The 72089-nt window shown below is 38.0% G+C and overlaps 2 protein-coding genes across 7 annotated transcripts; both read left to right on the top strand.

Annotated features, from left to right (window-relative positions):
• Window positions 1–11822: 11822 nt before the first annotated feature.
• Window positions 11823–51353, top strand: LOC104088633 (protein PHOTOPERIOD-INDEPENDENT EARLY FLOWERING 1). Of its 4 annotated transcripts, XM_070196760.1 has the most exons (22): window positions 11823–11989; window positions 16796–16953; window positions 19342–19435; window positions 21225–21305; window positions 21395–21502; window positions 21635–21715; window positions 21816–21904; window positions 22121–22266; window positions 22356–22417; window positions 23902–24037; window positions 24249–24320; window positions 24402–24469; window positions 24558–24692; window positions 25204–25254; window positions 25457–25525; window positions 25676–25738; window positions 25813–29155; window positions 29467–29531; window positions 29651–29715; window positions 46158–46938; window positions 48215–48732; window positions 50500–51353. In XM_070196760.1, the coding sequence occupies exons 3-22, from the start codon at window positions 19376–19378 to the stop codon at window positions 50918–50920; spliced, it is 6414 nt and encodes a 2137-aa protein (XP_070052861.1). In that variant the 5' UTR covers window positions 11823–11989; window positions 16796–16953; window positions 19342–19375; the 3' UTR covers window positions 50921–51353. The 4 variants fall into 4 exon arrangements, with proteins under 4 accessions (XP_070052861.1, XP_070052860.1, XP_070052862.1 ...); XM_070196759.1 differs by lacking the exon at window positions 16796–16953; XM_070196761.1 differs by lacking the exons at window positions 11823–11989; window positions 16796–16953; window positions 19342–19435; ... (3 more) ...; window positions 21816–21904; window positions 22121–22266 and having other exon boundaries at window positions 23906–24037.
• On the top strand, window positions 38945–44036 carry LOC104103562 (uncharacterized). Of its 3 annotated transcripts, XR_011414619.1 has the most exons (4): window positions 38945–39999; window positions 40584–41634; window positions 41715–42625; window positions 42711–44036. XR_011414619.1 is itself a non-coding variant. In XM_070196763.1 (2 exons), exons 1-2 carry the CDS (start codon window positions 41106–41108, stop codon window positions 42425–42427), a joined length of 1242 nt encoding a protein of 413 aa, XP_070052864.1. In that variant the 5' UTR covers window positions 40507–41105; the 3' UTR covers window positions 42428–44036. The 3 variants fall into 3 exon arrangements, 1 of the variants encoding a protein (XP_070052864.1); XR_011414618.1 differs by lacking the exon at window positions 38945–39999 and having other exon boundaries at window positions 40507–41634; XM_070196763.1 differs by lacking the exon at window positions 38945–39999 and having other exon boundaries at window positions 40507–41634; window positions 41715–44036.
• Window positions 51354–72089: the final 20736 nt, after the last annotated feature.

Here is a 72089-nt window from a genome sequence, read left to right on the forward strand (position 1 = left end):
ATTATTAGAAGTTACTTTTAAAACATTCGAGGATGAATGTTCTTAAGTGGGGGAGAATGTAACACCCGAAAAACTTTCGAAGTACTTAAGCGCTATTAAAAAGTTGATGTGCGCTAATAATATTATTTTATGTGTGGGCGAGGACTATTAATATGATGTATATCAATTGGATATGATAATAAGTGTATGAGGTATATTATAAGTGATGAGGGGTCTAAGGAGAGCCCTAAGTCTAAGGAGAGCCCTAAGTCCAAGTCAAGTTGGAAATTACATGATAGGCTAAAAGTTTCAAATGAGTACGCACAAGACAAAACTTTGGAGGACCATATCTACATATATATAAGGGGTTATGTAGTGGATAACCTATCAAATTAGATCTATTCGAGTGTAGTTTCTAAGGCTTTAAATTGTTTGTCATTTGAACACTCCTACAAGAAGTTATGACCAAATTACTAAAGGCTAGTAGAATGCAATTCTGCGGCCAATTCTGTGACCGCAGAATCATTCTGCGGGCCACAGAAGTGGTTATGCGACCGCAGAATGGTCGCAGACCTGTCCAGTAAAGCCCATTTCTGGGCATCAGCTTTGCGGTGCATTTTCGACCCGCATACCAATTGTGCGGTCCATTATGCGACCGCAAACCTGAATTCGGAGGGTTAATTTTCCTATTTTTATAACCCGACCCCATTTTGATAAATAACCTTTGGGGCTTATTTTGGGGTATTTTTCCGAGGGTTTTAAAGAGAGGTAATAGTATTTTAGAGAGAGAAGGAGGAAACCTAACATTCTAATCATCCAATCTTGCACCAATCTTCAAGAATCAAGGAAGCCAATCACAAGATCTTCATCTAAGAGGTAAGATTCAAACCCCTAGTCTTCAATTTCGAGTCTGGGGTAAACGATTTGTGATTGAGAGTATGATTCTTGGGTGTAAGAGTATTATGTATATATGTTTGTACCAATAAGGTTTGTGGGAAGATTGTTGAGCTCAAATAAGTAAAGATTGGATTGTGGAATGAAGGAAATCTTGTAGAGGAACCTTGTAGCCAAATTTGCACACCTAGTATTTGATAAAATGCTCAAATGAGCTAAAACCATGAATATCTTCCTAATTTGTGTTCAATTTTGTTATGTCTCAAAATAGATTGGGATTGCTAGAATTTCCGAAACGTTGTAGTAATTTAAGGAAAGCTCAAAGCAAGGTAGTTGGCTAAACTACTCTCTTAGAATTGAATTCCATGATGTTCCCATAAGTTTCAAGTATGGTTGTCTCAAGTTCCATATTCTATGTTCGGAGATGTTCCCAATAAATTCGATTGTCCCGAATAAGCAAAGTGTCAAGAATTATGTATTCAAAACGTGTTACGAATGTTCCTATCACATTATGTTATCCTTTGGGTATGTGTTCAAGAATGATATGTGTATTAAAATATTATGTATTTAAGATATGTTTCAAATGAATGCTATGATGCCAAATTGTGTGAGAAAATCTCAATATACTTAAGACTCGTAATTGCTCATATGTGTACCTAAAGTCTTGATTGGAAATGTCTTATTGTTGATAATCTATAGAAATGGTTGGAAGTGAAATAAGTGAATTGTGGATATAAAGTGTGGCCAGCGTGCCAAGAGTGAAAGTTATACTTGTGGCCAATGGTGCCAATAAAATAAGATGATGTGAGAAAGATTATGAAATGAGCTTCGATTCAACTATTCCGAATTGACATCAAAAATAGATTTGCCTAAAAGCTTATATACTCAAGTCATGCCCAAATGTGGCTATCCTAACTAATGTTATGCTTTGTGAGTATTTTCAATGTGTTTTGCGTTCTTACATATTCGTGAGTGAAAATTATGTATTGCCCTTTTTTTTTGGGGGGGGGAGGGGGGGGAATATTTCAAGAACAAATGGTGTGTTATTTATTGATGATTTTAACTTGCACATCAATTGCCAATTATTTTACTCCATTCTCGGAAAGAAATCTATTGTGCTTAAATCGTTCATTTCTAATGAACTTAAAGTTGTGATTTTCGGAATATTATATATGTTGATATTTATGATGATGATACATGAGAGGGAAGAAATGAAAGTGTGGAATATCAAATACGGCCACCGTACCTTGAATAAAGAATCTTGTGAATGGCCAAAAGAGCCAAGAGAATATTGTTGTTGTTATTGGTTGAAAATACTAGTGGAGATTCATACAATGTGAAATATGATGAGGTAAATACATTTGTACCTATATTACCTTTGTGTGCAAAAATAATAATAATATTTTTGGGAGTATCGATAGTCACCAAGGAAGGGTAGGTTGAAATAACCTAACCCCGAAACTACACGTGCCGGTATAGGAGTGGATTGTGATTATTCTCCTTATTTGGGATGAGATTTATGTGATAAAATTATTCCCCTTATTTGGGATGAGATTGATGTGATAAAATTATTCTCCTTATTTGGGATGAGATTGATGTGATAAAATTATCCCCCTTAATTGAAATGAAATGATTGATAGAAATGGATGATGTCTCAAAGGAGATGGCCTAGCCGATCGGGTCGTGATCAGACACCATGCCGAACATATGGTGGTGATTGTACTGAAAATTGTAATTGAAATTGTGATTGTGATTGATGTCTCTAATGATATGGCCTAACCGATCGGGTCATGATCGAATTTCGTGCTAAAAGTACGGTGGTATTGGTATTGAGAGTGATTGTGTTAGATGTCTCCAATGAGATGGCCTAACCGATTGGGTCATGATCGGACTCCATGCTAAAAGTATGGTGGTATTGGTATTGTGAACATTGGTATGGCGAACATTGGTATTGTGAACATTGGTATTGTGAACAATGGTATTGTGAACAGTGGTATATTAGTGCTAAAGATCTCCCAACCAAAAAAAATATTATCATCACATTTTGATTATCACTTCACAGTGTTATTTTCATATTTTGGAAATTATTATGTTTTAACTTGGCATTTGAATATCATTAATTGTTGATTGTTGTTTCCATGATTTTCCCTTTCTTACATTGGCATTCTATTTTGAAAGAGGACAGTTAGCTTTACATACTAGTATTATTCCATATGTACTAACGTCCTTTTTGTCGGGGGTGTTGTATCTTTAATGGATGAAGGTGGTTCATCAGCGAGAAGCTATGGTCCTCGTTAGCAGTCGCTCTCTATTCAGCAGGTTTTGGTGAGCCCTACGCTATTCCGGGCCTGATGTCATTCGAGTTGTACATTGTGTTTTGAGGTATAGCTGGGGCCTTATTGCCGGCACTTCCATACTACTCTTGTGTTGTATTTAGCGACTCCATAGACAGGTTGTGGGTTGTAGTCGAATGTTAGAATGGAACAAGAAATGTTGGTATTTAGCAAAACTTATTTTTTATTATATCTATAAACTTGTAATATTTTAGAAATTATGAACAAAGCTACTAATGGAATGAAATGGGAGTTGTTAATGAAATATTTTCAGTGTTTGATAGATGGAGTGCATCTCCTCTTTATTCATAGATGAGTTTGTGTAGAAGAAAATCTAATAGGCTTGCTCGGCCGGGTTCACTCGGTTGAGCGCCGGTCGCGCTCCCCGAGTTTGGGGCGTGACATGTTTTATCACACAATTTCCTCATAAGACTCAATGCCTTAGGAGAAATTCCCCCACACAAGGATAGGCAACATACTTACCTTTACGGAGTTAGGCCGATATTCCAAAATAGCCTTCTTTCTTGAATTGACCTCCGGACAGCTCAAATCTATCAAAATTAATTGTATAACTTTATTAAAATACATCGAAAAAAATTTCGGATAAAAAATACGTCGACTTAAAATTTCATATTAAAACGTTAACCAAAAGTCAATGTGGGACCCGCCTCTCGGAACCCGACATAATTTTCATGAAATCCAAACGAGTTCAACCATACCAATTTTATCAAATTCCTATAATGAATCGTCCTCCAAATCTATATTTTCGTTTTTGAAAAGTTTTACAATTCTCCCCAAATCTCCAACTCAATTCACTGATTAAATGATGAAAATAACAATGGATTCGTGTAATATAGCCAAAATCGAGTTAGAATCACTTACCCCGAAGAGTTCTTTGAAACTCCCATGAAAAATCGCCACAAACCGAGCTCCTAAAGTCCAAATGTGAAAAAATACCCTAACCCTCATTTATATAGTACACAATCTGACCTCTCAGTGTGCTGACCGCACATTGTCTTGTGCGGTCGCACATCCCAGGTTCTGCGGCCGCGATCTAAATTGTGCGGCCACACTTCAACAGTGACTGCACTACCAGGCTTCGGTAAATTAGCCATAACTTTCTCCACAAACGTCCAAATGACTAATGGTATACCTTCCTGGAATCTATATTCAAAGGGCTACAACTTTTATTTTTTAATCATCTCCAAATTTGTCACGACCCAAAATCCATTAAAGGTCGTGATGGCGCCGGACACCGCTGTCAAGCAAGCCAAAAATAAATACTTAATTTGGTTCTTATTTAATATTTTTGAAGTCATATTTTCCTTCAATTGAATAGTAAAAGATGGAATTCACATTGTAAATAATAATATTCTTAATAAGTTCAATAGAAAACAACCCATAATCACCCCAAAGCTGGATGTCACAAGTGTATGAGCATCAACTAGAAATGTAAAATAAAATACAATATATGTTCGGAATACAAATTTGGACAGGAGAAATATAAATACTCTGAAGGAGACTCTGCCGGTTGCGGGTCGTAATATGGAATGTAGCTCACGTAAGTCCCTACATACATACCCGCCTCTGCTCTCACAAAGCCACTAGTCACATATGTATCTGCACAAAAATGTGCAGCAAGTGTAGTATGAGTATGTAATCAACGTGTACCAGTAAGTATCTAGCCTAACCCCGGAGGAGTAGTGACGAGGGGTCGACATCGACACTCACTAGTGGTCCAATAACATCAGGTACAATAAAGAGGTAAGTAAATATGAGGCAGAGTAAATAAATAAGATAAATAAGTATAAATCACGTGGTACAAATCCCCCTCTTTACGAGAAACTCAAGCTCTCCATTAGAAATTCCCTCCTTAACCGGAGCATATATATAGATATAGTGGATCTCATCAGATAGATTGTCATAACTCAAATTGGGAAAATATATAGTGGATCTCATCAGATAGATTGTCATAACTCAAATCGGTAAAACTCACATATACACTAGCTTCTTGCCAAATATTATGCATGATTCCATGAGGATATGATATAGGAAATGTCGAGGCGTACGGCCCGATCCAACATAAATATTTAAATTGTACACTACCGAGGGTCGAACGGCATGAACCATAGATGCATCTATTAAACTGCCGAGGCAAACGGCCCGCTCCCATGAGAGTGTGGTACATAAATCTTGCCGAGGCAATCGGCCCGATCCCATAAGAGTGAAATACATAATCCTGCTGAGTCGAACGGCCCGATCCAAAATCCGATATTAAGCGTCGAAACGCTCCCAAGTCATCCAAAACCCGATCTGAATGTACGCCCAAGTCCAAAATCATCATACGAACCTATTGGAACTGTCAAATCCCGGTTCCGAGGTCGTTTACTTAAAATATTGACCAAAGTCAAACTTAGCCTTTTAAAAGCCAAACTAAGGAACCAAGTATTCCGATTTCAACCCGAACCCTTCCAAATCCCAAACTAACCATCCCCGCAAGTCATAGAACAATAAAAGCACATACGAGGAGTTTTATTTAGAGGAGTGGAGATCTAGAAAGCAAAATGATCGGTCGGGGTCGTTACAACTTAACCAAAAGTATGGAGGAAAAGAGTCGAAAAGAGCAAACCTCTTTTCTCAAATTATTTGATTTATATAAGATAAATTTTAATTGATTTTGATATCCTCAATATTATGAATGATTTCCTCTTTAGTAATTCAAGTAAGAAAGTACTAAATATTTAAAAAATAATAAAATGACTATTTTATCTAATATAAACTCAAATATTATGATTGATTTCCTCTTTAGTAATTCAAGTAAGAAAGTGTTAAATATTTAAAAAATAATAAAATGATTATTTTATCTAATATAAACTCAATTATAAAAGGATTAAAAAGATGAACAATATTCCACCAAGGTATTGAATTTTAACTAATTAGTTAATTCACATACTTTTCTCAGCATTAAGAAAAGTATTTTTTTTAATTCAAATTCGTAATATTAGTTCTTCCCAAATTTTAAATTGTTTAACTGCATCTACACTAATGTTTAGTTGTAACTATATTTTTGTCTAATAATAATTATTTGATCGAAAGATAGAAAAATCGGTTTGCGGTTCACTTGAAATTTTTTAGGTTATTTTAAAGTCCTGATATTAGAATAGTAATTAAATTATATTCTTTCAATGTAATCTATTTTAAACCATAAAAAATCAACCAACATTTACGTATATTAAATTCTAAAATTTAGTTATTTCTTTAACCATTTTATTAGAGTGATAAGAATAATACAACGAAAAATAGAAAAACTTGAGTCACAATGTCAACATTTATATACGTTTGGAAAACTTTAATTGGAGTGTGATAATAATCCTAAATATTAGGACCTCTTACCTAATTTAATAAGAAAACATTTAATAACAAAATTTTTAATTGATTTTAAAGTTTTAAATATTAGGAAAGTAATGAAATTACAATTATATCTAATGTGAAATATATTTTTAAGGGGTAAAAAAGCCGAACGACATTTCGCTAAGGTGATTCGTACTTTTAATATAGTACTAGCTTAGTGTACGTGCGTTACACGTGTGACTCGCGTCAAGTAAATATATGTGCAAGAACAATGTGTTTGACTACATACGTTTCATCCCGATTTTTTTTGCAATAAATTATCCTTTTATTAAATACACAAGAACCTAAGATATTATATTTTCTCCCGTTTGGCGAAAACCCCAATATCTCTTCTCATGGGTGGAGTTGGTCTCACTAATACCCAAAGATAAAACTCTTTTTCTAGTTAAGAACCTCCACCACTAATGTAGATTTATCAAGGATAATTTTCACATGGTACATTAAGCAGATTTTAATGACTCAAATAAATAGACCATTTTATGGATCCTACTTGTTAATCATAATGCTCAATCATTGGATAGACATAATTTCACATGTATAAATTTATTAAGAATTTTTTATGAGTTCAAATAAACAAACCACTTTAATGGTAACTATTTATTTCTCACAAAATTCTCAATTTATGAGTGAAGAAACATATAGCTCATAAAATTATTTTATGGCAGATCATGGACCACAACTTAAAAGCCATGCCAATAATATAAAACTCATACAAAATACCATCATATTTCACTTAATTACAACTTCCAACCAGAGAACAAAATTTTTCATCATTTTTCCTTATCAATTTAGCATTGATATATTTGTAATAATTTCCATATATACTAACATTAGCTTGTATTACATTTTCAATTGTTGTAATTTAAAGCGGACAAAAATTTAGAAAACAATCTGAAAATTTATAGTTTTTGAATAAGAAAAATGAACATAGGGGAAAAAAATTTAGGTTTATTCTCACCATTTTAATCCCATTTTATTCTCTTTTTTTGAGTCGTCATCTCAAAAAAGTTTATCCAACTAAAACTGGCATGAGAACAATATGTAAATAAATATCAAATATGTGAATAAAGTTACAGACGAACATAAAAAATACTAAGCAGCATGGAGTTTAAATCAATAATTAAAGCTTAGATCATAAATTAGGATTATGTCATCATGCCAATAAAAAATTTACAAGAGCTATGAAATACATGGCACGTTAAAAACAATCTACAACAACAATAACAAAAAACTCAGTATAATCCCACAAGTCTGCGAAGGGTAGTGTGTACGCAATTCTTACTCCTACCTAAAAAATAAAGAGTTTGTTTTCGATAGACCATCGACTCAAGAAATGATGAAAAGAAAGTAAAAAAAACAAATATATTCATGAGATAAATAAATATCAACTATAAAAATATAATAGAAGAAAATCGAACTTTTCTATAAAAACCTATCCGAAAGAGAAATGAATAACTTTCAAAAGCCTATCCAACAATTAATAACATGAAATCTTACGAACAAATAAAATATTATAAATAGCAATACATGTGTAGAAATAAAAATTTTAAACCCGAAAAAAGGAAAAAGAGGTTTTTGAACATGAAATTAATAGGTAATTTGTCCCGGTGACTTTATATTGTTGTCCTATGGGCAGTCAAATATGTACTTATTGTATTTTTTTTCTCTAACTTTTCTGTAAAATAAAATTTACTACACTCGAATGTTAGAAATTACAATTACACCAACATATTTTCATAAGGAAATCAATTCAAATCATTAGATTTTGATAAATAGTGGATTGAATTTAAATTCAGTTTTCCTTCTTTGGCCATGAATTAGAGCTTTATGTAGTTGCTATTTATGTATTTCCGATAAGAATATCTTTTAAAAAGATTTACCACTTGAATTGTGAATGAATAGAAAAGAAAAAAAAGTAGACTTACCATGAATATTAAATATTTTTGTGAAAGGATAGCCGTTCAAATGCCTACCAGAAAGTGTTAAGGAGTTTATATCTAATGTATAAATCAAAACTTATTTTAAATTAATTTACATTAAAAAAGAATATATTAGTAAAATTTTAGTTGATTTTAAGTTTTTTAAATATTTAGAATTCGTAGATAGTTTAAATAAGGAAAGATTTATAGCCAAAAATTTAGTTGACTTTAAAGTCCTAAAATATTAGGGAAATAACTTAATTACAGTTTTGTTTAGTGTGAACTCTATTTCTAAAGGGTGAAAAAGACGAACGACATTTCGTTAAAGACCATCATGCTTTTAATATAGTAAATAGATATAGATTATATGTCCAAGGCACATTTATGACTGGAAATTAAAGTATTTAAGTTTTTATGTTCATGCATGAAAGGTTAGATTGTTGCAAAGCTACATCAAAGGTGAAAACCACTTCGTCCTGGTTCTTTTTTCTCTCGTACTTGAACTCATATTGAATGTTAAAATTCTCTCCCTCCCTCCTATTTATTTTCTTTTGCCAAACATCTTTGTTATTACAATAATTATGAGGACAAAGTTTGTGAATTTTAATTTAATAGAAACAAAGATTAAAAAGAAGAACAACAACAACATCAGTTTATCTACTATAGCTGTTGGTAATTACCTTTAAGCAAACATGATGAATATTATTTGGTTATTCCCGTTACACACTTACTTGAAGGTGTATAACTCTAAGACTCAAAATGAAGAAGATTGTTATTCTCCACTAAGATAGGCAACATTATTTCTGAAAGAAAATTTATGTAATCAATTAAACGAATTAAAATACTTCTAAAAAGACTGTTTATATTCTCGTGCGGCAATGATTGTGAAAGCTTATTATTAAATAATGCAATAATATCAGAGTATGAAGAAGGATAAATAATACAACAAAAGCAATAAGGCATACTAAATTTATCTCATAGTTTGTTCTTGATTGAAAAAGAAATATGCAGTTAATTTTTTAGAGCGAATTCATGTAATAAAGAAAATAAAATTACCAGTAGAACGTGATCCTTCATATAGAGAGCAAACATTATGGTCGCACTAAAATAAAAGAAGAAAGTACTGCTTAAAAAATATTAACATGATTAGAGAAAAATTACTATCTAAAATTCTAAATTAATCAACCTTCAGAAAAAATCTGCTATCAATTATTCTTTCATGAGATACTACTAACCTGTTGTGCCAAAACGTGAATATGCAACTTATTAACAATTGCGGCGTTAATCGGGAACTCATGGATATGTTTTATTTATAGTTTGTGAAATTATTAGAGTTGAGTAGGTTTCATTTATTACAGGGGAACAAAGACTCCTATAAACCTAAAAGGAAAGGAAGGAAGTCCTAAAAATTAGGTAAATAATTAAATGTATATTCTTATATATTAGAAGACTAACTTAAATTAGTTAAAAAGACGAACGACATTTCGCTAAAGATTTTCGTATTTTTAATATAATATATATATATAGAGAGATTAAATATAATTTTTAGTATTGAGTAGGATATTTAGTTTTCTAGAAAAATGAAAAATGGCTTCTTTAAATCGCAAATGGATTCTTGATTTAAAATCTTCTTTACACAAAATAATTTCAAAATTCATGTCATCATCTTCTTCAGACTTTACCATTTTTTTAAGACAAACAGTAATAGCAGTATGATACCTTCGTCTTAGTTACCGCCATATTCCTTATCTTTTAGAATCCACCATTTAAATTAACTTTATACCGAAAGTTCTATCCTATAGCAATTTTACTTTATAAGGGGTTTATGGTTTGATTTTGAGAATAGACGATGATGACAACAACAACAAAAAATTTAAGTGGGGTCTGGGAGGGTAGAGTGTACGCAGACTTTACCGTTATATTTAAAAAGACAGAGAGACTGTTTCCGGTAGATCCTTGGCTCATGAAGGAAAACGGGGAGGGAAAATAATAACCAAAACCAATCTGACAACCGAAGCGAAAATACAAACTAGCACTAAGTAATGCAATCAGAAAACCAAAACTAAGGCAGCAACAAGTAATAACAAAAATCTAAGGAGATGAAAATACACGAAAGACACTAAGTGATGTATCAAAACTATTGTTACAAACAACGACAACACTCAACTACCTAACCCTTTACCTTTAATCTCAACCTCCACACCTTCTTATCCATGGTCATGTACTCGGTCAGTTGAAGCAACGCCATATCCTGCCTAATCACCTCTCTCCAATACTTTTTCGACCTGCCTCTACCTCTTCGTAGGCACTTCAACGCCAGCCTTTCACACCTCCTCACCGGAGCATCAATGCCTCTCCTCTTCACATACCCGAACAATCTAAGTCTCACCTCCCGCACGTTGTCCTCCAGACAGGCCACACCCATATTATCCCGGATAACTTCATTTCTAATTCTATCTAACCTGGTATGTCCGCACATCCGTCTCAGCATCCTCATTTCAGCCACCTTCATCTTCTGTACATGGGAGTTCTTGGCTGGCCAATATCCCGCCCCATACAACATAGTCGGTCTCACCACAGCTCTATAGAACTTATCTTTAAGTTTTTGTAGCACATTCTTATCACACAGAACACCGTACGTGAGCCTCCATTTCATCCATCCCGCCCCAATACGGTGTGACATCCTCGTCGATCTCCCCATTCATTTGTATAACAGATCCAAAGTACTTGAAGCTTTCTCTTCTAGGGATGATTTGTGAATCAAGCTCCACGTCTTCGTTCACTTCCTGAGTCACGCTGAACTTGCACTCCAAGTATTTTTTGAGAATAGATATAACCCTTATACAACCTCTCTACCTTCACCGGTAAGGGCAAGATCTGCGAACATATTACCCTCCTCAAATCTCACTTGCGGGAATATACTAGGTCTATGTCATTGTTGTTATCGTAGACATAACCCTTATATTTGGGGTAAGGTTTCAACTATCTAGGAAGTTTATTAACAAGAGATGTATTTATAACATATATAAATATTACAAGGGTACTTTAGGTGATTCACTTTGAAATTAATCCATATATTAGTATCATCGTTACTTTACTTTTTTAAAGATATAAATAAAAATAAAAGATGAGCAGTATTACTCTGTTATTCCGTACAGAAGCATCACGTTATACCGAACCATCTCATTAGTTCGGCTTTGTGAAAAGGGAGTCGGGGAGTCCACCTATAAACTTATCCAAATGACACTTTTGCCCCACATATAAATACCCTAAAAGGGGTAAATCTGGTTTCATCAGTCCCATTCCAAACTTTCCCTTTAATCGAAGCTCCGTCGCGAAATTTTCATCCTCCGCCACTGCTAGTACCGTCGCCGCCGTTGCTGCCGAGGTTTTTTCCGCCGGCGTTTTTCACTCGCCTTTCTCCGGCGGTTTCGTCTTCTTTTTCCGATAAAGGTTAGTCGGATAACTTCATTACCTCTTCTCCCCTAACCCTTCGCTCCCCGTCCGCCTGTAAAGTCTTATTTTTGCTATTTTTTCGTTTTATAAAATTTCTACTTTGCATGTACACGTTAGATTCGAAATTTCGGACTTTTATCTTTTTCTTTTTTCGCGATTATTTAATTTCTTACGCTTTTTTCTGGAACTTTTATCCTTGCATTTGAGCTCCTGTACGAAAAAGTCAAAGATCCTTCTTTCAAGTGTGAAGAAGGACTCTTATTTAGTGAAAACTTTGATATCCGCTGAGAGAAGGGGTAGTGGGTAAAGGTCATGCAAGTAAAATCTTTGAGTTGTCACAAGTTTTTGGCACTTTTTTTTTTTTTTTTTGACAATGAGGGTGTCTGAGGCCAGCTTGAATGCACTGGTTGTGTGCTACCTCCAGCTAGCACAAGTACTCCCTCCGTCCCAGTTTAGAGTGGCAGTGTTTGACTGGTTACCGATTTTAAGAAATGCAGCTTGTGGTCTAAAAAAGTCATAAACATTTGTACGGCTTTAAATCATCTCATTAAGGGTAAAATATGAAGTTTAAAGTTAAACTATTTCTTAAAAAGTATGACATTCTTTTCGGAGCAGACTAAAAGAAAAATATGCCACAAAATTTGGACGGAGGGAGTACACTTTAATTCTCTAGTCAACAATGCTTAGGCATATGAGAAGAATTAACCTAGTGTAATCTCTGCTGTGATTGGAACCTTGATTCTCAAGTTGTTAGTTCAGCTATTCAATCACTAGGTCACCCCCGTTCGAGGTATTGGCACTCCTTTGTAGAAGGTCGCTTTGGGCAGAGTAGAATGCATAGTATCTTGGGCAATCCTAAGATAGGGTTTCCCCACAATGAAGCTGCCTAGGTATTAGGATTTCTTTTGAGCATGTAATATCCTGGAGTACCATAAGAAAGCTCCCCCACCCCAAGCTGACATAGAGTTTCTATTGGACAAATTAGAGGAATAGGGTCCGCTTATCAGCTGCATGAATCTCAAGATGAAGAACACTTGCCTTCTTCAAGAAAAAAATGATGGATGAGGCTATATATGGGCCCCTCCTCACTATGAAGAAGCAAGAAGGGTGTTGCTCTTTTACTTGGGGGCAGAAAGTAGTATAAAGGTCTAATCTTTTAATGCAACAAGAAGGCTTATCATGTAGTAAGATATATGGACATTCCTCTTGGTGGAAATAACTTCCAATCTGGAATTCTGAAGCTAAAATCAGTAGAAGAGCCGAACAACATAGCAGTCTACTTCTTCCTCTCAATCATGACTGATAAACAAATGTCTAGATGCACGCTGTTAAAGCATACCCTCTTCTGTTAAAAGCGCTAGTTGAATATTTGGATCTATGGTAAGCACCGCTCGATGTAAATTTCCCCACAGATCGAGCATGGGCATTTGGAACATCTGATCTATTAGATTCAGTAACAACCTGGGGATACTCAAGTTCCTTCCATGTCGAATTGCTTATCTCCATGCCATTTCAGTTATTCCCTTTATGCCATTTCCATATAGCTCCCATATTGTCTGTTACATCTTCAGGAAAAAGAGGAAAATAGGCCTACCAGGGCCACCTGAGATGAACTTATTGTAGCAGAGGGAAATAAGGACACATTTCAAACCAGTAAAAAACAGTGATATTGCTAGACCTGTAACAGTCTTTGGTGATTGATAGAGACCAGAAAGTCCTCTCCTTAGGCCTGCGTTCAATAACCCAACCTAGCAACAATGACCATATATCTCTAAGTCAAGCAGAATGTTCCTTTCAATTTGATGGGATTTGCTAAAACCAATCTGTTTTCATGGTCTGTAGACGGATTCCTTGTTCAAAGGTGCAAATTTGCAGATCTTTAAGCATAGATTTTTGATGTGTGCCCTTTTTATATTTACCTTTGGATGGTCAGAGCATCGCCCATAATTTGTTATGTGAGGTTAATTACTTGGTTTGGTCTCCTTTCTGATTTCAGACTAATTGTGCTACTTTGTGTGTTCATTTTATTTCCTGGTGGCTGTTATTTGGTGTATCAATTCACTTCTCAGAATAGCATAATGGCCATTAAATATTTCTTATTGTCACACTGAAAACATACAAGAATCAGAAATTTTTAAGGATACACATAAAAGACATGGTCATTTTTAGTATAAATTAGATCTATTGCGATCCAAATACTGATATTTTAACTTTAAGTGTCTAAAGAACGTCATAAAATCTGGCATTTGGTACCCTCTAAGTCGGGGGATTGTGATCATTCCGTCCGCTTCATTAATAAAATCACTTCTGAAGCAGTACTATCATTACAAATAAACCTAGAAACCACAATAGAAGGGAGGAAATCATGACCCTCTTGCATTTGACTCTGCTAAGCTTCTATCACTTGAGTTAAAAAAGAAATAACTTTTTAACTAAAAGTCTAAAACATAAGATATCCTTATCTTGAAAAAAAATGAACATAAATATTGCAATAAAAGAGTGATGTTATGAGTGGCCAACAATTTTAGAACTTAAAGATTTATGTACTTATTGATTTTTGATAGGTTTCAAGCTTAATAAGACACACATTGTATGACCGCATACGTATTTGGTTTTATGATCTTAAATATTACGGCTCCATAAACACCATATACTTCCAGGCTGATGGCTATCTGATTTACTATTTTAGTGTTTTGGCAGCTAGACATTTGTTTACACTGGATACTAATTCTACCAAGAAAAACAAAATAAATTTAATAATTTAAGCTGATCTTCCTATTTTTGATAGTTTAACTGATAAAAAAAGCAAGGCGCTTCATAAGCTCTATGTGTGCATGTTCTATAGCAGGCCCTGTACTCCCTCCATCGATTTAATGCCATGGTGGTTTACTAGACATGGGGTTTAAGATTTTAGTTTGGCCTACTGTTTTTAGTAAAAGAAAGTATTAAAGTAGCTGGACCAAAAAACGTGTTAAAGTAGAAACTAATGCTCGGAAAGTAGATACGTAAGTTTAAAATTTAGATAATTAAATGAATTTGAATTCTTGAAAGTTGCAAGAACTATATAGAATAATATTATTATTGATATGGTGTCAAATATTTTGTAACATCCCACAATAGAAAGTGTCATGCAACTCGGAACAGAGAGTACAATTTGTTCTGCGTGAACTGGAGACTGGAGTTTACACGATTGAGATTCTTTTTCCTTCTTGGTTAGCTAGTGTTAGATAGTTATGTGTAAATAATCCTAGTCCCATATGTAGTAGGAGTAGAATATATCCTAATCCCATATGTAGTAGGAGTAGAATATGTCCTGTCCCATATGTAGTAAGAGTAGAATATGTAATATATATGGGGCAAATTGTATCATTGTTAAAATAAAAAGATTTTTCTCCCGTGTATTCTCGCATGGTATCAGAGCTTCAGTGAGAAAATTATCGTTGTGCGTCATTCCAGTGACATCCGGGAAGAAAGATCTCATCGCAGTGCAATTTTCCGGCAACTTCGTCTTGTTCCCAGGGTTCATCACTGCTACAATGGTATTGTGCATATACCAATACATCCATCAGATCCGAAACCCTTGTGCGACCAAACCCCAGAAATCCAGACCCATCGGAACAGAAAAGTCGGTCACCGTGTGTCTTTCTGGTTGACGACTCAAGATTGATTTGCGTTATCTCCTCATCGGTAAATGTTGTGCAAAAACCAACAATACCATCTTGTTCGGAAAAGTTAGGCGACAAAATCCCAGTCAATCGCTCCGGCCGAAAGTCACTCGCTCCCCTCCACGCGCCGCCAGAACTAGGGTTCCGACGAGCTACAGTTCCTTTTCCGGTGTGTGTGAGCCATTCCGGCCACTTTTTGACAAAACGTCTTCTAGACAACTTACTCGTCCAGTGATTCTGAGCCTACCCATATAAATTACATCAAATTCTGACAACTTCTATTTTTTCCAGCGTGAACAATGCACTTTCTGTTTATCAGCAACCACCTGGTTTTGTTGCTCAGGGGGAATCTAGTGGCCTTGTATGTCGCTTGCTCCGGTCACTTTATTGTCTAGAGCAGTCTCCTCGAGTCTGGTTTGGTAAGTTCAACATAGTTATCCAGGAGTTTGGCATGACTCGTAGTGAAGTCGAATGATCAGCTTGCAGATATTTTCACCAAGTCCCTCGCTGGACGCTGGTCATCGCATTAGTTACATATGTAACAAGCTCGGTACATATGATTTGTATGAACTGGCTTGAGGGGAGTGTTAGATAGTTATGTGTAAATAATCCTAGTTCCATATGTAGTAGGAGTAGAATATTTCTTAGTCCTATATGTAGTAGGAGTAGAATATGTCCTAGTCCCATATGTAGTAAGAGTAGAATATGTAATATTTATAGGGCTCATTGTATCATTGTTAAAATAAAAGATTTTTCTCCCGTGTATTCTCACAGCTAGCGTAGGATAATAAAGATTGATTCACATCTTTATCTCTTCACATGTGTTTTCTGCTATTATTTGTTTAATTTTTGCTCCACCTCTTGAAATACTGGAACTGTAGACTGCTTCATGTGTATCTGAATGCTTAGGGACTTGATCTTACTTCCTAGTTCCTAAGTCTTTGGGTTTCGTGGCGCTGTGAGAATTCAGTGAAGGAAAATACTTCATCAATAAATTGTTTCTTGTAGGTTGAAGGAGCCATGTACTTTTCAAAATTTCTTTTGCTTTTTGTTTTTTCTTTCCATTTTAGCACATTCTATTTAGATGCAGGATGAGGGTGAAGTAAGTAAAATAAGTGTCTTTTTATTCACTGTACAGTCAAACACTACCATGAGATGCAGAGATATTGAGATTCATGCGGGAAGATTACCTGAACCAAAAAAAAGTAGGAGCATTGTACTGTAGCTAAATTACTGGCTTAGACACATAATATGGAGCTCTTGGAAGAGCTTGACGTTGGTATTCCGGTTGAGCAGGTGATTTAGTTCTTTAAGAATATGATAGAGATTTTATTGAGATTTCCATTATCCATAGTTAACACAATGAATAATACTGCTGTCATAACACAAAGCATGGGGTCTTGACTTGCGTGTCGATTTGTTTCTTTGGGATTCTTTGGGCATACATATGTCATTTTTGAAGTTCTATACATTGTGTGTACAAGTTGGGTCTTTCTTGGTTGCTATCTCTTTGCTTATAAAATATACTCCCTCCATTTCAATTTATGTGAATCTATTTCCTTTTCGGTCAGTGCCAAAAAAAGACCCTTTTCCATATTTGGAAACAATTTACCTTTATGCAATGATTTAATGCTACACATAATATATGTGCTTCATTTTACACCATAAGTTCAAAAGTCTTCTCTCTTTTTTAAACTCCGTGCCCAATCAAATAGGTTCACATAAATTGAAACGGAGGGAGTATAAAGTAATGTAATAGCTTTCCTGTACATACTGCACAGCATACAATTATTGTTGGTAATTAATAAAAACTCTCTCTTACTGATACCAATATATAAAGTAATTTGTTAAGTGAGGTAGCTGTGGGAAAAGAGGAACCTAGAAGCACAGGTATTCAAGATTAGGGGTTTGTATGCATCCTGAGAGCGAGATATTTATAAGGAACCGTTAACAGAAGATGCAATACGGTAGCAGCTGGTTTTCTGTCTATCGGCATCATCCACCAGTACATTTCAATCAGTGCATTGGAAAAGTACAATATATAGAAGGTTGTTCAATTAATGATCTTCATTGTTTTATGTTGTAAAATGTTCTACTGGAGAGAACTTTTTTCTGTTTGTTTGTGTAAATAAACTTGCTGTGCTCAGTTGATAGTTCCTATATATGGTTCAGAAATGAATAACTTCTTAAAATGAGAAGAGTGATAGCATCCTTCTCACCTAGCTAGTTAGTTTTAAAAAGACCCAGAACATTCCCTAGTTTTCTTCCTTTTGATAGGCAAAGTAAGGGGTGTAAAATAGCATAAGGAGAACACTGATAAAGATACACACAAAATGTAAGGACATTATAAAATGTATAGTGAACTAAGAAAGTTAATCATGATTGGGCTCTAACAGATTTGCCACAGCCATGTTGCACGAAAAACTAAGCAAGGATATACAGTTGAATTTAAGTTGAACTACAATGTCTTTCTCGTCTTCAAAAACTCGTGCATTCCTTTCCTTCCAAATACCCGCCATACAGTTGCGACGATGGAATTCCATGTTTTAGAAGAGTCATTAGTCAAGCCTTTTTATGCAGGAGGAAGTCCAAAGTAGATCTTGGCATCCACCATAAGATTTCGAGAATAATAAAAACAAAATTCCAGATTTGGGAAGAAATCCTGCAGCGAAGGAATGAATAGTTATCTTCTTCCCCCTCCTCGCAAAGTGAGCACCTATTGCATAATATGAAGCCCCTCTTTTGTAGATTATCCAATGTGAGGCATTTGCCTTTTGCAACAATCCAAGAGACACATTTGACCTTGTAAGGGGCATTTTGCTCGAATTGTTTCCAAGGCCAGGGAACCAAACCAAAGGGTGAGATAGTGAGGGTGTTGTAGCAGCTTTTTACAGAGAAGTGTACTTTAGTGTGGGGTTTCCAGAAGATGTACTCAGAAGTTTTGTGGCAAGGAATTATTGAGGAGAAGGATCAACTGCATGTTGTCCTTGAATTCCGAATCGTTGAGATTTCTTCTGAGTGGTATGGACCATCCCTTTTCTTGTGTGCCAATCACTGCATTCTGAGAGATGGAACAACGGTAGAGAATAGGGGAAGTGTCTGGTATAGTGTCCGAGCCATGAATCATGCAAAACCTGTTTTTTCTTCTGTCGCCCACCACAATGGATAACGTGAAAGCATCCATGTAATCTTCCCTAGCTTTGCTCATCTGGAGAAAACAACTAGCCTCGCTTATCCTTGATAAGATCATAATCTGGTGCCTCCTGAAGGGTCCAAGTGAGGATTGCTTCATAAGCCTTGCAATGTCATTTACCATCTTACTGGCCAGGACTTGATCTATTAATTAGGATCTGAATGTGTTCCAGACAATTGACAGTCCCTTCACTTATGTTGAAAAATGCTTGGGATCTTTACTTCTCACTGGGGAAACAAAATAATGATAACAAATTCGTATGCAGTGGGTCCTTTTTGCGTATTTTTCGTTCTTGAACATTTGTTGTTGGGTAGATAGCGCTAGTTAGACATTCCTCTTTGGTAGTTGTTTATAAACTATACCTACATACTGTGTTTGATCTAGTTAAGCTTGGTGTTTCCATGTTCTTGAATTCATTTTTGTTTCCTATATTCTTCCTTGTTATGGAGATAAGTTTGTGCTTGTAGCTAATTTCCCTTTTACATGTGTAGAAGCCGGAATCATGGTGTACGTATCTTGAGATATATGGCTTCTAAAGGGTATAAGTCTAAGCCGGACCATGAAATACGTGTTCGACGTCCAAAGGTATGAATTGGATCTTAGTTGCAATCATTCTTATATTTAGAAGCTATCGTCTGAAGTCTGAATTTTTCAATTGTGTTAATCCTGTTTCTTATTGATCCAGTTTCTTTTATATCTGCATTCTCAAAGTGGATGGGGTTGTTTCTCTCTCTCTTTTTTTTTTTTTCCCCCTCTTTTTTGGGCAAGCAAGAAGACTCTTTTTGATTTGTGCACTATTCCTTTTTTGGTGCTTAGGCTGAGCAAGTATCCATGATGTTAGCAACTTAGCATAGCAGTATGCATATAATGTGAATGGATTGGACTGCTGAACCTAGGAAAATCTAAGCATTGTGGTTGGTGGGTGATAGTCCAAACCCTGGCAGTGGTTTTTCAGCCATGTAATTTGGAGTTTTCTTGGTTGAATGTGCCTATTTTAAAGGCATTCTAGTACAGCTGCAAATGGCACTTAGGCACTATAGTGAAATCATCTAGTGGGTGGAATACGCTATTGTGCAACAGTACGTTGACGAAATTCCACCATGTAAATCAGTCATGTGCAGAAGATGTTTTCAATTCTTTATTCCTGAAGGGTATCTTAATTTAAAGTTCACACAAGGGAATCAAGTATACTTTTAACTATTATCAATTTAGGCCAGAAGGTCTTATCCAGAATGGAGGCTGTTCATAATTTTGTTTGGACTGAGCCCTTGGAAGTATCAGCAGTCGATGTGAAAGAGTTAATAAGTAGAGCAATTAGCTGCTGCTATGATGTCTATTAATGTCTGGATGCTTCTTTGTTTGAAAGCAAACTGGATACCATCCTAGAAGATGCCCAAATGCTCTAATTATTGGAGAATGACAAAGATAACTGTGAAGAGCAGTATATTACCGTTCAGGTCCATGCATTTCATTAATGTTTTTTTTTGGACTTCTCACTTGATTGATCCAAGGGTGCAAATTGCTCCTTTTAGTGCATTAGTTCATTAAACTTAATATCACTTTTGTTTTCTCTTTTCTTGTTCTCTAATACTCTTGACTGGAACATGCTGATGTATTACACACTTGGACTCTGGCATCTTTTTAATGATTACAACTTGCCATATGGCCTATTAGTGTTGTGATTGATTGTTCTGCACATGCTTTTGTCACGTGACTAACCAATTGCGATTATTGCTATGCAATGTAATCTTAGTGATACTCGACAAAGAAATAGGCAAAAAAACACTCTTTGAAATAACGAGAACGAAAAAAAGAATAAAGAACTATCTAACCTTGCCTTCCTATGAGCTCCTAGGAAAGAGACCCTACACCCAAGAAAAGTAGCTTAAGAATATTCTATAAGAGAGGAGGTTCTTTCTTGACCTAGTTAATAAGGATGGGGGAATATGGAAAGATAAAATGTGAAACATAATACAAACCACTAGTTTTAGTGGAACATTTAAAAAAAATATGGGAAGATAAAATGTGGAACATAATACAAATCACTAGTGTTAGAATCTATTGAACCCAATTTTTTCCCCAAGCAATTGTGTGATATAGGTCATGTTCTTTCTTGCTCTTGAGAGATATAATTGAAACGGATCTACCTAATCAGTAAGTTAGATGTTCAGATATCCTCATAAAAGATCTACCGAGTTAGTAGGTTAGATGTATGGATGTACTGATGGAATTTGTTCAGTCATAAGTAGGTCATAATTGTCCTATCATAGTCTTATAGGATAAGCTCTGGTAGCTACATGAATGAATAATCAGGGGGTACCTTGTTACTTGTGTTCTACAGTTTCCGTTGCTTATTTTCTTGATTTGTATTTAGGGTCTTGAAGCACCTAAAGAACCTCGACGACCTAAAACACACTGGGATCATGTTCTGGAAGAGATGGTCTGGTTGTCAAAGGTATAGAAAGTCCCTAGTTCGGGAGCAATTGTCTAAGCTCTTAGATTAATTTCAATGAAGTTATTCTAAGGAACATATCTTATTTACAGGACTTTGAATCAGAGAGAAAGTGGAAGTTGGCTCAGGCAAAGAAGGTTGCTATACGAGCTAGCAAGGGAATGCTTGATCAGGCGACACGGGGAGAAAAGCGAGTTAAGGTTGATGTTTTATTCTCTTCTCCCTGCACGTGAATATTGTCATATTTAGTGACCAAAACTTCAGTATTTTTACATTCTTTGCTAATTACATTGCTAAATTTTACTTATTTCTCTTCTATAATATGCCACCAGGAAGAAGAGCAACGTTTGCGAAAAGTTGCACTCAATATCTCAAAGGACATCAAAAAGTTCTGGTTAAAAATAGAGAAGCTGGTAATTCATTATCTGCAGAATTTTCTGACGCAGTTGTTTTCTCCACTCCAAGTAATCTTGAGATTTGACAGAGATTGTTCCCATGTTTTTCATATTTCAGGTTCTTTACAAGCATCAATTGGAGCTGGATGAGAAGAAGAAGAAAGCACTTGACAAGCAGCTAGAGTTCCTTCTTGGACAAACAGAAAGGTTCAGTCCTTTTCCATTTTTCTATCCTGCTTTACTGACGCCATTTATATTGCTAGGAAGACCCTTTTATTTGCTAAGAAAAGATGTACTAATTGTATACACAATGAACAACATGATCATCCCTGATAGCTATGAATTGAGGTTTAGTTTGTTGATTGAGTGATCGATTGACCTAATGAATAACATGATTAGGCATTCTTCTTGTGTTTATCGCAGGTACTCAACAATGCTTGCAGAGAACCTTGTAAGTTCACCAACTACCAGCAAACGAATCAATTCTTTGTCTGCACCAGAAGCCTTGAGAACTCAATGTAAAGAAGGGAGTGAAGGGGATGTAAAGAATCGTGTTGGAGAAAATCTTCGTAAGTACATTCACTAGATTTCTGACCAATATTGACAAGCGTTTTGGCAATATTCTCCCCTCAGTTTCTTCCTTAAACTGAAATTTCAGAATCTCATTCGACTGGTAGTGATATTGATGACGATTTTGATGTGCAGTCTGAAGACGAAATGGTAAGCTTTCAAATAGCAATAGTGGAGTTTGATACTGTGCTTATTTATGATAGTAGGATCTTGAAGCCTTACAAGTCGCTCATTGTTATCATTTGAAAGGTGTTTGATTTGACATGTATTCATGAAATACTTGAATGCGAGGAGCAGAATGAAATATTTATACTTGAGCTAGAAACCAAAGTAGTGATCATAGCACTTTGTGTGGCTTGAATATTAAGCTAATTTTAGGAAACTAGCTTTGAGGCCAATTTTCTGATGATACAAGTTTTGGAGAATTTTCTTCCTCTCTGCCCCCTCTCTTTGTTCCGAAGGGTGGTGTTTGTACTGCGCAATTGATATCAAAGCCCTGAATAGAGCTTGATTTTGTTTGCAAATAAGACCAAATCAATATGTTGATCTTTATGGCGAATTAAAATGTACTTAGATGACCTTGCAGAGTATAACATTATTAATACATGTTAATGCAATCATCTAATCCAAATGGCAGGCAATAACTTTATGGGGGCGCCAGTCGTTTCAGACCTTTAATTTCTTGAAGCAGTTGTGTGGATTCTCATAACCAAGGTCATAACATATAATGTTGAATTTTTTGAGCACTCATTATTTTCATCATGGACGATCTTTTTTCGTGAAGAATGTCAAGGATGAAGCCTTCTTATACTAGAGTCGTCTTTTTGTTCCAGAACTCAAGTGTCAGGAACTTACCTCCAGCTACTTCAAATAGTGTGCAAAATTTAAATTTTAGCATCTTTTAGCCTTAAACATCCAAAGCAAGAAACAATAATTTGGTATTTAGAAAGTTCAAGTACCTTGTATAAAGGAATTCAAGGAGTATGAAAACATACAACGTCTGTGCACACATAACGGGGAGATGATTTGAAATTGACTGTTGTTTTCTATTTCTGTGTGGCTTCACTCTTGTTCTGGCATTTTTTAGGTTGAGAATCGAACAGGGATCTGACTGCAACCATTTTTTTGGGATAAAGATTTGACTGCAATCATCTGATTTCTATGAAAACATTGGTAGTCGTTGTTGGTAGGATATCATTCTGCTCTGGAGCTGATGTACCAGAGATTTTGTGTTATGGTATATTATCTATTGCATTGGTCAAGTCAAAAACCATGTTGGTTTGATTTCTGTACTTGCAAGTCGTCTGTAGACTATAGAAGTCTCTGATGAGTTACCGATCTTTGTAGTGATTAATCGAATTGAGCTCCCACGTCCTTTTTGGGTTGGGTTTGAGAAGGGGGCTCTTATCAACATCGTTTATTCATTTGATTAATCTGAAGTATTTATGTGGTCCTTTATCTGTTCCTATGGCTTAATTGATTGTCTTTTTCCTTATTAGCTTCTCTAGTTTTGAATTATAGCCATGTGAACCATTATTGTTTGGGGGGGGGGGGGAGGATATTACAAAGTCTGTTGCGGTTCTGCTAATTTTGTACTATAAACAATATTTTCATGTATGTCGATACTGCTTTAGGAAGATGACGAGCATACCATTGAAGAAGATGAGGCTGTTATAACTAAAGAAGAAAGGGAAGAAGAGTTAGCTGCTTTACAAAATGAAATGGATCTACCTCTTGAGGAGCTTCTTAAGCATTATGCAGTTGGGGAAGGTACAATATGGCTGATTGAGTTATGCTAAAGCATTTCACATTCATGCCTCTTCCATCTTTCTAATTTGACAAGTTTCTGTATCATCTGACTGTTGGGAGGAAAATGAGCTATCTTGTCTTATGTCTCCTTGTTTTAGGATAATCCCATGTTTTTTGTGAAGTATCATCAAAAGTATGTGTTTGATTTAGTTTAATCGATCTGAACTTTCAGCTAGCAGAGATTGTAGCCCAGAGAAGAGTGGTACAGATATTACAGTCAGTTCTGGCGAGGACAGTGATAAATGTGAGTGGATCTGCCACTTTGTGTATTGCTAATTATAAAGTCATGGAACTCTCCATGAATTCAAATAATGATGTTGTACAGGTAGAGATGATGATATTGCTATTGAAACCAACGGGGGCTGCTTGCCTGCAATTTCTGGTCGTCGTTCTGTAAGTTGTATGTGTTTATGGTTACTGCTTTGACTTCTATATCGAGGTAAGTGGTCAAGGTGATGTATATGCTTTCTGGTACTTGCAGGTTGAAAGTAATGGCGTCTTATCAGTACCAAATAACCAGTATCCTGACCTAGGGCAAAACAAGCTAAAAAATCCTCCGAAGAAGTATCAAGAGTTAGATAAAGTTAATTTGTTAGGTGTCTTTAATGAAGAACAGGTGAAGATGCTTATCTAATTCTTCTTAGTAAACCTCTCAGTATCAATTATCAATATTGCAACGCTGGTTCAAGAAGTACTCTGCAGAAATTTTTCTTTAGCTAACATCCAAGAAAACTTAGTTCAACTTAATTTACCGCTTGCATTACTTATCATTAAAAAACTATGCTTTGCAATATGGATGTTTGTGTATATTCGTTTTTGGAATTTTAATGTGATGCTTGACCATCAATTACGATTTATTGCTTTGTCATAGAGAAGCTGCACTTCTGTGGTCCTCCTTCAATGCGGGCTCAATTGATGATAGCATTGAGTATTGAATATCAAGATTTTTGAGGGAGCTTCGAGTGTGAATTACTTATGAAGAAAAAAATTAAAACTTTCATCTTGCATTTTCATGGAATGCAGTGTTTTTATATCAGAAGCTGGTTTGGTTGGTCTCCTTAGTATGCATCATGATGAGTATCTTCAGTTTTTCATACCCTTCTCCGATTTTTCTCCATTTTATGTAGGATGATGATGATTATGTCCTTGCTGTTGGTGAAGATAAAGAATATAATATGGTAAGGCAATAACTGCTATATTGTTCAGTTGGTTGGAGAGCTTCAACTTGTCTGAGACAAAGTTTCATCATTTTAATTTTTACAGTTCATTTTTTATAGTGTTCTCTAATTTCTGAGACGAATTTGTGGCTAATAGCTTCTGTTGCCTTATCTAGACTTTGAGATTGCTTAAATATTTAATTACTTTGCGTGGTATTGATAGGATGATGAAACAACTATGTCAGAGGAGGAAGAATTGGCAAAGGCAGAGCCAAATGATTCTGCAGATGAGGTAAAAACTCACTATTTTGACCTTCATAACTGAAATTCTGATGCATTCCATTAAACATAGACCTGGTCCAGTTTTCCCCTCACGTGTAATGGAGCTTCAAAATTGTTGAACATCTCGTTTGATTTCTTGCGCTAAATTCTCAATTTTCAGATTGCACTGTTGCAGAAGGAGAGCGAACTTCCTTTAGATGAGCTCCTTGCTAGGTATAAAGAGGTATGTGGTGCTCTCCTCTTCTGTAGGACTTGGTTTACATTTTATTCTTACCACTATCACCTTTCGCTTGTTAGGATTATGATACTGATGAAAATGTGGGGGACGATTCTGAATCATATGCGTCTGCTTCAACAGCACAAAATGAATCTGAACTGAGTCAAGTAAATGATGGACCGAGCGATGTACTGCCCACTACAGTCACTGAGACAGAAGAAAGGGAAGTTGAAAGCATGGATAAAACAGGGGAAGAAAGGCAGAGTGAGGATTTTTCGGGATCGCCAGCAAAAAATGAATCTGAACCCAATCAAGTAAATGATGGACCGAGCGATTTACTGCCCACTACAGTCACTGAGACAGAAGAAAGGGAAGTTGGAAGCATGGCTAAAACAGGGGAAGAAAGGAAGAGTGAGGATTTTTCAGAATCGCCAGCAAAAAATGAATCTGAACCCAGTCAAGTAAATGATGGACCAAGCGATGTACTGCCCACTACAGTCACTGAGATAGAAGAAAAGGAAGTTGGAAGCATGGATAAAACAGGGGAAGAAAGGCAGAGTGATGATATAATTGCTGATGCAGCAGCTGCTGCCAGATCAGCACAACCAACGGGTAACACCTTCTCAACAACCAAAGTGCGGACTAAGTTTCCCTTCCTTCTAAAATTTCCCCTTCGTGAGTATCAACATATTGGTTTGGACTGGCTTGTAACCATGTATGAGAAGAAACTTAATGGGATCCTAGCAGATGAAATGGGTTTGGGGAAGACTATCATGACAATTGCTCTTCTTGCTCACCTAGCATGTGAAAAAGGAATATGGGGCCCCCATCTTATTGTTGTCCCAACTAGTGTCATGCTAAACTGGGAGACTGAGTTTCTTAGATGGTGTCCTGCTTTCAAAATTTTGACATATTTTGGCAGTGCAAAAGAGCGAAAGATTAAAAGGCAAGGTTGGTTGAAGCCAAACTCGTTTCATATGTGTATCACAACTTACAGACTTGTTATACAGGACTCCAAAGTTTTCAAGCGTAAGAAGTGGAAGTACTTGATTTTAGATGAAGCTCATCTAATAAAGAATTGGAAATCGCAAAGATGGCAAACGCTTCTCAATTTTAACTCAAAACGGCGTATTCTTTTGACTGGTACACCATTGCAGAATGATCTCATGGAGCTGTGGTCTCTAATGCATTTCTTGATGCCACATATTTTTCAATCTCATCAGGAATTCAAAGATTGGTTCTGTAATCCTATATCTGGAATGGTTGAGGGACAAGAAAAGGTTAATAAGGAAGTTGTTGATCGCTTGCATAATGTCCTTCGTCCCTTTATTCTCCGCCGGTTGAAGAGGGATGTGGAGAAGCAGCTTCCTTCAAAACATGAGCACGTCATTTATTGTAAGCTATCAAGGAGGCAGCGTAACTTGTATGAAGATTTTATTGCCAGTTCGGAGACACAAGCTACTCTTGCTAGTACAAATTTTTTTGGCATGATAAGTGTTATAATGCAACTTCGCAAAGTGTGCAATCACCCTGATTTATTTGAAGGGCGTCCAATAGTGAGCTCCTTTGATATGAGTGGTATTGATATGCACTTGAGCTCTTCCATTTGCTCGATGCTGTCGCATGGTGTCTTTTCAACTGTCAACCTTGGGGCTTTGGGGTTGTTGTTTACACATCTTGATTTTTCAATGACCTCTTGGGAGAGTCATGATGTTCAATCCATTGCGACCCCTTCAAGCTTGATTGAGGGTCGTGTGTCTCAAATTTATGGTGAAGAAACTTCACTAGTACTTAGACGGAATAAGAAGTTTCATGGGACAAACATATTTGAAGAGATCCAAAAGGCACTTGCTGAGGAGAGGCTAAGAGAAGCAAAGGAGAGAGCGGCATCTATTGCATGGTGGAATTCCATCAAGTGTAAGCGGAAACCTGTATATTCAACAAGTCTTCGGGAGATTGTCACTGTGAAACATCCTGTTCACGGTATTTACTGTCAGAAAAGTAATCCCTTGTCATACCTGTACTCCTCTAGGCTTGCAGAATTGATACTGTCGCCAGTTGAGAGATTCCAAAAAATGGTTGATCAGGTTGAAACTTTCATGTTTGCAATCCCTGCTGCACGTTCCCCAGCACCTGCTTGCTGGTGCAGTAAACCAGGTACTTCCGTATTTTTCAGTCCAACCTTTAAGGAGAGATCTTCTAAGGTTCTCTCTCCGCTTCTCACTCCTTTTCGCCCAGCCATTGTTAGAAGGCAAGTCTACTTTCCAGATAGGCGGCTCATACAATTTGACTGTGGAAAGCTGCAGGAGCTTGCAGGTTTGTTGAGACGACTAAAATCAGAAGGTCACCGTGCACTAATTTTCACCCAAATGACAAAGATGCTTGATGTTTTAGAAGCTTTCATTAATTTGTATGGTTACACTTACATGCGTCTGGATGGTTCTACTCTGCCCGAACAGAGACAAACTTTGATGCAACGGTTCAACACAAATCCAAAGATTTTCCTTTTTATTTTATCAACCCGTAGTGGTGGAGTTGGCATCAACTTGGTGGGGGCAGACACAGTCATCTTTTATGATAGCGACTGGAATCCAGCTATGGATCAACAAGCTCAAGATCGCTGTCATAGAATAGGCCAGACTCGTGAAGTACATATTTATCGATTGATAAGTGAGAGCACCATTGAAGAGAATATTTTGAAAAAAGCAAACCAGAAGCGAGCTCTGGATGATTTGGTTATACAGGGTGGAAGTTACAACACTGAATTCTTCAAGAAACTGGATCCAATGGAATTGTTCTCGGGCCACAGAGCACTTTCCTTAAAGAACATTGAAGGAGAGAAGAATAGCAATGATACTGAGGTTCAGCTCTCTAATGCTGATGTGGAGGCTGCTCTGCAAAATGTAGAAGATGAAGCGGATTACATGGCTCTGAAGAAAGTTGAACAGGAAGAGGCAGTAGACAATCAGGAGTTCACTGAAGAAGCAATTGGTAGGTTGGAAGATGATGAACTTGGTAATGATGATGAGATGAAGGCTGATGAGCCTGCTGATCATGAAGTCCCGGTTACAACATCAAGCAAAGAACTTGTGGTTATGTCAAATGCTAGTAATTTATTAAAAGAACAAGCAATTACTTTTGCTGGTAAAGACGATGACATTGACATGTTGGCCGATGTCAAACAGATGGCAGCAGCTGCTGCTGCTGCAGGACAAGCTATCTTGTCTTTTGAGAGTCAGTTACGTCCAATTGATCGGTATGCTGTACGTTTTCTGGAGTTATGGGACCCTATCATAGACAAGACAGCTATTGAGTCACAAGGTCATTTTGAAGAAACTGAATGGGAATTGGATAGAATTGAGAAATTGAAGGAAGATATGGAAGCAGAGATTGATGATGATGAAGAACCTTTAGTTTACGAAAGTAAGCTTATCTTAACCCCTTCATAACTGTTTGTCTTATTATTTGTTTCGAGAAAATATTTGACCTAGCAATCTATATAAGAAAATTTTCAGACCAAAATAGTTTGTAGTCTTACATGCGAGGAATATGATCAAATTTGGCCTTCGATGCTGGTCATTAATTGGATCAATACTATGATTTGAAACAAAAATGTTTTACTGGTAGTTATACCAAAAATTATCTTAGATATTTGAGGTTGCAAGCATTTTAATTTGCTGAATATATGCTTTTAAGAATGAACTTCAAATGAATAACGTTCCTGTTAATGTCAGGATGGGATGCTGATTTTGCAACTGAGGTATACAGACAGCAGGTTGAGGCTTTGGCTCAACATCAGGTCAGTAATTTTGTGATACTTTGGGTCATTTCTCCTGTCACCCTTCTCCTTTTGTCCTTTATAAAATCTGAAGGTTTCACATCTGTTCTTTTGGAATAACTTACCTTATAATACGACAGTTGATGGAGGAACTGGAAGCTGAAGCTAAAGAGAAGGAGCTTGCAGAATATGAGAACTTGATGGGGTAAGTGATTCCTGTAATAATAAGTAGTGTTTCCTATAGTTCTTTCAGTTCTTTTGTGTTTTCTTTCTGAGATAATTAAGAGTCTGCATGTCTTTCTTCTTCTATTCTGAATCTTTACTATTCCTTATCTTTTCTTTTGGAATCTTGATTGTCAATTATCTTACTTGACTTTATCTAGCTTTTATCCCTTTGTTGTAGGATGTCATTTGTGCCTCCATGTATCAATATTTTTGTGTCATTAGTAGTTAAGGCATACATAGTGAGATTCGCTGTTTCTTCTTTCCTCGTGCTTTGCGAGATTTCTTCCGGAGCTTTTGTGTTATATATAAGACTCAATCCAATGAATTATTGTGGTTTGATGGAGTGAACTTTGGATGAGGGCTTTGTTGTGTAGATATCTATTCCTTTAGGTAATTTTCTGTACCATCTTGGTACTTTTATCAATAAAAGTTTACCTTATCAAAAAATAAGAACTTTGGATGAGGGCTTTCCACTTAAAGGAGATTGATTATACCTGTTCAGTAAGAAAGTGTCATAATTGGAAATGTATTATTGTCTTCTTGTACGGTTTTGTACAATCCTCACCTTACAAGCTAGTATTTAAGGTTGAGTTATGCCCAAGATGATATTAGAGCTAAATCCATCCCTATTCTTGATTTATCCAACGTTAGGTCCGCATATTGTGTTGTCGAGACACATGATGCCTGGTCCTGAACTTACAGGCGGGTTTGGGGATTAAGTGTCTTACATTGGCCGAGGGAATGAGTTGTTTTTCTTATATACTCTTGGACAATCCTCACTTCATGAGTTAGTTTTTTGTGGTCGAGTTAGGCCCAGGGTCCATTTTAGCAGTACCATGCTACAATGATAGTGGTTGTACCCACCAGAGACAGAACAATCGAAGTTCTGGTGTATGTGCTTTCATACCCATTGTTGGTTGGTGGAAAAATGGCAAAAGGTCTAAAACTAAATCTGGAGTATCGGAATTGGTACACAAATGCCGTCCCTCCACCTATTTGAATAAATGCCCCCACCCTCATTTTTTGGCTCAGCCTTACCCTTACTACTAACGGCCCTTTCAGAAAAAAAAAACTTATTTCATATCCACGTGTCTTAAATCCATTGGTCTAACTTAAACCTCAACCCAAATATTCAAACCCGCTCGTAACCCGCCCACACCCCCAATTTTAAACCCTATTAATTCAAAATTTTAAACTCCATTCGATCACCTCACCTCCTCTAGAACATCGCTAGAACATCACCAGAAGAATCACATCCAACCAAAAAAAGATGAGAAAGAATAAAAGAGAACTTAAGAGAGGAGATTAGAACAAAAAAAGTTTCATTTATCAATTTTTCCGGGAAAATTACTTCAACATCTTTAACACCAATAAAATAGTGATCTAGGGTGGAACTCTAAAAAATCTGCACAAAAATATCAAATTATTGGATTCCAAATCATCAAAAATTTTCGCAGAACCAGAAAAAACTATTCCGAGAATGTGATTGTACTTAAATGGAAAAACCCAAATGATGATCCCATTGATTGATTATAACCGGAAAAAAGACCTTCTCCAACTTTAAGGAGCTTCAATCTTTAAGAATGAAAAAATCATCATTGGACCCATTTGACAAAAATGAAATAATACCCATCTACAATGTTAGTTGAGAAATGAATCCCAACAATTAAAACTAAAAAACGGAAAAGAAGATGAGAGAGAGAGAGAGAGAGAGAAACAGTGAAAAGTAGGTAGACTTTTACATGGAAATGCTCTGAACATATGAAATTGACACGGTTTTTTTGGGGGGGGGGGGTGACAGATGGAAATGGTGATTGGTGGGGTAGGGTGGATGGAGAAGACAAGGGTTTAAAATTGGGACGGGTCAATTATTGGGCGTGTTACAGGTGGGTTTGTATTTGGGTTGGGGTTTAAGTTAGGCCAATGGGTTTAGGACACATCGATATTAAATAAGTTTTTTTCCCTTCAAAAAGGACTAGTAGTAGCAAGTGTAAGGCCGACCCAAAAAACTAATGGTGGGGGCATTTTTATTCAAATAGGTGGACAAGGAAATTTTGTACCAATTCCGATACTCTAGGGTAGTTTTGGCCCTTTTTCGTTCATGATATTTGGGATCATATACAATTAATTTAATAAGTTTAATTATAAATAATTTAAGTAAAATTTTGGTTTTTTTTATCTTTTTTATTTTTCAGCTTTATACTTTTCCCTATCTATATAATTGAAGTAGATTCAGAATTAAGGTAAGGAATTAGAAATATGAAAATAAGAGCTTCTCTTCATAAAATTTGTGAGAAAAGTTGACTAATCCATAACCGTAGGTGAGCTGAAAGAGCTCTCACAAATAGAATTTTAGTACGGTGGAAAAAGCTAGCTGGCTCATGAAGTGGACGTGTAGGTGAGGCTGGATACACAAGTCATCCCCAAGAGAGGAAGTTATAGTTATCTTGGGTTAGTTATCCAAGGTAGTGGGGAGATTGACGAGGATGTTACCTATTGTTTTGGGGGGAGTGGATGAAATGGAGGCTCACATCCGGTATTTTGTGTGATAAGAATGTGCCACCTAAACTTAAGGGTAAATTCTATAGAGTGGTGGTTAGACCGACCATGATGTGATGTGGAGTGTTGGCTAGTCAACATGTCTAGAAAATAGGTCTTCTCTTTTTTCTTAAACTATAGGTTCACATAAATTGAAACAGAGGGAGTATATCAGTAGATAGATAAAATAAATATAGATATGTAATAACAAGGAAATATAGGCACCCAAAAATAGTAAGGAAATATATGTCTAACATAGCAAAACATATTGATTTCCTAATACCTAAATTACGAACCTAACTAACATTATTTGTACTAAAAATAACAAATAAATGGTAGAATGAAAGCTTATTATTACGTATAAAAAGAAATATATAGGAAGTTATAAAATATTAACAACCGATAATAAGGTCAAGAACAACAAAAAGGAACATACATCAATATCTCCTTGTAGAAAATCGTCTTACAGAGCAGTTAAAGCCTAAGTTAAAGCCTAAGTTGCTTGGACTCTTCACTTTGGGTGCCGCACCAGTGTTGACACGATGTGGGTGTGGGTTACATACCAGATCAGGTCAACCGATTTTGGGTACTTTGACCAAAATCGACGGAGGTATTCAGGACATACACAATGATTTTAGAAATCAAAACAAAAGTTAGGGTGAAATTAAAGAAAATTATTTTGCCAATATTTTGAAGTTTTTTAGCTTTTGAAATGCTCTCAGGCACTCTTTTCGAGACTCTTCTCTCTCCTCCCCTCTAGGAGGGAGAATCTCTCCTTCTCCGGTTTTCTCCCATCGGAGATACCTCTCTCTCTTTCTTCCCCTCCCTCTGTTATCTCTTTTCAAGGAATCACCTTCTGTGGTTGTTTTCTCCATTCTTATCCCTATCCAAGGTTTTGGAATGGGCGAGAACAGGATTTACTTTAATACTGGGTTCAAATCTTTTGATATTACCAGGTGGTCTGCTAGCAACTCAGAGTGTTACGAATGGGTTGAGAGAAGTCGCACGATGATGAGGAGATCGACCATGAGCAAAAAGATCGTGGAATGGATTTGCTTCTCACTTCAAGAGGCCTCAAAGGACCAAAATAGAGTGGTCACGAGATGGAAAATTTCAGAGCAGGACTCGGAGCACTTTTGCACCAGGAAATTTAACGAGCATGGGAGATACATGAGTATTCTGTCATTAAATGGTGGAGGGAGATCAGTACTTATTATTCCTGAACCAGTCTTTAATGCAGGTTGGAATGAGGTAGCATTTAAGATCAACAACTTCATTAAATACTCAAAAAAGTAGCAGTAGTTGCTCCCCCAAGATTAACTGAGGCCAACTATCCTTATAAGAAGGCTGTACAAGATAGTAAATGGCAGACTAGGAGTCTTCGAGAAGCAGAAGTGACTTGCAACAGTGGAAATATTGACATCTCTGAATCTGCTAATGAACAAGAGAATGGGCCTTTGAAGAGATGTTTAGTGGGGAGTTTTGGAGAAGAGGTGAAGGAAAAACCCACACTTGCTGACATAAGAAGGTGGTCAACTTCAACTTGGAAAAATGTTTTTGGGGTGAACATCTATGAGATGTACGGGGATTTGTTCTTATTCGAATTCCCTAATAGATACATGGTTGAGAGGACCATTCTAGGGCAATGGTTCTGGAAAAAGCTCAGGTTGCAATTAGAATGGTGGAACCCCATGGCAGGGTATATTTCAAATGCTATTGAAATCAAAGAAACCTGGATTAAAGTAGTAGGAATTCCACTTCATCTCTGGTCGCAGAGAAGTTTTCAAGAAATAGGCGAATTCTGTGGAGGATGGGTGGCTACTGAAGAAGAAACAGAGCTAAAAAATCATCTGAAGTGGGCCAAAATTTTGGTAAGGAACAATGGGAGGAATCTACCAAGAGAGGTATCCATAACTTGTAAAGGAATCACTCATCACATTCCAATCTGGCCGGAAAGCAAGACAAGATATGAAGTCTCACTGGAATTAGCAGAGGGAGGCATTAGAGAAGAAGATACAGTGCAAGAACCAGGTATTGCCTTTACCCAGAGGGAAAATAAGGTTACCAACTGTGCTATAGTACAAAAATACCCTTCTTACATGGATTTCGAAGACAGAAAACATGTGGGTGGTACTTCTTTGACAGCTGGAAGATATGTGAAAAAAAATGCATGTGAGAAGCAGGTGGCAGGGTTTAATGAAGCAACTAAAATGGGCCAGCAAGCTAAGCCCAATAAGGAGGCTGCTTTTAATAATTCTTTTGGGCCAGACTTTGCAGGCCAAGTCATTTTTAATGACTTAAAAAGTCCCACTTCACAAGATTTACCCAACAATCATAGCTATAGAAAATTGGGAAGTGGAAGAGGCTGAACCTCTTCTCATTCAGCAACAACAAGTCATTCAAGTCACAGCAAGGGAGACATCACTATGGGTCCAAAAGAATTTGATCAAGCCGGGCAAATTACTTGGGATAGATTTCCATGGGCATGAAGAGGAGGCCTTGGAATTGTTGTTACAAGTAGATAGTTGCAGACATGCTAGAAAGATGAAGTCTGACAGTGTATGTAAGAAGACAAGATTCAAAGGGGAACAAGAATTAAAAGGTCTAGTTAATTTCGATGTTAAATTCAAGAGCGAGGGGGAAAGGAGTAGGGGGAGGAAGATGCTTACCTTGGATCCATGCAGTTCAAAATAGTTTCATGGAATGTAAGGGGATTGAATGACAGGGATAAAAGGAGAATTGTGTAGAGTTTGGTAGTTGACTGGAAGGCAGACATCATATGCTTCCAAGAGACTAAACTAGAGGGGGACATTAGAGAGATTGAGTGTGGGGAGGAAGATGGATCAGATTTGCTCACTTGGAGGCTAGTGGCACTAGAGGGGGTATCATGATGATGTGGGATTGTAGAAGCTGGGAGGGGGAAGTTCTGGAAACGGGTTGCTACACTTTGACTTGCAAGTTTGTGGCACATTTTCAGAATTTTTCATGTCATATAACTGGGGTATTTGCTCCAAATAACTACATTGAGAGAAGGATAGTGTGGGATGAGATAAGTGCAGTAAGGGGATTGATGGAAGGGCCTTGGGCTGTGTGTGGAGACTTTAATGTCACCAGATTCATTTCAGAAAAAAAGAATTGTAGGAGGAGAACAAGGGGTATGGTGGAATTTTCTGATTTCATTGAAGACATGAACTTAATTGATCTACGATTAGAAGATAGTAGCTTCACTTGGTTTAAAGGGGATAATCAAGACATGGCTTCCAGAATCGATAAGTTCCTGATTTTTGAGGAGTGGGATGATAGTTTTAGTAATATAAAACAGATTCCACTGCAAAGACTAACATCTGATCACATTCCAGTAGCTCTACAGGGGGGCACTTGGAACAGGAACAAAAACTATGTTAAATTTGAGAATTGGTGGCTAGGAACAGCTGGTTTCAAGGACAAAGTCAAAGAATGGTGGAGTTCTTTCAATTTTTCAGGCAAGCCTGACTTTATATTGTCCTGTAAATTAAAAGCTCTCAAATCAAAACTCAAGGAGTGGAGCAGAAGTGAGACGAGGAATCTGGGATATCAAAGGAAGAAATTGTTAAGTCAAATGGCAGAACTGGATGAGGTGCTTGGAGACAGAATTTTAACAGAGGAAGAAACTATCAAGAAGACAGCATTATTCATGGAGTATGAAGAGTTGATAAAAAATGAGGAAATCTCATGGAGACAAAAAGAAGGTGACAAGAACACTAAGTTTTTTCACAAAGTAGCAAATGCACATAAAAGATTTAACAATATTGACCAACTGATGATACATGGAGAATTAACAGAGAAGCCATCTAGAATAGAAGAGGAAATTATTGATTATTATCAGTAGTTGTACAAAGAAACTACTCAATGGAGACATGCATGCCACTATGACAATTTCCCAGTTTTAACTGAGGAGGATAAGGAAGCTCTACAGGGTAACTTTGAAGATAATGAAGTGCTAAGTTGCTTGAAGCTATGTGCAATAGATAAAGTTCCTGGCCCAGATGGTTTTACTATGAGGTTCTTCATCAAATGCTGGGAGATAGTGAAGTATGACATCATGAATGCTTTTCAAAACTTATGACAAAGAAGTTTTTGACTAAGTTGCTCGGACACGGGTGTGGATCTAGAGGTCGGATCTTTCGAGATGTAAATTCTAAGATTCGGGGATACGGATCCTAGTACCAATACGGGTGCGGGGATCTGGCTAAAAATAATTCAAAAAAATAAAAATATAAAAATATCTCTAAATTATGAGAAATTTTGTGGAATACTTATGTATAGCTTGTAAAGTGTAGATTTCTTTTTTATTCTCAAGTTGTAGATAAGTAAATGATTGATTTCCTAGATAAGGTATGCTATTTTCTTCAAATTTACCCTAATTTTGGTTTAGATTTCGGGAATTAAATTGTATATTGTCTCGAATTTTTTCGTTCGTCCCAAAATTGTTTGACCAGATCCGGTACGGATCCCATACCCATACCCATACTAGTGTCGTGTCGACACGGGTACGGCATCTAAACTGCCATGTCAGAGCAACTTAGGTTTTTGAAAGAAGCTTCAATGCAACATTTATTGCTCTTATTCCAAAGAAGAAAGGTGCTAAGGAACTAAGGGATTTCAGGCCTATCAGCTTGATAGGTAGCATTTTACAAATTGTTTTCCAAAGTTTTGGCACAGAGACTAAAAAGGGTAATTTCACAATTGGTGGACTATCAACAAATGGCTTTCATTAAAGGTAGACAGATCATGGATGCTGTAATGGTAGCCAATGAAGCAATTGATTCTAGGTTGAAACAAAAGAAGCCTGGTATCTTGTGCAAACTTGATATTGAAAAGGCCATGTCAATTGGAATTTCCTCCTGAGCCTGCTAGAAAGAATGGGTTTTGGCCAGAAATGGATAAATTGGATTAAATTCTGCATGTCAACAGCCAGATTTTCAGTTCTTATAAATGGATCCCCAATAGGTTTTTTCAAAGCAGAAAGGGGACTAAGGCAAGGTGATCCTTTATCACCTTTTTTGTTTGTGATTGCTGTTGCGACCAAACACACTCACGCAAGTATACGCGGTCGTCAAGTAATAAAGTGACTAAAAGTCGGATGTCGAACCCACGAGGACTTATGATTAACTATTAACTAAATTAGACTATCCCAATTATCTAAACAAGAATTAAATCCAAAAATATTTTATTCTAAACTAATTAAATAAGAAAAATATAAATAATAAACTTTGAACAGAGAAAGAGCAGATTTTAATGATATCAATGTAATGAAAACGATCTAGGGTTATGGGCTATCTAACAATCCTATTGTATTCTTCAATTGAATTGACCGACTAATTTATCTAGCTTATTGGTTGACAGGGTTAATGCTCATAAGAATCTGTCGAGTTCTTACTCGCCTATTCAAGCTAACCTAACGCCTATATGTCTATGGAGTTAGAATCAACAAGAACGCATTTATAATTCCTGTAAATCAACCAAGCAAGGCAATTAGGTATATGTCTATCCTAACTACGAATCCGTTCCCCGATGCCCGAGTTCAAGAACTTGCCCTACTCAATCCTGTATGCAATATAGGATTCCCACTTTCGCGTTCAATTCTAGATTCGTAGATAATATTCAATTGGTGATCAAGCAATTAAATAATTAAGTGCAAGATTGAATAAATAAACTAATATGATAAATCAAGAAGTCAAAATCAATATCCGAATAACAATATTCATGAAAGAACCACAACCCTAGAACGTGAAGTTTAGCTCCACATAGACATGGTAGCCAAACAACAAATCATATAAAGAAACATAAAAATTACTAAGTTTGGTGGGAGAAAGAAGAAACTTGATGAATTCCGGCCTCCACAGCTTTGTCGTGGCTTTTTCCCTCTTCCCAATATGTTAGATGACCTAAAAGAGGCGTTTTTGGCTTATATATTGCGTACCAAAGTCGTGGGCCAAAGTTCTCCTATTTCTAATCCAAATCAGCTTCAGGGATTGATGCTAGGGTGGATGCGTCGCATCCACCTCGTCCTCCACTTCTCAGCTTCGGATGCTACGGTGGATGCTTCGCATCCACCTCGTCCTCCACTTCTCAGCTTCGGATGCTACGGTGGACGCTATGGGCCGACTTCACTGCTAAGGGTGCACGAAATCTGATCTTTTTCTAGATTGGATGCGACGCATCCAATCTCTCTTCCTCTACCTAGAGCACCTTTTATTCATATTTTTGCACTCCAAACACCCTAATTCACCACACACAACTCAATTAGTCATAAAACCAATAATTAAACCATGTTGGGCATTTTAAAGATCAAATAACATCAAGAAGCGGTTAAAACATGGGTAAAGTAACATCAACACATATCGAAATATGCCAAACATCACTACCCCACACTTAAACCTTTGTTCGTCCTCGAACAAACCATCATATAGTAGACGAAACAAAATTAAGCTCTTATCATTCAAAGCACACTGCACCTATGACCATGGTTATTTGCAACAATTAGGCTCTAGACTATGCATCACATACACTTCCCTTTACTTATGCCCTTCTTTAAACATATTCGAACAAAGACAACATGCTCACAACAACCCTAACCTCAAAAACCGACTCAATGTCACTATGTACTCATGGCTTGAACACCCAACATCATAGATTGGAATGCCTTTGGGAGTTAAATCTAAGTCAATAGGGATTTGGAACAATGTTATAGAGAAGTGTGAAAAGAAATTGGCCAGGTGGAAAACCCAGTATCTATCTCTAGGTGGCAGAGTGACTCTTATCAACTCAGTTCTTAATGCACTTCCAACATATATGATGTCCTTGTTCCCCATTCAAGCAGGGGTCATCAATAGGTTGGATAGCATCAGGAGGAATTTTTTATGGAATGGGAATAAAGAAAGGAAGGGCTACCACTTGGTGAAATGGGAAGCACTCACGTTTGGCAAGAACCTCGGAGGGTTAGGGATCAAGAACTTGAAGATTCATAGTAAAACTCTTAGAATGAAATGGTTGTGGAGGCTCAACAAGGAAAATCAACTCCTTTGGGGAAACATTATTAAAGTAAAATATGGACAGGAAGACAAATGGATGACTAAGGAGGTCACTACACCATATGGGGTTAGTCTATGGAGATCCATTAGATCACTGTGGAGTAAGTTGAGGGATTCCGAGATCAAAGTGTATAATGGGAATAAGACTAGCTTTTGGAAGGACAATTGGCATGAAGTTGGCAGATTGGATGTGGCTTTTCCAGAAGTCTTCAGTTTAGCTCTACATTAGCAAAGGACTATAACAGAGATGTGGACACCTCAAGGATGGAACATCATTTTTAGAAGACATATCAACGATTGGGAAGCACCAGTGTTATAAATAGCGCTCGCCTCAGCGCTAATAGCGTGAGGCGAGACAGTGTCGCCACCGAGCCTCTGTTGCGTTGCGTTTCGAAATAGCGCTCGCCTCTGCCTGCGTGGCGAGAGGCGACAGTGTCGCGAGAAGCGACCATAGCGTCGCCTTTTGTTTTTTTTAAAAAAAAAGAAGAAAAAAAGCAAAGACTCAACAAAAAGGGTCGTGATTAGGGCTTGACAACATATCTTCTTCAACTTGAACAAAACAACAGAGCTTCTTTGAGACTTTGACGTTCTGAACTCGCGAGCCATCGTCTTCTTCTTTCAGAAGCTTGAGGTTCCAGCCATTGAAAGTCCAGGTATGCTTCTTCTCCTTTCTTCTCCTTTCTTCTTTTTTCTTTCTTCTCTTCTTCTTCTTCTTCTTTCTATTTTTTTTCCTCTGTTTTTTGTCGAAAAGAACAGAAACAGAGGTCTGTTTTCTGCTCTATTTTTCGAGCAAAATACAGAGGTTTCTTCTTCTCCTTTCTTCTTTCTTCTTTTTTCTTTCTTCTTTCTTCTTTCTCCTTTCTCTTTCTTCTTCTTCTTCTTCTTCCTTCTTCTTCTTCTTCTTTCTATTTTTTTTCCTGTGTTTTTTGTCGAAAAGAACAGAAACAGAGTTCTGTTTTCTGCTCTATTTTTCGAGCAAAATACAGATGTTTTTTCTTCTCTTAACAGAAAGAGAGGTCTGTTTTTGTGCTCTATTTTTTTTGGTTCTGTTTTGGCAAAATTACAGAGGTTGTTTCGAAGCCCTGTTTTTGCAAAATAACAGAGGTTGCTTCTTCTCTTAACAAACTTTCTGTTTCTTTCAGGCCCCGTTTTTTTTTTTTCAATTATTGACTTATAGTCTCTTATAGAGTAGAATTAATTGCATATTGACTTGATAATTTTTTTTTCAATAAAACAGCGTTGAAATGTCATCCGATAGTAATAAACGAAATGATATAGCTTGGAATTATGCTATACAAGGCTCATCAAGATCCGCAATTAAATGTGTGTTTTGTGAAAAAACATATAATGGTGGGATAACTCGTCACAAGCAACATTTGATAGGTGGATTTAAAAATGTAGTACAATGTCCCCTTTGTCCGCCCGAGGTTAGGGAGGAAGTAAAAGCGTTTGTTGATAAGAAAAATGTGACAAGAACTCAAATGAATTTTGAAGCATCGGTGAATCTAATTGATGAAGATGATGAAATGGATGAAGATGGTGAAATGAGACCCTCCCCCCCCCCCCCCAAAAAAAAACTCATAAGATATCTTCAAATAGTTCTAGTGGGTCATCCACGACGGCACGTACAGTGACAAAAGGTCCTCTCAATCTTTATTTCTCGACAAAACAACAAGAAAAGGGAAAAGGTGAAGAAGGTCTAGGTTTAGAAGCCAAGAAGATTTTGAGAGACCGCGCCGTAAGTGCCTTTGCAGCATGGATGTATGATGCAGGGCTTCCTTTCAACTGTGTTAACTACAAAAATTTTGATAAATTCATTGAAGCTGTAGGACAATATGGCCAAGGAATGAAGCCTCCTAGCTATCATGAAGTTAGAGTAACTCATCTTAAAAAAGAGGTGAAGAAGATAGACCAAATTATTGAGGAGCATAAAGTGGAATGGAACAAGTTTGGATGTTCCATTATGATGGATAAATGGACAGCACGGAATGGAAAAATGATCATAAATGTGTTGGTGAACTCTCCAAGAGGGAGTGTTTTTCTTGAATCTCACGATGCTAGCAACTCTTCTACGGATGGAAGCAAAATGTACAGCTTGTTTAGAAAGACTATTGATAAAATTGGAAAGGAAAATGTTGTACAAATTGTTACAGATAATGCTAGTGAGAATGTTAGTGCGGGTAGGATGATGGAAGCTATGTATCCACACATTTATTGGACTCCATGTGCTGCCCATTGTATCAACTTGATGTTTGGTGACATATTCAAGGAAAACCCATATGCTTCAGGTAACTTTAATATAATTATTTATACTTAAGTCCTATCCTATTAAGTATTAACTATAAAATTGTTATTGTTACTTTTACAGTTTTCACTAAGGCCGTCAGGGTATATTCTTACATCAGTCAGAGGCCGTTGTTGTTGAATTTGATGAGGAAATTCACAAATGAAAGAAATTTGGTGAGACCGGCCAAGACTAGATTTGCAACGGCTTTCTTAACTTTGCATAGTTTTTACTTGCAAAAGAAAAAATTGAGAAAGCTAGTTCTTTCAAATGAATGGAAAGATAATAGATATGCAAAGGAAGTTGCGGGAAAAGAAACTGCCAAAGTTCTTATTTCTCCATCATTCTGGAATGACGTCGTTCGGGCTCTTAAAGTTGGTGGTCCTTTGATTAAGGTACTTCGTATGGTGGATGGGGAGAGAAAACCACCAATGGGCTATCTTTATGAGGCTATGGATAGAGCCAAAGAGACTATTGCAGCGTCATTTGAGGGAGATGTTAGAAAATATGAGAAAGTTTTTGAGATAATTGATATCAGGTGGGAGAATCAACTCCATCGACCTTTGCATGCAGCAGGCCATCTTCTGAACCCGGGATTATTTTACAAGAACACTAGAGATGAAACTTTGGCTTCAGAGGTGTGGATTGGATACCATGCATGTCTTGAGAAGTTGGTCCCTAATTCAGCGACGATAGATCAAATAGGGGAGGAGTTTGGTAGGTACTCACAAGCAGAGGGCCTATTTGGTTTACAAGCGGCCATTAGAGCCAGAGACATAAGGTCGCTAGGTAGCTAACTTTAATATAGATATCCTTATAACTTTAAATTAATTTATTTGATTTATACTTATTAACTTTTAAAATATTTTTCTATAGTTGAATGGTGGAAGCAATTTGGACATCAAACTCCAAACTTGCAAAAGTTTGCCATCAAAGTACTAAGCCTAACTTGTAGTGCATCTGGATGCGAGAGAAATTGGAGCGTATTTGAGCATGTAAGAAGTAGATTTATTATATTAATATATTTTATATTGTATTATTATTAGTATCGATTAATTAATCTAAACAACTTATGCGCAGATTCACTCCAAGAAAAGGAATAGGCTTGAGCTATCGCGTCTCAATGATCTAGTGTATATTAAATACAATAGAACATTGAGGCGACGTTATGAAGCTCGCGATACCATTGATCCAATTTTGTTGGACAACATTGACGAGGCAAATGAATGGTTAACTGGAGCCCCCAAAAATCATGAAGATGAACAAGTGTATGAAGGAGATGATCTTGATTGGGGTACTGTTTCTATGGCGGTTGGAGTTGAGGAGAATATCTATGGTCTTAGAGGGAGTTCTTCAAGTTACAAGGGAAAGGGAGTAGCAAGTTCAAGCCGGTCCCTAATTGATGAAAACTCCGAGGATGAAGAAGATGATAGCCAATATAATGCTAACATTCATGAAGTTGTAGAATTTGAAAATCTTGAAGAAGAATAGACGTTGCTTGTTTTAGACTATTAGACTTTAGTTTATGAATCTACTATGAGTCTATGACTATCTATTGAGTCTTTAATTTTTGAATGATATATTTATTAATATATTATTGTTATTGAGTTTTTAGTTATATGTATATAATATTTTATGTTTTTGTATAAATTGTCGCTTCACATCAAAAAGGCGAGCGCTTCGCTGCGCGCCTCTCGCCTCAGTGAAACGGGCCCTCGTCGCTATTTGTCGCCGCACGCTATCCAAAACACTGGGAAGCACAAAGAGTGGTTGAATTCTTGTGTGCACTAGAGCAGTTTAGTGGATTACAAGCAGGTGAAGATGCACTATGGTGACAAGGCAGCGGTAAGGGTTTATTCAGAGTTAATGCAGCTTACAAGAGGATGAATTACTCCAATCAGCAGATAGCCAATTGGCCTTGGAAACACATCTGGAAAACAAAAATTCCTCACAAAGTTGCTTGTTTTGTGTGGCTACTGGCTAAGGAAGCAGTCCTTACACAAGATAATTTGATGAAAAGGGGTTTCAGTTTATGTTCTAGATGCTTTTTGTGTGGGAAAACAACAGAGACAATTAACCCTCTCTTCCTTCACTGTATGATAACATCTCATCTATGGAGAATTATTCTTAACCTCAAAGGCATTTCCTGGACCATGCCTGGGAAGGTTATAGATACTCTTAAAAGTTGGGAGGAAACATGACTACATGCAAAGGACAGGACCAGATGGAGAATTATGCATGCTTGCATTTGGTGGACAATTTGGAAAGAGAGAAACTCCAGATGTTTTGAGAACGTGGAGAATGGGGTGCAGAAGATCAAGTTAAACTTTATTTTGCTGTTGTGTTTTTGGTGTAATCAGATCTACACAAATGATACTGACACCATTATTGATGTTTTAGAGTCAATATAGAGAATGGTAGTGATAGTTAGACTCTTGTATATATGGTTTCAGTACTACCTACGTACTGTTTTGCTACATATGAAATTTAATATGTCAGACGTTTTTCGTTTATCTCAAAAAAATTAAAGAAAATTTAATATGAAATTTCTATGTCAGACGTTTTTCGTTTATCTCATTCTCGGATTCTCCTCTTGATCAATATTCTCTCCTTGGTTTGTAAGTTTTCCACATAATGTCTCATAATTTAGACATATTTTTATAACTTTACTTTTAGATATTTGAATTATTTTTAGGTGAATTCTCGCATCGTACATACCTGGATCCATACTCCCGAATCTTAAAATTTAGATCATAAAGGAAATTTAGATCATAAAGGATTCGACCTCTAGATCCGCACCCGTATCTCACACCCACACCGAGTCCTAGGAACTATGGTTATAATAACATACCTAGTATAATCCCACAAGTGGGGTCTGGGGAGGGTAATGTGTACGCAGACCTTACCCCTATCTGGAGAGGTAGAAAGGCTATTTCCGATAGACCCGCGGCTCAAGATAAGGTGTTAAGGAAAAAGGAATAAAAAGGAATATGCACCAAGAACATCGTCTACAAAGAGAAGTCAACTTACCATATCGTTATCTCGTACAATAAACTATCTATTGTTCCAAATACTATCTAACTCTCCTAATATCTTCGACATTGCAGGTTTCGAAGATATACAATTACTTTAAATTCAACAATTGTGTCAATGTAATAATATTTATTCTCCCGTTTAAATTAATTTTGCATCTATCTCGACGTCAATTGTTATTACCCATAATTCATTCTTATTCTATATTCTATCCTCTCTTTTATTGATAGGCGCATAATGCATGTGCATTGCACGTACTAAAACTAGTATATCAAGATGGACAACCGAACCTATTTCTCAATTCCTAAGTTGCTCCGACATGACAGTTTAGGTGCCGTACCCGTGTCGACACGACACTAGTATGGGTGTGGGTATGGGATCCGTACCGGATCTGGTCAAACGATTTTGGATACTTTGAGCACGACAGACGAAAAAATTCGAGACGATATACAATTTACTTCCCGAAATCAAAACCAAAATTAGGATAAATTTGAATAAAATAGCATACTTTATCTAGGAAAATTAATCATTTTCTTATCTACAACTTGAGAATAAAAGAGAAATTCACACTTTACAAGCTATACATAAGTATTTTCCAAAATTTATCATAATTTAGAAATATTTTTTATATTTTTATTTTTTTAATTATTTTTAGCCGGATCCTTGCACCCGTATCCGTACTAAGATCCGTATCCACGGATCATAGAATTTGCATCTCGAAGGATCCGACCTCTAGATCCGCACCCATGTCGTACACCTACACCCTAGTCCGAGCAACTTAGCTCAATTCACTCTAAGATGTGAACATGGTCCCAATAGAGATGCAAAAAGTAGGCGATCACGTGTATTCCCAGTCCTAAATGAAGCAGAGCACCTGGGGGAAGTTTTTTTTTTTAATAACTGATAAATCCCCGAGTTGAAACTCGGTGGATAATGGGCTCGCTCGTCTACCTGGAAAAACTCTTAAGGGAATTTTCATCTGAGGATTGGATTCTTTTACTGCAAACTTGTGAAAAGTTGCATGAGATATGTCGAAGTTTCTTAAAGTTGGAACAACATTAAATACTCCTAAAATGGTGTAGATGTGATTATGTAGATTACTGATGGTCCTTATTCTCTGTTGTACAGCTACCTTCAAATTGAAAATGGCTGCTTTAGGTTATTGTGCTGTTGGTGACACCATTGATGCCAGTTAGCCCTGCCTGGGTTATATGTGATTGTGTTTCCATGTGCTGGGATTGTTACGCTTTGTGCCAAAACAAGTTTTCTAGTTGGTTGCTGTCACTTAATTAAAATATGAGTAAATGGTATATATTTGGAGGTGCTGTCTATCACTCCACCTCAACTGCTTTTCCATTCTTTTTTTAATCCTTTGTTGTGTTGGAATGGTGGTTAAAACCTTCCGTTCCATTTCAGTTGTTTTACTCCTTTGGAAGTAAGCTATCTAACTTTGGCTTCTTTTTTGCTGATTTTCAATGGCTATATGCTTTGCAGGCATGCTACAGCTTCTGTTCCAAAATCCAAGTCAAAGAAGAAGGCAAAGAAAACAAAGTTCAAATCTTTGAAGAAAGGAGGTCTAGCTTCTGAACCTCAAGCTTTAAAGGACGGGTCTTCAATAGAGTTGATGACCATAGATGATGATGTTCTATCTAGTGATCCAGTTACAACGCCTGATTCTGCTCAAGAGAGAAAGCGTAAACTAGCAACGGGTGATGAGGATGTGAAAAGCGCGAAGAAGTCTAAAAAATTGAAGAGGTCCTCTGAGGTATCTTCTCTGGTAATGCATTCATCTTATCATGGCAAGCATTCATCTTATCATGGCAAGCGGCCGGTTGAATCTAAAGAATTGAAGCGGTATGATGGTGGCACCGTGGATGTCGAACTCAGACCAATAAGCAGAAGCAGGATGGGAGGGAAAATCTCAATCAGTTCAATGCCTGTAAAGCGAGTTCTTACTATTAAATCAGAAAAGCCGATTAGGAAAGGTAAACTATGGTATAAAGATTATTTTCCATCCGCTGATTCATGGTTGCCACAAGAGGATGCTGTACTTTGTGCTTCTGTTCATGAGTATGGTCCTCACTGGAGCTTGGTGAGTGATATCTTGTATGGAATGACTGCTGGCGGAGTTTATAGAGGAAGATATCGTCACCCTGTTCTTTGTTGTGAAAGGTACAGGGAACTTATACAGAGATATGTGTTATCTGCGACAGACATTGTAAACGATAGATCCAACAATGCTGGCTCTATAAAAGGTCTTCTCAAAGTGACTGAGGTAAGCTAGATTTCTATTTCATCTCCCTTGCTTTTGAAGGAAACTATTAAATTAAAAAAAGAACAAAAAAGAAAGAAAGAATCATCATTAGTTAAAGAGTAGAACAAAAGGTTTAAGGAACTTAAGAAGAAAATTCTTCAGTGCTTCCCTTTATTCTTGTATTAAGGGTAGGGACCTTGGCGAGAATGAAACAAAAGGAGATTAAATGGATTTTACGGTTGAGAAACTATGTTGGATCGTAGTTTTAGGTCCCGCTCAAAGTTGTGTAAGTTATCTTTAAGTTGAAGACAGTTGTTTCTTATTGCTCATTTGGGGAAATTGATGTATGTGTTTGGAGATGCATAATTGACAAATGGTCAATGTTGCAGGTAGAGTTATAAAGAACATGACATATTGTTTTACCTTGTGATAGAGGAGAACATACTGCATTATAAGACTGTTTCTTCCACTCCACCTCAATTAGTCTTTGCTTATTCCCATTTGGAAGATGATTAGATGCTCTTCTTTATCATAGATGGCCTTTTCCAACTTAATTTTTCCAAGCTGGCCCTGACACCACCGCCATTAAAAAAAAAAAAGAGGCTAACTTTTGGTGGAAAGAACTGCTCTTGATGGGCTTTTAAGTCAGTTTGCCAGTTGGCTCTCCGTTTAGTATCAGTTTGCTAGTTGGCTCTCCATTTAGTCATATTTTTTTTTTCCTCTGCATGGTTGCTTTTGTTGTGCATGTTCCTTCTTTTCTCTCTCAGTTTTTTTTTAATCGTTTGTAATATATATGAGATAGTAAGTCATTTTCCATCGTGTCTCCTCTGTACACATTGGCTATAGACCAGATATATGTGTGGAAGTCTTGTATGCTTAGTGTAATGATTTTAGTCTTTATTCCAAATATGTCTTTTGACGTCTGCAGATGTGCTCTTAGTTGTAAAACTTTACTTGCATCAAATTGGCAAATTGTGGTGTTTGGGGCTGGGGTGGTTTTGGGATACAAAGGGAAGGGGGAAAAGTTTAAGTCATGCTTCTATTTGGTGGTTGAATGGTGAATTGGTTGAGGGAAAGGGTTATAATCAACTGAAATTTCTACATCAAGGTTTCTATAGCTGGCGAAGTCAATCAGCTGCTTTAAAAGATTTTCCTGAAGTTGAAAAAATTAAGTTATACCGTAGCAGTGTAATGCTCAACCAAAACCCCCCCTCCAGGAGAAGAAAAGGGTCCCCCCCTCCAGGAGAAGAAAAGGGTCATGTTTGTATTTGGCTAACTTTTCTGTTCCTCTTTTCAGGAAAATGTCCGACTGGTGTTAGATATTGCATCAGAGGTTCCAGATCATGAGCCCCTTGTTCAAAAGCATTTCTTTGCCCTTCTTTCCTCTGTGTGGAAAATGTCATGCCGGAAAAGCCAGACAAATGCGTTCTCATCTTCCCAGAATGGCTTCTATCATTCTGGAAGTTTGTTTACACCAACTTTGAACCTTGTTTCTACGAAGGGACCACTGGAAAAGAGATTTTCTAATATAAGTATATGTGCCAAGTTAGTAGCAGCTGCTCTCTCTGACCAGCAGAGTGCACAAAGTGATGAGAGAGTCTCCATTTGTGACCAGAGAGAAGAAGCTTCTTTTCCTGCTGAGCAGTTGGATGTTACACTGGAATTTGGGACAGAGAAAGATGATAAGACAATTCCCTTGCCATCGCCTGTAACTGTTAAAATACGTGGTCCTGAATCCCCATTGCCTCCAAGAATGATGATAGCTGAGCATCATCATTTCAAGTCTTCCCTGAATGTGGCTGAAAACCGGTTCTGGTATGTGATCTTGCAACTCTACTTTATTTTATGCTTTCAGTTAAGTGAACGGAGTTGACAAGAGTGGGTTGCTCTAGTGGTGAGCACCCTCCACTTCCAACTAAGAGGTTGTGAGTTCGAGTCACCCCAAGAGCAAGGTGGGGAGTTCTTGGAGGGAGGGAGCCGAGGGTCTATCGGAAACAGCCTCTCTATCCCAGGGTAGGGGTAAGGTCTGCGTACACACTACCCTCCACAGACCCCACTAGTGGGATTATACTGGGTTGTTATTGTTGTTGTAGTTAAGTGAACGGAGTCAAATGATAACCTAGTTAAGTGGTTTCAATCTATCAAGTAAATTACACTAATCTCTTTCCTAGGTTAAATTATCTAAGACATCCATTCTAGTTTCTAAAAGTATAAGCAATCCTTAAGTGTTTGAGGCATTATAATGACATTGTGGTGTTAATTTTCTTCTATAGCACGGTGTTAGACTTGATCGCATCTAAGTTTACATGATCATAAAATTAAGAATAAAAATATCATATTAATTGGAAATGTAAGAGCTAGAAAAGATTCTGGTGTCTCCTTATTCTCCATCATTTAGAACCACCATGGGTGTGTTTGGTAGGAAAGGAAAATGTTTTCCATGGAAAATGAGTGGGTTTATATTTTCCCTTGTTTGGTTGGTGAGTGGAAAACTTTTTCCGGAAAATAGTTTCTAGTGTTTGGTTAGAGAGTTAAAAATAACTTTTTAGGAAAATATTTTTTTATGTACTCTCCTCACCCCCCCTTCCCCCTAGTCCACATGTTTTCTTGCTCCTCACCCCCCGGGCCTATCAAATACCCAACGTTTTCAAGACTCTATTTTCTTCAAGAATTTAATTGTTCTTCTAAAAATTCACACAAACTCAAAGGAACTAATGTGATACTTTAAAGGAAAATACTTTTTCTACATCATGAAAAGAAAATACTCATTTTGAAAATAACTTTTTAGGAAAATATTTTTTTATGTACTCTCCTCACCCCCCTTCCCCCAATACTTTTACTTATTTATTTTGTTGAAATGAAAGGAAATACTTTTTCTACATCATGAAGAGGAAGTAACTTTTTTGTTAAAATAAAAAAAAAAAAATTCTATCTATAACATAAAAAAGAAAGTACTATTAATAATATTTTTATTTAGGGTGGGGTAGGGGTGTGGTGGGGATGGTGTGGGGTCGGTAGCTAGGGGGTGTGGGGTGGGTTGGTGGAGGTTGGTAGGGATGAGGAATAGCGTGGGAAAGGTTGAAAAAGAGTTTTGGAAAATGTTTTCCCTTCTCTTGATAGGGAAAACATTGTCCTCTAATTTGAGGAAAATGAGTTCATGAATAAAATGTTTTCCAAAACATTTAAACCGATCAAACATGGGAAAATTGGAAAACATTTTCCGGAATATGTTTTCCTTCGTACCAAACACATCCTATGTCATTCACATTTTCTTTCTAAGATCCAAGTGAGGCAGGAAGCTGTCCTGAAAGCAAATGTAACGGTCGTCCATACTATTTCGAGCTTATCTACTCTATGGTTATGCTCTTAAATACTTGAATTTGAAAATATAAATTCAAATGGACCATTCTCCTCGAATGTAATTTTGGAAGCACTATCGAAGTTGGTAGGCATTCAAATTTAATGGGTACAAATGACCAAATTAATCAATCTTCTCATCTAATTTCATATTTATGCAGGGGTTAGGATTTACATGTTAATTTTCTGCTTTTAGGATTTACATGTTAATTTTCTGCTTTTCAGGGCTGCATCAAGTACTGAAGGTTGTTTGGATTGGGCTTCTCTTGCTTTTCCTGTTGGGGATGCCAAGTCACAAACTCCATTGAAATCACAATTTTTGGGGAAGCACAAGCTCTCTGATTCTGTGAAAGTTTCCAAATCAAAGTCCAGAAAGATTCCAATGGAATCTAGTGATGTTGGTCAGACCAAGGATCTAGTTATCCTGCCAATGCCATCTGCATCTAATGATTCCTGTGCAAGAGCTGATGTGGGATTATCGTTCCTCACAGAACGTGGACATGATTTTGAAGACAGGACCTTGTTTGACCTAAATTCAGAATTTAACTTGGGGAGCGAGGATGTATTCCAACATGAATATGTTCCTGACTTCATATCGGGACTTGACGATTGGTCAGTGTTTCCAGAATTCACGGATATCGGGTAGATACCAAAATGTGAACTATGATATCACCTGGGAGTAGTGGCAATTTGCTCTAATCTTGGAGGCAAGAAACCTCTCGGGCACCAAGGCTTGGGATCATGAAGGTGCTCTCGGGGTTCGATAAGGCAGGAAAAATCTCGTTTGTTGGATGCCGATGAAGAGACAATTGGTTTGCCGTGGCAGCAGTTTACATGCCTGGACATTGATGGCCAGAGGTATTTGGTGGACATGAAAGACGTAGGAAAATGTAAAAATAGCAATTGATGTAAGTAGAGTGTAGGCTGCTTAATTTTTTCATTTAGTGGGAAATTTGTGCTCGCAAAATTTTGGAGGATGCAGTCAAATTCATTTGTGTAGGCACACAATTTCCCTCTTAGCTTTCGGAAAAGTTAGCTGTTTAGTGATCTAGTCATTGAAAGGAAAGGTTATTTCTACACTTTCTGTCTCTCCTTTTCTCTCTCAACTCACTCATTGGATTCCCGCACCCGCTCCAACCTCCAAGGGGATAATTTAGAGTCAAGTGGCCACAATTAAATCACAGTTGGATGATCTTCTAGTCGTGCTTGTGCATGCGTGAACTGGTCTCTGCACAGTAATTGAGCACCGATAAAATAAATGAAATTGTGAAAATGGGATCTTACAACAATCTTAGAACCTTGAAATATACAGTATCTTGTTAAATTGATTTACAACAATTAGTAACTCTTCACTACGAGTTATTTGCATATTAAGTTGGTCTATTACAATTTATAACACTTCACAGCGAGTTGTTTGCATTTAAGATGTATGTATCATTTTATGATTTGCTATTTATCATCTAAAGTAAATTGATTTTAACCTTAACTTAATAATATTTCCATATAAACTCATAAGAAAGGTATCTTGCAAATGCAAGGGCAAAAAAGGAATGCAATATTTTCTCTCTTTTAAACAAAGAGGCTTAGATAGAGGCAGAACCAGGGTGAAAAGGAGGCGCACTTTGCTGCTTTCCATTTTTTGTGGCAAGATCTAGCTAGTTGCTTAATGATTTTATTAGCAGAGATTGCCTCCTTCTAATGTTATTTGTATAACAATAATTCATTATAAAAGTTAAGTTTTTTTTCTAAATCGATTTTATATTATATTTTACCTTACTATAATAATTTTTTATCTATAACAATATCCATCTTTATAACAGTATTTTTTTTTTGTTAAAATTATCCCCCTCCATAACAGCCATATAAAATCTCTAAGATTACCAAAAGTAAGTCTAAAGATTTTGACCAAATATTTTAAAACTTTAATACACCACGTATGATAAAGAATATTATGTTACTTCCATAGTTAAAGATTTCATTCAATTTCTTTAAAATATATCTATATTTTCATTTCATTGCACAAAAGTTTAAATCTTTGCACAATAAATAATAAATTTATTAATAATGTATTAGTTTTTTTTAATATTTATTTAATAAAATATGCATATGTTTGAGATTAATTTAAATTATTTTCTTATGTTTTATATGTAACATTAAAAAAAGAAAAAATTAACTTTTGGATAGTTTTTATCTATAACGACCAATTAATATGTAAACTTCAAATGTTGTGTTGTAAGTATATAACAATTATTTACTATAAAAGCCAAAAAAATCAGAACAAACAATTAGAGAGACTTAACTGTAACTTACCATAACAAGTTATATTAAACTGGTGTTAAAAGTATTAACACTGTATATGGTCGAAATAGATTTCGGCCTTCGTACGATTGATCGAGATCGAAACATAACAGATCGAAGAAAGACTTCGTAATATCGAGATGAGTTCCAAAGATGGCATAAACAAGTTTCAGATTTCAGGTATAGGTCCGAGTTCGAAGTCATTATCGAGCTCGAGTCCGAACCGAACTATGATGAGATGATTTCGAGCTTAAGGGGCGGAGGCCAACCGGGACCGAGTCCGAATCATCACCTGATCCTGAGCCCATATCGAGCTCTAGAAGTAATACCGACCAGCACCGAGGCCGATCGAGCTCGAGCTCACAGACAAGAGCCGTTGCAAACACACTAAGGGAGAGAATCTCGGCGAAAATTAGGAAAAAATTGATTTATCATGGGTTCTCCACTATATATTTTTAATTATATCTAAAGTAGGATCCTTCACTATAAAGAGGATGATTACATTTCTTTAGAGGACAGTTTTTGTTTACATTGTAATTCAAGCACTATATTCTCCTATATTCGAGAGTTATTCTTTAAAGCTTCATTAACTGATTCAACTTGCTTATTTTTGGAAATTATCTTCTTTCCAACCTTGCTTATTTTGCATTCTTGGCAATCCATATTTTATATTTCTATTTGTCCTTACGATTTGTATTAAGCTATACCACATATCCTTAGAACTACGTACAAATTCAACTCTATCCGTTTTTCGGGTAAATAGTTTGGCACCGTCCGTGGGGCTATTTTTATTTCGAGTTCGAGCAAGCACTCACTCGACCATTATGCCTACGAGCTACATTACTTCGAGTTCGAATTATTCACTCGACTACTAAGCCTACGAGCTATTTTTATTTCGAGTTCGAGCAAGCACTCACTCGACTATTACGCCTACGAGTTATATTACTTCGAGTTCAAAACATTCACTCGACTAATAAGCCTACGGGCTATTCTTATTCCGAGTCCGAGCAAGCACTCACTCGACCATTACGCCTACGGGCTATATTAATTCGAGTTCGAATCACTCACTCAACTAATAAGCCTAAGGGCTACATCATACTTCAAGTTCAAACAATCACTCAACTCAACTACTAAGCCTATGGGCTACCTTATTTCAAGTTTGAGTAAGCTCTCACTCGGTTATAAAGGCTATGAAGTCCAAATTCGATCAAATTGCCTAAATCCTTATGAAAAAATTCATAAGGCATGAATAAAATCTTCACAAGGCAGGAAACAAAACAGAAACAAGTCGGTAAAACAAAAAGAGATATATATATATATATATATATATAAGATCGTTTACATGGTTGATTGCAACATAGAAACTAATGGGCTAAGTTTCTTGGCTATCTCCGGGAGCGGTCTCTTCTCCATCGGGATCCCCCCGTTCTCGAACCCGCTCTTACTCCCATCATCATCATCATTATCATCACCGTCATCATCGGAAGCCAAGGCTTCAGCATCGGCTTCGAGTTCTTTAGCCCTTTTTATCTCTTCAGCGAGATCGAAACCTCGAGCATGGATCTTCTCGAGGGTCTTCCTCCGAGATCGGCACTTAGCAAGTTCAACGACCTAATATGCTCGAGTATCGGCGGTCTCGGCTGCTTCTCTTGCTTGGACCTAGGCAGCTTTAGCATCGGCCCGATAGACGGCCACGAGTGCATCCGCATCGGCCTTTGCCTTTTCGGCATTAGATTCGGCCTTGGCAAGTTCAGAGGCCAACCGAGCCTCGAGCTCTTCTATTCTTCTTACTTGAACCAAGCCTTTCTCCTTCATTTTTTGAAGTTGGTTTTCGGCCGATGATAATTGGGCTCGAGCAGCTTCTTTCTCTGCAGTAAAGCGGTCCATACCTTCTTTCCACTTCAAAGACTTCACTTTTATCACATCGACTTCTTCACGGAGTTTTCCGATCATCTCAATTTTCTGCTGCAGCTGTGAGATCAAAAATTTAGCCAGCATTCTAGTATCGAGCCCATAGGCTTTTAAAAGTATTATTACCTGCTCGGACAGATCAGTCTGATCTTGGTGAGCCTTCGCCAACTCAGCTCGGAGGTCTTTTATTTCCTCTCCCCTTTTCCCTAAGAGGAGTTTTAGGAAGTTCCTCTCCTCCGTAACCCGTTGAAGGTCGGCTTCATATCGACGCAGCTCGGTTCGGGACCGAGAACATGCTTCTCGATGAACTACCGCAGCCTGCAAAGAAAGAAGAAACAAAGTTAGAAAAGAAAGGCAAACATAAAGGTAATACCAATAAAATAATTTAAGGCTTACCTGATTCAAAGCCTGCTGCACCCTGTGAAAAAGATTTGATGCATCACTAGTACCGGTAATGTCCTCGACACCGGTAAACAGGTCACGGAAAGGATCCTCTCCATCATGAGGCCTGTCTAGTTCGAGGGCCCCCAAAGCTTGGGATTCCCAAATCGCCCCTACAGAAAAAGCAGGGAAGGTGGGCGAGTCTTCGATTGCTACTGCCCCAAGTGAATTACTTGGAGCATTCTCTTCGGTTCGGAGAGATTCGAGCAGAGTCCCTTCAGACATATCCCCCATCCGTTGGCTTAGATGGGAAGTATCTTCGATCTCCAATAACTCGGGTACTCCGCCCGAATCTTTCTCCGATATATCCTCAGTTCGAGGCGGAGCCTTATGAACCACCATCGATCCAGCTGCCTGTGGAATGTCGGTAGTCTTCTTCATTCGGGCCGCCAGCGTAGACCCATCATTTTCTTCTTCTTCTTCTTCATCTTCATCTCTTAGATGTAGAACTGATTCTATGGTCAAAGGAATGGTATTTTTGTTCGGCTTACGAGCCGTCCTCTTCTTCGATTTTGGATCTTCGGGAACAGAGACTCTTTTTCTTTTATTATTTTTCACCTGCTTTGGAACAGAGGCCGAAGCCTCTTCCTCGACAGACGAGGGCCTCAAAATCGCATCTTTGCCCACATCTATATATGGGAAATTTTATTAAAGTATATGGAAAAGTATCTCGTTCGAACCACCAAAAAGTACGAGGGCCTTACCGTGATTTTTGGCCTCCCATCGGCCCTTTGACAAATCATGCCATGAGCGCTCGGCGTATGTGGAGGTCGAAGCTAGAGCTCGTACCCAGTTCTTGAGATCGGGAACTGCTCCGGGCATCCAGTGAACCGCTGCATCACAAAAAGAGGAATATCGATGAGAAAAGAAGTGAAAGGGCAAAATAGAAGGAAGTAATAGCAGAATTACACTTACGTTTCATATTCCACTCCTCGGAAAAAGGCATCTTTTCAGTCGGAATCAGGTCCGAAGTCCTTACTCGAATGAACCTGCCCATCCAGCCTCGATCCCTATCCTCGTCAATGCTCGAGAGCAGAGCCTTGGTGGTCCGACGCTGAAGTTTTATTAACCCTCATCGAAAAAGGAGAGGACGGTACAATCGGATGAGATGGTCGAGGGTGAACGGCATCCCCTCGATTTTGTTCACAAAGTATCAAACCAAAATAACGATCTGCCAAAAAGAAGGATGGACCTGGCCTAGGATTATTTGGTATTGACGGCAGAAGTCAATAATAACAGAGTCGAGGGGACCTAACGTAAAAGGGTAAGTATACACACTTAAAAATCCTTTCACGTAAGTGGTGATATCTTCGTCGGAAAAAGGGATTATTATTTCTTTGTTCTCCCAATTGCAATCTTTCTTTAGCTGTTCGAGGTGCCTCTCGGTTATCGAACACATGTACCTCGATACTGGCTCACATCGGCCGGGAACCGAGGAGCCTTTAATGACCTTAAAATCAGAGGTAAGAACACACGCCCCAGGAACGCACTCCTCAGGCCGTGGCTCTACCGGTGTTTCGTCGGCGGCAGACTGTGAAGATGAAGCTTTCTCTTTCTGAGGAATGGTTTGTGATGTTTTCGTCATTTTCAAATTTAAAGGTTGAGAATAGAAGAAAGTGACAAAGATTTGGTAATTTTGAAGAAGGGCTTTTGCAAAGAGGAATCATAGATGTGAGAATAAACTCAGAGGGTACGAAAAAGAACTTGGGAAATTTGGAAGATTGAAGAAGTAAAAATGGTAAATGGTAAAAGGAAGGGCTATTTATAGATTAAAGCAATAGGGGTTCAATATCAACGGTGGCCGACCACCATCTGACATGCATTAAATGCCTTAAAAAACTAAATCGACGGGACAACTATCACGTGCGTCATGATCGAGCCCGATGTGAACGTCAGCTTATAATGCTAATCGAGCCATTGAGAAATCATATCGTTTCTCACCACATCTTTCCCGAGAAATGAGGGGACTATCTGTATACGGTCGAAATAGATTTCGGCTTTCGTACGATTGATCGAGATCGAAACATAACGGATCGAAGAAAGACTTCGTAATATCGAGATGAGTTCCGAAGATGGCACAAACAAGTTTCAGATTTCAGGTATAGGTCAAACACCAAGTCGAAGTCATTATCGAGCTCGGGTCCGAACCGAACTATAATGAGATGATTTCGAGCTTAAGGGGCAGAGGCCAACCGGGACAGAGTCCGAATCATCACCTGATCCCGAGTCCATATCGAGCTCTAGAAGCAATACCGACCAGCACCGAGCACGATCCAGCTCGAGCTCACGGACAAGAGCCGTTGCAAACACACTAAGGGAGAGAATCTCGACGGAAATTAGGGAAAAACTAATTTATCATGGGTTCTCCACTATGTATTTTTAATTATATCTAAAGTAGGATCCTCCACTATAAAGAGGATGGCTACATTTCTGTAGAGGATAATTTTTGCCTACATTGTAATTCAAGCACCATATTCTTCTATATTCGAGAGTTATTCTTTAAAACTTCATTAACTGATTCAACTTGCTTATTTTTAGAAATTATTTTTTTTCCAACCTTGCTTATTTTGCATTCTTGGCAATCTATATTTTATATTTCTATTTGTCCTTACGATTTGTATTAAGCTATACCACATATCCTTAGAACTACGTATAAATTCAACTCTATCCGTTTTTCGGGTAAACAAACACTACCGGTGCATATAACTTAAATATTTTTAGACGAAGAGTTTAAGGTCAGAAAACTCGGTCCGAAAAATCGTACCATATTCTTAGGTAAATTACTCTGGACATCATCGCCATATGACTTAATTTTAAATAAATGACTTTTGTTTCACGATCAAACACTTGAACCTATTAAAAGATAAAAATCCTAGAACAGTATTCTGACAGTTATCCCGTCAGGTGATACTCCCTCCGTTCCAATTTAGGTGAACCCATTTAATTGAGTACAGAGTTTAAGAAAAGAGAGAAGATTTTTGAACTTGTAGTGTAAAATGAGGCATATATATTTTGTGTAGCTATAAATCATTGCATAAAGGTAAATTATTTCCAAATAAGAAAAGAGGTTATTCTTTTTGACACAGACTAAAAGGAAAATAAATACACATAAATTGAAACGGAGGGAGTATAACTCTTATTAGTTTAATAGCTTATCGAAGTGATACATACCATTATTGTCACTTACCTACTAAAAAGGTTGACCATCTCCCTCAGTCACATGGAGTAGCTCCCTATGGATGGAAGGTACGGAAACACATCAATGTTCAGTCCATAATATAATTGTCAAATTACAATAGCCTCTAAGCGGACATTTCTATACACAAAAATATTAGATGATATTCGGTGAAAGATAATCATAATAATTTGACGAATTTTGCCTCATATTTTGAATGTTGTGCGGTGATTCATTTCATTATTGGTGTATTTGGCGCACATTACGTGTTTTTATTTGCGCAGGAGTGATAATAAATGGAAACGAGATCGAAACGAACTATTCGGTGCTAGTTGGAGTTGGAAACACAAGAAGAACTGGAGTTAGGGAAAGGAAGTTTTGCCTTACTCTCGTTGAGTCCCTGCTGAACGAGGGCAAGGTGTATAAGAGCTAAAAAAGGGATGTTTTCTCGTCCTCGTATCGCGTCCCCTTGGACGAGAACTGCAGGTATATTCCCAGCCAACATAGAGTTGGCTAGTGCTGTATCCTACACACTCCATCCAATATCTTTTGGAGGGGGATACGCTATTTTGGAGGCAAGGAACATACGACGAGCGAAGTCTAACGAAATTAGAAACGAATTTCCAATTTTCTTCCTTCCTACTTGTTCGTTTATGAATTTTGAATATCGGTTTGAGATGAATGCTATGCGTGGCTAGATTCTTTTGTTCTAGGTATATGGGTAAAGATGAATATTGATGCTTGATAATAATTACTTCATTAATAAGAGTTAATGCTTTATTGTGTATAATTGCTTAATATTTGCTCATTAATTAGGTTTTGTTTACTATCTAAGTGTATGCACAGGAGCGACGTTATTAGATTACATAAGAATTAAAAAAAGCTTGATCTTAGCCATAAGCCTTAGGGTGCGTGCGATTTGTAGTTAAGATAGGAATATACTTAATCACCCTACTTAATTACAAGCCGCAATCTCTATACTTTCTTGAAAAAGTTGATTCCATAGGAATATGAGCATTGAATTATCTTGAATAGGCTAGTAGTATTCAGGAGGATCCTAAAACTAATTCTAATACGGCTAATTAGCAACCATAGGTAATTCAGATTAAAGGGATGTAATCAGAACTCAATAGAATTAGCGTCACGACCCAATTTCTACTATAGACCATGACGGCACCCAACGCCGCCGCTAGGCAAGCCAACGGTGAACTACCCATTTAATTGCTCATTTTAATATTTTTAAAATCATTGATTTTTATTTAATAAGGAAACAAATAGTAAGTGAGTATAGTAATGTAAAGCACAAGCTAAGCGTGAAAGTAAGATAGTGAATTAAATAATCAAAACCTATGAGTGTCTACTGAAATTTTCAAAATCCGGTGTCACAAGTGCGCGAACATCTAGTAGAATTACAAGACTCTCTAAGAACTACTTTCTGAAACAAAATAGACAGAAATGATGAAATATAACAAGAGAAGGCTCCGGGTGCTGCAGAACGGAGCATGAGAAGCAGCTCACCACTAGGACTCCGGGCAATGCGGATGCGCGACCACACAAACTCCAGATGCACCTGCCTCAGAACCTGCACAATATTGCAGAAGTGTAGCGTGAGTACGTAAACAACGTATACCCAGCAAGTATCTAGTCTAACCTCGAAGAAGTAGTGACGATGGGTCGATATCGACACTTACTAGTGAGCAATATACATAATGTACAAGAATATTTAATAGGCATGAAAAACAACATCAATAGTAGAATAAGAGGCAATAATTAAATGATCCTTTAATAAAATAACAATTAAAAGTCTTCAAATATCATATGCTAATCTCAACAAGTAAGGGGCCAACATGTATTTATAAATTTTCAAGTCATGAAAGACATATCAAGTATAATCGGACTCCGAGTGACAACACGCACGAGTTATGTCGAGGTCGTACGGCCCAATCTATAATAGTTGTGTACAACACTACCGAGGTTGTACTACTCGATCCATGGATGCATCCCATAATATATATAAATATTGTCGAGGCGTTCATCTAGATCCACAGGAATAAGGAAACTCTTCGGATTACGAATTATGTATTTACACCTCCAAGGTAAGCCCATAAAAAGAATATAAATTTCCATAAATAATTGAAAATTATGCCGAATCTCTAAGTAATGAAGCTTGATCTAACATAATCTTTAACCAAAATTTACTTATTAATTCAAGCAATTAAACTAGCAAGTTGATTTCAAATAGTGTAAGTAATAGCTTACTAAAGGACTATGTCTACCCGGACATAACATGAATTTTAGCTATGCATGGACTCTCATCATTTCGTACGTACGTAGCACCCACAATTAGTAGCAAATAATAATTTAAACACATATGGAGTTAATTCCCTCTTACAAGATTAGGCAAGAGACTTACCCATTCCCAGGTCTACTTTCCGGTCCAGAAATCACTCTAACAGCCTCAAGTCGGTGCCGAACAATCCAAAATTAGCCAAAGATTGTACAAACTAATCAATAATTGCTCAAAAATTTATAATTTAACTATTAGAGTGATTACCCAACCCAATTTGGAAGGTTCCTAAAATTTACCCCGGTTAAACCAGACCAAGCATCGCGAATGCAACCCACCCATCGCGAACGCGAAGAGCAATGACCCACAGACCCCTGACCTATAACCATTCTTTGCAAATGCGACCAGGCCATCGCGAACTTGAAGGCCACAGGTCTTGAAGCTTCGCGAATGCGGCCTATTCTTCGCGAACGTGAAGAGCAAAAGCACCCAGTCCAAAAATTCTTCATCGCAAACGCGAGGGTCCTTCCGCATTCGCAAATAAGGAAACCAGAACCAGTACACCAAAAGTTTTGGACTTAGCTCCGGGCGGTCCGAAATACACCCAAGCCCCACGGGACCCCGTTCAAATACACAATAAGTCCATAACCATAATATGGACCTGATCAAACCCTCGAAACATATAAAATAATAATGAAACTAAGAATCGAACCCAAAACCAAATTGAATCAGCTTATGAATTTCAAGCTTCACAACTAGCTCAAAATGCGCCGAATCATACTTAGACTACTTGGAATAACCGTAAAGTTTGCATACAAGTCATAAATCACCATACAGAACTATTTTCGGGCTAGAAATTCCAAACGAATCTCGATAACACTAAAGTCTACTCCAAACCAAATTTAAAGAACTAGAAAGCCTTCAATGAACCAACTTTTAACATTAAGTGCCGAAATACTCCCGGATCACCCGAAACTTGATTCGAAAATATGCCCAAGTCCAAAATCATTATATGAACCTATTGAAACTATCAAATCCTAGTTTCAAGGCCGTTTACTCAAAATGTTGACTCAAGTCAAACTTGGCCGTCATAGGCCACTAACAAGGAACTATGTGTTCCGATTTCAATCTGAACCTTTCCAAACCTAAACCAACTATCCTCGCAAGTCATAAAATAGTAAAATTATATACGGGGAGTCTTAATTAGGGGAACAGAGATATAAAAAGCAAAACAACCGGTCGGGTCATTACATTCTCCACCTCTTAAACAAACATTCGTCCTCGAACATGTCTAGAACTATACCTGGAGTGCTAAATAAATGTGGATATCTTCTCCTTATGTCTTCATCAACCTCCCAAGTCACTTCCTCAACTGGTTGACCCCTCCACTGGACCTTTATCGCATAAATCTTCTTGGACCTCAACTAGCGAACCTGCCTGTCAACAATAGCAATTGGCTCCTCCTTATAACCCAAACTCTTATCTAGCTGAACCGTACTATAATCTAACACATGCGACCTGTCAGCATGGTACTTTCGGAGCATAGGCACATGAAAGATCAGATGAACTCCCGATAGACTGGGAGGCAAAGCAAGCTTATAAGCAACCTCCCCAACTCGCCTCAACACCTCAAATGTGCCAATAAACCTTGGGCTCAACTTTCCTTTCTTCCCGAACCTCATGATACCCTTTATCGGCAAGACTTTCAAGAGAACCTTCTCAGCCACCATAAATGATAAATCACGCGCCTTCTGATCCACGTAACTCTTATGTCTAGACTGTGCTGTGCGAAGCCGCTCCTGAATCAACTTTACCTTCTCTAAGGCATCCTTCACTAAATTAGTGCCATATAACTTAGCCTCGCCTGGCTCAAACCATCCGATGGGCGAACGACATCGCCGACCATATAAAGCCTCAAATGGAGCCATCTCAATGCTGGGCTGATAATTGTTGTTATAACCAAACTCGGCCAAAGGAAAGAATCGATCCCACTGCCCTCCGAAGTCAATCACATACGCTCTGAGCATATCCTCCAGAATATGAACTGTCCTTTCTGACTACCCGTCGGTCTGTAGATGAAAGGCTGTGCTGAGCTTTACTCGGGTTCCCAACTTGCTCTGTACTGCTTTATAGAAATGCGAAGTGAACTGAGGGCCTCTGTCTGAAATGATGGAGACAGGCACACCATGCAACCAAATAATCTCCTGAATGTAAATCTGGGCCAACCAGAATAAAGTGTGCTGACTTGGTCAGCCTGTTGACAATGACCTGAACAACATCAAACTTTCTCAAAATCCACGGCAATCCAACTACAAAGTCCATAGTGATCCGCTCCCATTTCCACTCTGTATAACCATCTGCTGGAGTAGTCCACCTGGCCTCTGGTGCTCATACTTAACCTTCTGAAAACTTAGACACCTCGCTACATACTCAACTATGTCCTTCTTCATCTGCCGCCACCAATAATGCTGCCTCAGGTCGCGATACATCTTCGTAGCACCTAGATGAATAAAATATCGAGAACCGTGTGCCTCCTCTAGAATCTTCTCCCTTAAGCCATCAACATTAGGATCACATAGGCGACCCTGGAGTTGTAGAAAACCATCCTCGCTGATAATAACCTCCTTGGTACCATACTGTAGTACCTTTTCTCAAAGAACCACCAAGTGAAGATCATCGTACTGACGAGCCTTAATCCTTTGAAATAATGAAGACTGAGCCATAACACATGAAAGAACTTGACTGGGCTCCGAAATATCCAACCTCACAAGTTTATTAGCTAAGGACTGAACGTCTAAGGCGAATGGCCTCTTCTCTACTGAAATAAATGCCAAACTACCCATACTCTCGGCCTTTCTGCTTAAGGCATCCGCAACTACATTCGCCTTTACTAAATGGTAAAGGATGGTAATATCATAATCCTTCAGTAACTCAAGCCACCTGGCTGCCTCAAATTAAGATCCCTCTGCTTAAACAAATGCTGCAAGCTATGATGATTGGTGAACTTCACAGGACACCCCATAAAGATAATGCCTCCAGGTCTTGAGAGCATGAACTATCGTGACCAACTCCAAATCATATACGAGGTAATTCTTCTCGTGGGGCTTTAGCTGACATGAAGCATATGAAATAACTCCCCCCTCCTGCATTAATACACAACCTAGGCCAACGCGTGAATCATCACAATACACAATATACATCCCTAAACCGGAAGGCAACACTAACACCAGTGTTGAAGTCAATGATGCCTTGAGTTTATGAAAGCTTGCCTCGTAATCGTCGGACCATCGGAACGGAGCACCCTTCTAGGTTAATCTAGTCAATGGTGCTGCAATAGATGAGAAGCCCTCCATAAACCGATGATAATAGCCTGCTAACCCCAAAACACTCCTGATCTCGGTCGCTATGGTAGGACGATGCCAAATCTAGACTGCCTCGATCTTCCTAGGATCTACCTTATTACCCTCACCTGACACAACATGTCCCAAGAATGCCACATAATCTAACCAGAACTCACACTTGGAGAACTTAACATATAGCTTCTGTTCTCGTAAGGTCTGAAGCACAACTCTCAAATGCTGCTCGTGCTCCTCCATACTACACCAGTAGATCAATATGTCATCAATGAAGAAAATGAAAAATGAGTCAAGACATGGACAGGACAATCGATTCATCAAATCCATAAATGCCACCGGAGCGTTGTTCAAGCCGAAAAACATCACTTGAAACTCATAGTGGCCATATCTAGTCCAAAAAGCCTTCTTCGGAACATTCGAAGCACGGATCTTCAGATGATGATACCCATATCTCTAGTCGATCTTAGAGAACACCCTAGCACCCTGCAACTAGTTAGACAAATCATCAATATGCTGCAACAGATACTTGTTCTTCATGGTAGCTTTATTAACCTGGCGGTAATCAATACACATCCGCATACTCCCATCCTTTTTTTTCACAAATAACACCGGTGCATCCTAAGGCGACACTCTCGGCCTGACGAACCCATTCGCTAACAACTCCTCAAGCTGTTCTTTCAACTCCTTCAACTCTTTAGGATCCATGCAGTATGGTGGAATAGAGATAAGCTAGGTACCTGGTGCCAAATCAATACTAAAATCGATATCACGATCTGGTGGAGTGCCTGGTAAATCAGAAGGAAACACATCGGAGAACTCCCGCAGCATGGGCACTGAATCAATCGTAGGAGTCTCTGCAGCAGTATCCCGAACATAAGCCAGATAAGCTAAACAACCCTTCTCGACCATGTGTCGAGACTTCAAGAAAGAGATGACCCAACTAGATGCAATGATAGATGAAACCATCCACTCCCATATAGGGAACTCTAGCATCGCCAAGGTAACAGTCTTGACACGGCAATCAAGAATGGCATAATACAGAGACAACCAAGCCATGCCTAGGATGACCTCACAGTCGTTCATGTAGAGCAACAGAAGATCCCGCTATGGTCTCATAACCATAGAAAGTCATAATATAGGACTGGTAAACCCGATCCACAATAAGAGAATCTCCTACTGGCATGGACACATATACAAAGCACCCAAGGACTCACGAGAGACATCCGGATAATGACAAAATAGAGAAAAAACATATGAATATGTAGATCCTGGATTAAATAGTACTGAAGCATCCCTACCACAAATAGAAATAATACCTGTGATCATGGCATCTGAGGCTACTGCATCTGCTTTGGATGGAAAGGCATAGAACCTAGCTGGAGTGCCACCTAACTGGCCTCTACCTTTAGGGTGAACCCTACCCACCTGCCCTCCACCTTTGGTAGGCCAGACGACCGGTGCGTCAATCATGGGCTGATGGTCCTGCTGGCGTCGCTGCTCTACCTTACATCGAAACCTGGGGCAAGATATTTTCATATGACCAAGCTCCCCGCACTGATAGCAACCTCTCAGCGCGGAAGATAACTTACTCTGAGTCTGACTCTAGGGACCTGAATACCCGCTGGAAGAACACTAAATAGTCGGTGGACGGTAGGAGATCTCAGGAATAGACTGAAATAGGGCTACAGTGGTGCACCTCGAGAAGGAAATGGTGCTGAATAAGTGGGTCTGCTGGACTGACCCCTCACAAATTGACCTCTGTCCCCAAACCGGCCGCCGCTGCATCCTCCAGAATGTCGAGGCCTCTTCTCCCCCTTCTCATACAATCGGCCCTGATTGCTGATACCCTGAATCCACCAAGCTATCTCCACAACCTGCTCGTAAGGAGTCCCCATCTCCATCTCTCGGGCGATAGTAACCTGAATATCATAATGCAAGCCTGCAATAAACCACCACACCTCTCTGCATCGGTGTGGAGTATCATAAGTGCATGGTCGGAAAATTCAGAAAACCTCACCTCATAATCGGTCACAAACATATGACCTTGCTGGAGCCGCTCGAACTGACCCCGTAGCTCTTCCATCTGAGAGGGTGGAATATATCTCACCAGAAAGAGATGTGTGAACTTATCCTAAGTCAAGGGAGGCGAACCCGTTGGTCTTCTAAGAAGATAGGAATGCCACCATCTATGGGCCCTGCCCTCCAACTGAAATGCAGTGAAGTCCACCCCGTTGGACTCCAATACTCTCATGTTGTGCAGCCTGTCTATGCAATGGTCTATAAAATCCTGGGGGTCCTCATGTTGCTCACCACCAAAGGCAGGAGGATGTGGTCTGGTCCTTCTTTCCAGTAGCTTATGCGGCTCAACAATTGTATCTGGTCTGGGATCCGGTACAGTCACTGCAACTGGCTAGGCTCCACCCACAGGTAATGCACCTGGGTTCTGATATACGGTAGCAGCATGCCCTGGAGCCTGAGCGGTAAGGCTATGTGCTCCCCTTCCAGCCTGAGATGTGGTTAGGTCCGCTGGAAATAAACCAGCCTACGTCATAGAATCCATGAACCATGACATACGACCCATGACCTCCTGAAATCCCGGTGCGGACATTAAATCTGCTAGGGCCGGCTCAGCTGCAGGCACCTCACTCTGCTTCTCAATGACAGGAACCTCCATTTGATCCGCTGGTAGTACGATGGGAGCAACTCTAGGATGCCCTCATCCTCTAGTAGGAGCTGGAGCCCTCCCCTGGCCTCTACGGCCTCTAGCAACAGGGGGAGCAGCTCCTCCACCACCGGGTACATCTGCCGTGCGCTCTCTCACCATCTATGAGAGAATTAGAGAAAGATACCAGTATAACATTAACTGCACGATAGGAGATGAAGAAAGAGAAATTTCCTAACACCCTATAGTCTCTCGAAGATAAGTATGGACGTCTTCACACCAATCCGCAAGACTCTATAAGGACCGCTTATGACTTGTAAAACCTACGTGAACCTAGTGCTCTGATACCAAGCTATCACGACCCAATTTCTACTATAGGCCATGATGTCGCCGCTAGGCAAGCCAATAATGAACTACACATTTAATTGCTCATTTTAATATTTTTAAACTCATTGATTTTTATTTTATAAGAAAACAAATAGTAAGTGAGCGTAGTAATGTAAAGCACAAACTAAATGTGAAAGTAAGCTAGCGAACTAAATAATAAAAACCCATGTGTGTCTACTAGAATTTCCAAAATCCGGTGTCACAAGTGCACGAGTATCTAGTAGAATTACAAGATTCTCTAAGAACTACTATCTAAAACAAAATAGACAGAAACGATGAAATATAACAAGAGAAGGCTCTGGGTGCTGCAGAACGGAGCATGAGAAGCAGTTCACCACTAGGCCTCTGGGTAATATGGATGCGTGACCAGACGAACTCCAGATGCACCTGCCTCAGAACCTACACAATATGTGCAAAAGTGTGGCGTGAGTATGTAAACAACGTGTACCCAACTAGTATCTAGTCTAACCTCGAAGAAGTAGTGACGATGGGTCGACATCGACACTTACTAGTGGGCAATATACATAATGTACAAGAATATTTAACAGGCATGAAAAACAACATCAATAGTTGAATATCATGTATAATTGGACTCCGAGTGACAATACGCACGAGTTATGCCGAGATCGTACGGCTCGATCCATAATAATCGTGTACATATACTACCGAGGTCGTACTACCCGATCCATGGATGCATCCCATAATATATATATAAATATTGCCGAGGTGTTCAACTGGATCCACAGGAATCAGGAAACCCTTCGGATTACGAATTATGTATGTACACATCCAAGGTAAGCCCATATAAAGAATACAAATTTCCATAAATAATTGAAAATTCCACCGAATCTTTAAGTAAAGAAGCTTGATCTAACATAATATTTAACCAAATTTTACTTATTAAATCAAGCAATTAAACTAGCAAGATGAGTTAAAATAGTGCAACTAATAGCTTAATTAAGGCCTATGTCAATCGGGACATAACATGAATTTTAGCTACGCATGGACTCTCGTTAGGCAAGGTTAGGCAAGAGACTTAGCTCCTTCCCAAGTCCACTTTCCGGTTCAAAAATCACTCTAAAATCCTCAAGTCGGAGTCGAACAATCCAAAACTAGCCAAAGGTTGTACAAACTAATCAATAATTGCTCATAAGCTCATAATTTAACTATTAGAGTGATTACCCAACCCAATTTGGAAGGTTCCTAAAATTCACCCTCGGGCTCATATGCCTGGATTCCGGAATTTTTTGTAAATAATTGTTACCCACAACCTCACAAACACAAATATATAATTTTAACTCAATTCCATAATCATTTTCGTGGTCGAATCTCATATTTATCAAAATCTTTGTTTTTCAACAAGCTTCTAAAAGTTCTACATTTTTCATGTTAAAATCTACCCATAATCTATGTATTTAATTCACATTGTATATAAATTAATTACCTTTAATAGCTAAGTGAAAACCCCTCTCCAAGAATGTCACGACCCAAAAATCCAACTAGTAGTGATGGCACGTATCCCAACCCGCTAGGTAAGCCAACTAATAACAATCTAATTCAAATGAGATTTACTGAGAGAAATATGATAATATACTGAACTTTTATACAAAGAATTTCCAAGGACTGATAGTACAAATCATGAGCTTCTAAGATTTAGAGTTTACAAAGCTGGTATGAAATAAATACATCATCTGTTTGAAATATACATGAACAAATTAACAATTCTAAAGCTACCTATAATAAGAGGCATCTATGACCGGAACACAGGTATACCTTCAACGCCAGCTCCCGCCATACACCACAACATTAGCATCCAAAATCTGCGGGCAAGGTGCAGAAGTGTAGTATGAGTACAATCGACACCATGTACTCAATAAGTAACAAACCTAACCTTAGGTTGAAAGTAGTGATGAGCTGGGACAAAGGTCAGAGTCCAACACCAATAGACAACAACATCTCATAAAAATATAATAAAAGTAGTACAAGAAATAACTCAATGATATGATGCTCAGATATTTCACAGTTACGGAAAATAGTTATGCTTTTCAAGTATAACAGTAAAACCCAAATCCTCCACCGAAATCACCAAAATATGAGTAAGTCAGAAACCTTTGATTCTTCCAAAAAACGTTCAACAACAGATAAGATGATTCAATTCATATAGCAAGAGGAAAGTACATCTCTATGCCTACACGTCAATGTGCATGTGAAGTCATAAATGTCGCAAAACTATGTAACATGAGGAAATGCATCTCTATGCCTGTATGTCAAGTATGCATGTCAGATACAATGTGCCACAGTGATGAACTCATGTACTCACACTCTCAGAGTACTTAATATCACAGTCTCGCACTCCCACTCATCATGCTCAAACCGTCAGCATACTCAGTCACTCAGCACTGTGCGGTACCTGCTGCGGCGTGCAGGCCAATCTCATCATGAATCAACAGTAACTTCGCTAACTGTGGGTGTGCAGACTTCGAAGGGGAGGATCCTGCCCAAGCACTATCATAACCTGCTGCGGCGTGCAACCCGATCCCATCATGAATCAATAATACCAGCTACAACGTGCAACTCAATCCCATCATGAGCTAATAATACCTACTACGGTGTTCAGCCCAATCCAATCATGAATAAATAACATTTGTTGCAGCGTGCAACCCGATCCCATCAATATCACTCACAATCCGGCCCTCAGGCCCCAACTCAGTCATCAATCTTCCAGTCTCTCAGGCTCACAAATCTCATGCCAAACAACCCAAAAGAAATGATAACAACATGATGTGACAATAAATGATAACACAGACTGAGATATGATATGTAAATGAATGAATATGACTAGGTATGTAAATACAATTTAAGCAAATAACTCAACAATAGAAATGACCTCACTGAGGGTGTGCAGACTCCGAAGGGGCGGATCCTGCCCAAGCGCTAACATAACCTGCTGTGGCATGCAACCTCATCCTATCATGAATCAATAATGCATGCTGTGGCGTGCATCCTGATCCAATCATGAACCAATAATACCTGTTATGGCGTGCAACCCGATCCCATCTTGAATCAATAACACTTGTTGCGGCGTGAAACTCAATCCCATCAATATCACTCACAATATGGCCCTCAGGCCCCAAGTTAGTCATCAATCTCTCCAGTCTCTCGGGCTCAAAAATCTCATGCCAAACAACCCAAAAAATGATAACAACATGATATGACAACAAATGATAACAGAGACTGAGATATGATGTGTAAATGAATAAATATGACTATGTATGTAAATGTAATTTAAGCAAATAACTCAACAATAGAAATGACCTCAGTGGGTCCCAACAGAATAAGCATATAGCCTAAATATGATTTCTAACATGGATCACAGCTCAATTACGCTAGCACGTAGAAATTTCATGGATAAAGATAAGATTAGGTAGCTATACAGTATCACAGAATCAACCGAGTCATACTTCACACAGTGCACGCCCACACGCCCGTCACCTAGCATGCGCGTCACCTCAACATCGAACACATAACACGTATTTTCAAGGGTTCATACCCTCATCACCAAGTTTAGAAATGTTACTTACCTCGAACAAGCTAGATCCAATACCGAGCAAGCCAAACGATGCTCTAAAAATGCCATCCTGCCCGTACCGACCTCCAAACAGCTCAAAACTAGCCAAAAGCATTTCAAGAACATCTAATAATGCCAAAGAAAACAAACCCAATCGATAAAGGTGGAATATTTAATTAAAAGCCCAAAGTCAACCAAAAAGTCAAACCCAAGCCCGCACCTCAGAACCCGACAAAACTTATAAAATCCGACAACCCATTCAATTACGTGTCCAACCATACTAGTTTCAACGAATCGATGTTCAAAACTCAAAATTTCACTCTATGAAACTTTAGACAATAACCCCCAATTTCTCTTTTGAATTCATCCACCAAATGCCAAAAACGAGAATAGATTCATGAAATATAATCAAAATCGAGTAGAGAACACTTACCCCAATCCATATGGTGAAAATTGCTTAAACAATCGTCTAAATCTGAGGTTTATAGCTCCAAATATGAATAAAATGCCCAAACACTCGATTTAAAGCTTCTGCCCAGCCATTTTTGCTTTTGTGAACAAATGAGTCGCTTCTGCGATAATACATCCGCTTCTGTGGAACCAGCTGAAAACTCGATCCTCGCACTTGCGGACAAAATATGCGCTTATGTGACATCGCAGGTGCGAGCCATCATCCGCTCCTGTGCAAGACCTCGCTTCTTCGCTCCAGCCAACCGCACCTGTGCATCCGCACATGCGCTCAAAACTCCGCTTCTGTGATCTTTCCTCACCCAGGATTTTCTCGCTTCTGCGATGCCACTGCCGCTTTTACGGCTCCGTACCTGCGCCCATAGCTCCACAGGTGCAGTCAGTCCAGAACCCCTGCCAAACCATCCATAGCCAAAATAATTCAAAATGATCCGAACCTCGTCTGAAACTTATCCGAGCCACTCAGGACCCCGTCCGAATATACCAACAAGTCCCATAACATAATACGGATCTGCTAGAGGCCTCAAATCACGCATAACAATATCAAAACGATGAATCATACCTCAAATCAAATATAATGAACTTTGAACTTTCAACTTCCAAAACTCGTGCCGAAATATAATCAGATCAACTCAGAATGAACTCAAATTTTGTGCACGTCCCAAATGACATAGCGAAGCTATTCTAATTCCTAGAACCACAATCCGAATCCGATATCCTCAAAGTCAACTCTCGGTCAAACTTATGAACTTTCTAAACCTTCAAATTTCTAACTTTTACCAATTAGTACCGAAACCATCTAGAAATATCCAAATGCGAATCCGGGAATACGCCCATGTCCAAAATCACTATTCGGACCTAATAGAACCATCAAAACTCCAATCCGAGGTCAAATACTAAAAAGTCAAACTTGGTCAACTTCCAACTTTAAAGCTTCAATCATGAAATTCATTGTTCCAAATTAATTCCGAATAACCTGAAAATCAAGACCGACGATTCACACAAGTCATAATACATCATATGATGCTGCTCAAGATTTCATATAGCTGAACGGAATGCAATTCCTCAAATAAACGGCTGGGTCGTTACATTCTCCCCTGCTTAAATATATGTTCATCCTCAAACGTGCCAAGAGTCTTCCAAAGCCATCAAATTGCCGTGTTACCTTACCATGCACATACCCGGGGGTGATCCCATGTCACCCTAATTCATATAAGCCTGACGACACAACCTAACTAAAGATCCTTAATTCAACCTTAGCC

The sequence above is a fragment of the Nicotiana tomentosiformis genome, chromosome 3, assembly GCF_000390325.3.
Source record: "Nicotiana tomentosiformis chromosome 3, ASM39032v3, whole genome shotgun sequence".
In the NCBI taxonomy this organism is placed as follows: domain Eukaryota; kingdom Viridiplantae; phylum Streptophyta; class Magnoliopsida; order Solanales; family Solanaceae; genus Nicotiana; species Nicotiana tomentosiformis.

Coding starts and splice junctions, on each gene's coding strand:
- LOC104088633 (XM_070196760.1), top strand. CDS start 19,376: ATGGCTTCTAAAGGGTATAAGTCTAAGCCGGACCATGAAATACGTGTT. Junction 22,267..22,355: donor TCGTGTTGGAGAAAATCTTC/GTAAGTACATTC, acceptor CTGAAATTTCAG/AATCTCATTCGACTGGTAGT. Junction 46,939..48,214: donor GTCTTCTCAAAGTGACTGAG/GTAAGCTAGATT, acceptor TCCTCTTTTCAG/GAAAATGTCCGACTGGTGTT.
- LOC104103562 (XM_070196763.1), top strand. CDS start 41,106: ATGTATGATGCAGGGCTTCCTTTCAACTGTGTTAACTACAAAAATTTT. Junction 41,635..41,714: donor GGAAAACCCATATGCTTCAG/GTAACTTTAATA, acceptor TTACTTTTACAG/TTTTCACTAAGGCCGTCAGG.